The sequence below is a fragment of the Copadichromis virginalis genome, linkage group LG4 (assembly GCF_057382275.1).
Source record: "Copadichromis virginalis isolate Kocher_CV1m ecotype Utaka linkage group LG4, C_Virginalis_male_GT1.1, whole genome shotgun sequence".
Taxonomy (NCBI): domain Eukaryota; kingdom Metazoa; phylum Chordata; class Actinopteri; order Cichliformes; family Cichlidae; genus Copadichromis; species Copadichromis virginalis.
Window position 1 is genome coordinate 35,231,565 of NC_140621.1, and position 68,663 is coordinate 35,300,227.

The 68,663-nt window shown below is 44.5% G+C and overlaps 7 protein-coding genes across 11 annotated transcripts in view; 5 read left to right on the forward strand and 2 right to left on the reverse strand.

The window, feature by feature from the left end:
- Positions 1-2,298: 2,298 nt before the first annotated feature.
- Positions 2,299-8,934, forward strand: amdhd2 (amidohydrolase domain containing 2). Its single transcript, XM_085455148.1, has 12 exons — positions 2,299-2,679; positions 3,223-3,376; positions 3,711-3,847; positions 4,125-4,264; positions 4,688-4,742; positions 4,913-5,125; positions 5,747-5,835; positions 5,931-6,075; positions 6,274-6,381; positions 6,550-6,618; positions 6,774-6,875; positions 7,566-8,934. The coding sequence occupies exons 2-12, from the start codon at positions 3,294-3,296 to the stop codon at positions 7,643-7,645; spliced, it is 1,221 nt and encodes a 406-aa protein (XP_085311274.1). The 5' UTR covers positions 2,299-2,679; positions 3,223-3,293; the 3' UTR covers positions 7,646-8,934.
- Positions 8,935-11,246: 2,312 nt separating this feature from the next.
- LOC146712034 (calpain-15-like) lies at positions 11,247-30,005 on the forward strand. Of its 2 annotated transcripts, none has more exons than XM_085455146.1 (13): positions 11,247-11,425; positions 13,299-13,486; positions 19,689-20,739; positions 21,021-21,229; positions 21,337-21,520; positions 22,575-22,798; positions 22,892-23,017; positions 24,884-25,036; positions 25,355-25,516; positions 25,646-25,866; positions 26,519-26,664; positions 26,912-27,090; positions 27,376-30,005. In XM_085455146.1, exons 2-13 carry the CDS (start codon positions 13,326-13,328, stop codon positions 27,551-27,553), a joined length of 2,994 nt encoding a protein of 997 aa, XP_085311272.1. In that variant the 5' UTR covers positions 11,247-11,425; positions 13,299-13,325; the 3' UTR covers positions 27,554-30,005. The 2 variants fall into 2 exon arrangements, with proteins under 2 accessions (XP_085311272.1, XP_085311273.1); XM_085455147.1 differs by having other exon boundaries at positions 27,380-30,005.
- Positions 30,006-30,824: 819 nt separating this feature from the next.
- On the forward strand, positions 30,825-34,562 carry LOC146712035 (E3 ubiquitin-protein ligase CHIP-like). 2 transcript variants are annotated; one of them, XM_085455150.1, is made up of 8 exons: positions 30,825-31,023; positions 31,578-31,788; positions 31,940-32,138; positions 32,563-32,728; positions 32,823-32,910; positions 33,031-33,087; positions 33,181-33,297; positions 33,456-34,562. In XM_085455150.1, the coding sequence occupies exons 2-8, from the start codon at positions 31,669-31,671 to the stop codon at positions 33,579-33,581; spliced, it is 873 nt and encodes a 290-aa protein (XP_085311276.1). In that variant the 5' UTR covers positions 30,825-31,023; positions 31,578-31,668; the 3' UTR covers positions 33,582-34,562. The 2 variants fall into 2 exon arrangements, with proteins under 2 accessions (XP_085311276.1, XP_085311275.1); XM_085455149.1 differs by having other exon boundaries at positions 30,825-31,002.
- A 484-nt stretch (positions 34,563-35,046) lies between these two features.
- Positions 35,047-40,500, reverse strand: jmjd8 (jumonji domain containing 8). Its single transcript, XM_085455151.1, has 9 exons — positions 40,037-40,500; positions 38,952-39,047; positions 38,811-38,859; positions 38,605-38,701; positions 38,459-38,527; positions 37,788-37,907; positions 37,510-37,577; positions 35,949-36,083; positions 35,047-35,523 (listed from the first exon to the last, which is right to left on the reverse strand). The coding sequence occupies exons 1-9, from the start codon at positions 40,132-40,134 to the stop codon at positions 35,443-35,445; spliced, it is 813 nt and encodes a 270-aa protein (XP_085311277.1). The 5' UTR covers positions 40,135-40,500; the 3' UTR covers positions 35,047-35,442.
- Positions 40,501-47,102: 6,602 nt separating this feature from the next.
- LOC146712037 (trypsin I-P1-like) lies at positions 47,103-55,253 on the reverse strand. Its single transcript, XM_085455152.1, has 6 exons — positions 55,170-55,253; positions 51,659-51,679; positions 50,891-51,053; positions 50,536-50,801; positions 49,519-49,661; positions 47,103-48,935 (listed from the first exon to the last, which is right to left on the reverse strand). Exons 1-6 carry the CDS (start codon positions 55,216-55,218, stop codon positions 48,666-48,668), a joined length of 912 nt encoding a protein of 303 aa, XP_085311278.1. The 5' UTR covers positions 55,219-55,253; the 3' UTR covers positions 47,103-48,665.
- A 6,843-nt stretch (positions 55,254-62,096) lies between these two features.
- On the forward strand, positions 62,097-65,834 carry LOC146712038 (heat shock 70 kDa protein 1). The gene is made up of 2 exons (XM_085455154.1): positions 62,097-62,212; positions 63,001-65,834. The coding sequence occupies exon 2, from the start codon at positions 63,024-63,026 to the stop codon at positions 64,944-64,946; it is 1,923 nt and encodes a 640-aa protein (XP_085311280.1). The 5' UTR covers positions 62,097-62,212; positions 63,001-63,023; the 3' UTR covers positions 64,947-65,834.
- A 1,705-nt stretch (positions 65,835-67,539) lies between these two features.
- The window catches only part of taok2a (TAO kinase 2a), a 29,334-nt gene continuing 28,210 nt past the window's right edge, over positions 67,540-68,663 (forward strand). For 2 of the 3 annotated variants that reach the window (XM_085455156.1, XM_085455157.1), the window contains exon 1: positions 67,541-68,034. The gene's annotated coding sequence lies outside the window, so the exon portion shown is untranslated. Of the gene's footprint in view, positions 68,035-68,663 lie in introns of all 3 variants that reach the window. The other variant, XM_085455155.1, reaches the window with a different exon arrangement.

Here is a 68,663-nt window from a genome sequence, read left to right on the forward strand (position 1 = left end):
ATTTGTGTTGTAGCCTGAGCTGTGTTTGCACTCGGACTAAACGTTGGTTCCTCATCTTTTAGTTCCCATCTTCTGCTGCGCCGTCCTTTGTTCTGCTCCTTTGCTCCACGTGAGCAGCGCCGCTGACCTTTCGCCGTGACCTTGCTTGGCACTCTTTCCGCCCCTCTGTGTTTTAGTCACTCGGCGTCCTCGGGGCGTGTTTTGCAAGTCAACAATTCACATAAAGCAGGACACAAATGGCCGATTTTCTTCAGTTCCTTAAAAACCAGAGGATTAAGGAATCAGGGATGCTGAAAGGCCGCCACACAGCCCTCGAACTCGGGAGTTAAGCGGCTGTGAATGAGATGTGGCGACTCCAAAACAAAAGCTACTGTGTCACTCAGACGGGAACGCTGACGTCACGGCTCACAAAAGACGGAGGCTGTAAAACACCACCTCCGAGGGCTTCTTCTGGGCTTTTTTTTCTCTGTTTGAGCCAATCAAATATCCACGAGCGCTGCTGCCAAGTCCTCTCTCCAAGCAAACAGAGCTGAGAGCACGGCTACATTTTGATCCATATTGGTGGTAAAATATAGGCTCTCTGTCTCCTCGTGGGTGGCCCGGTTTGGCCAGAGGACACAGGCCTGCAGATTCTCGTAGTGGTCTCCATGGGGATGAGCAGGACGTGGGGAGGTATCTGGCTTACTGGAAACGTGGTTTATTGTTGACTTTCAGGAATGAGGAGGGGGCCGCTGCTCTGACGGCGGGGGTGGCACATCCCGGTGGAGTGAACGCTCACACAGTCAGGCCTCACTTAGACTCTGGACGGGTTTCTGTGGACAGATGTGGCCCAAACACCAGCACACACCAAACATCTGCAAAGTGGATGTGACGCTGAGCCACATGCAGACTGTATATAAAAGATGGATGCAGGTTTTTAGTGAGTCTCATTCTGCTCTCAGGTGTTTGCTTTGTCAGCCGCTCGCTGTCATGTTTGTATTTTCAGTGTCACACTGAGCTCATCCGTCAGTCCTGTTTCTTCTGTGCTGCTGAATTAATTTTGACTCAGAGCATTGTTGCAAAATCGTCCCTCTCGTTTCAGTCCATGAATGAAACGAAGGATCGCGCTAACATGTTAAAACCTGCAGAATTTCACAGCTTTTGAGTAAAAAGCAGAAAAAGGATCCTGAGAAAGCAGATGAGTCAAATCTGTCATTTTTCACCCTTCAACACCAACCGTCATCCGTCCACTTCCTGACTGAGCAGGTTTTCCATGTATGGATTCTTCTTTTCCTCCACGATGCTGTGGGAATATCCCAGTATGACACCGCTGGGATTCATTGAGCTCGGATTGCAAAGGAGTGGGTCAGAGAGCGTGGATCGGTCACGACATAGTTCAGCCTTTCACCTTGTGAGAACCTCTGGGATGACATGATGTCATGGTTAACGTGTTTGGAGTGTGTATGAGTGGGTGTGAAAGGTTTCACAGTGTGAGTGTGTTGAGGTGTGGGTTTGTAGGGTGTGTATGTATATGTGGTAGACATGTGTTCATGCAGCTTTTATAAACAAACACACAAACATCCTGACAGTCCTTCTGAGTTAAAGGCAATAAAAATGTACAACATAAGAGACGCTTTTAAATATTTTACTTTTGGTTGTGACACAGTGACGTCAGAGGAAGAGCAGCTCACAGAGCCGACGCCGAGGAGCTACACGCTGTGTCCCAGCGCCCTCTGCTGGGCATGTCAGGAAGTGACGTAAAGCTATTTCTTTTGTAACCTGCAGTCAGCGGGTGTTGTGTTGGGCTTGTATTCAAATAAAGACACGATCTTTATAACTCAGTGCTCTCAGTATAATCGATCCACTGCTTAAAGAGATGTGACAGTTCTGTAAAAATACATTTCTGCTGCCCTCTTTGGCCACATCTGTGCTGGAAAACTGATTTTTAACGTCACTGAATTATTTTCTCAATAAATTAAATTTTATTCGATTTTTAATTTATTTTGTATTTTTATTTTATGAAGAAGCCACGTTTCAAACACTGCGTACGGAATCCAGCCCGAAAGTTGTTCCTGCATCAAAATGACGTGAATTCATTTACAGCGGACAAAACTCTTTACGACACTTAAACCGAGCCAGCCTCTGGCGCCGGCGATGTGTACCTAATAAAGTGTCGGAAGACTGTGAGCAGTAAATATTTTGCAGCCGTTTTTTCCTGCAGTCATTAAAGGAAACATGGCTCCACTGTTCCTGTTAAACGTCTGAGAATAAACGCGCTTTGTCACCTCCAACATTTACAGATATTTTAAACGAACTGAAGCTTTTCGTGACGTGAAACTTGTTTTTCTGTGCTGATCGTGGAAAACTTTGGCATGTGTCAGCAAACCGCAGCTGCTCTCGTCCTGTTTTGATCAGCTGACCTGCCTCGGTCACATGACTCGGTCCTCTTCCTCTGCTCGGCTCCTCTGAGCACCAGCGCGATCACACACCTTAAAGCGCCGCTGGATCACAGCTGCAGGGCAGGTGGAGGCACCGCGGGTGGAGGCGCCGCAGAACTCCGTGTGAAAAACGCAGTTTTAGGTTTCGGCTCTGTGGCGGCTGGAAGAGATCAGCCTGTGTTCAAACAAGAGTCCCACTGAGGGTTTGACGGAGGCCGAGACGGAGGCGTGTTTCTGGGGTTTCACCACTTTGTGTGTCACGGTAGGTAAAGAGGAGAAAAGTGAGGACGAGTTAAATTTTAAATACATTTAAAAGCAGAGTCGGGGTAGAGTCATGGAGCTGACTACAGACAGGCAGATAAGAATAGTTTGGCTTATCTCAGGATGTTTCACAGAGACCATAAACAAGATCAGAGGTCAAAGTCAGCGGCTGCACCCACAGCAATAAGATCAGACCCTCATTACACCCTGCAGCTGCGCCTCACCTCACCTGCATGTTACAAACTTCTGCTTCTGCTTTGGTTTTCCATCGCAAGCTTGAAGCACGTCCTGCTCCTAATTCCTGTCATGCTGGACTTAACTAGGGCAGCTTTGCATGATTCACAGTTCATAATAATCCTCCTTTAGCTGGTTACTTTTTGTGAACTGTAAAGTTTGCTTCTCCACCTGAGATGCCTGTGTCAGGGGAAAACTGATAAACCGGAATAAGTGTGCTCGCACTGTAAGAAGCTGTGGTCGTGTTTAACATGAACATCGAAAGATTTGTGACAGAAAACGGTTTGATTTGTTCCGCTGTGTTTCCCAGTCGTCTGTGGCTGAGCGGGCGGTGTTTGCGGTGTCCGCCTCACCTGCTGAGAGGACACAACAACCAAAAGCATGCCGTCCAACAAATCGGTGTCAGACGCTCCCATCACTCAGTTCATCAACTGCAGGATCCTGAGGGACAACGAGCTGCAGAGGTACGACACACAAAACAACACTGCAAAGAGAGCCGGTCTGAGCCAGGAAACCCAGCTTCAACTATTCTGCTGAGACGAGCGCTCAGAGCTCCTGACAGCAGTATACTCAGAGCGCCGGGTCGCAGCTCGTGGGAGTGTTTGGGGTTTTGAGCCTTTGCAGCTCAGATAAATTCAAACTTGTGCGTCCAGTTTTGATTTGATGAAGTCATTAATGATGTATGCTGTACCATGGACCAGGATGTCGTGACTGTGGTGTGTGTGTGTGTGTGTGTGTGTGTGTGTGTGTGTGTGTGTGTGTGTGTGTGTGTGTGTGTGTGTGTGCGCGCGCGCGCAGAGAGGACCTGTGGGTGCGTGAGGGGAGGATTTTAGACCCAGAGAAGCTGTTCTTCGATGAGCAGGGATACGCTGACAAACGTGTGGACTGTGGGGGCAGCATCATCGCGCCAGGCTTTATAGACGTCCAGATCAACGGTACACACACACCCACAGACACACACCTTTGCATGTGTTTCAGAAGCTGCGCTGCTGCAGTAACTTTGATACCTGGTCAGACGGCGTGCTGGAACAAAGATGACAGAACTGCACAGCTTCAAACTCTTCTTAATGTTCAGTCTCTGGAGTTGAAGGTGGTGTCAGTGGCATCTGAGCTGACGCTGCAGTTTTTCAGAGTCATAGAGAGCATTGTTGCTGCTGAGGGGGCGGGGCTAGTTTACCCAGAGGGGAGTAACGGCTCGTCTTCCTGCTGCAGGAGGTTACGGCATCGACTTCTCGCAGGCGTCTGAGGACGTCAGCGATGGAGTTTCGTTTGTGGCCAAAAAGATCCTCGAGCACGGCGTGACGTCCTTCTGCCCGACTCTGGTCACCTCCCCTCCCGAAGTTTACCACAAGGTCACTGCTTCATTTTTATCAGTTCAAGTTTAGACGCGCTCGCGTGTTCAGGGGTTCCTAGTCTCTCCTTCAAAGTCATCTTCTGGAGCATCTCTGGACAGCTTCTTCCAGGCCAGCTTCTGCTTTCAGTTCCTTCACTGGAAGGTTCTGCTGCACCGCCTCCACCCGCCATCTAAAACCAAACCTGGAAACAACCAGGACGGAGCAGGGAGAGCACTGAGAGTTAAACTAAAACTGGAGATCAGGGTTGGAGGCAGCAGCACTGGAAGGTTCAGAGGTGCATCTGAAGCTGATGAAGTGAAGGCAGGTGTGAGTCGTGCATCTCCCTGAACACGCTGAGCATTTACACGTCGGGGCGCTAACGATCGGTGACGTGAAGCTTCTACGTGTAAAATCACAGCATCATCAAAATGTGTGTTCCAGGTTCTGCCTCAGGTCAAAGTTCATGATGGAGGACCACATGGAGCTGGAGTTCTCGGTGAGGTTTTACAGATGCTGTTGGTGAATGTTTGTTGTGTTCTTTGTTTATCCTCATTGATCAGAAGCTGCAGACGTGTTTGCGTAAACGATCACGCTGCAGCGGTACACGAGCGCCGACCGCGGCCGAAAATGGTGTCTGTTTCACTTCCTGTAAACTTCCGTGTGCAGGTTTTCACCTGGAGGGTCCGTTCATCAGCGCCGAGAAGAAAGGAGCCCACCCGGAGAAATACCTCCGCACCTTCAAGTCCGGAGGCCTCGAGCACCTGATGGAGGTCTACGGCAGCCTGGACGACGTTGCCATAGTGACGCTTGCTCCTGAGCTGCCCGGCAGCCAATCGGTGGTGAGGGAGCTGAGCCAGAGGGGCATCACTGTGTCTTTGGGTGAGCATCGTGTAGTCACGGCAACGATTATACAGCAAAGTGATGATGATGTAAATAATAAAACACGAAAGTTTCATTTTCAGTTTTATTTACATCATTTTTTCTGTTTCTGTAATATTTGACATTTTATTTCTTAATTTGTCTTTTTTGCATCCTTGTATTTTTTAAAATATGATTTTATTTATTTTAGATTATTTTTATTTTCTTTAAACATTTATTATTTTTGAGGTTTTTTTTAAATTAAAAAAATCACATTTTTAATTTATTATTTTATTTATTTTCATTTTTAGGTGTTTTTTATTGTTTGCATTATTTATTTTAAGTGTGCTTTTATTTTGTAGATTCTTTTTAAAGATAACTTTCTAAAATGTTATTATCCTTTTTTCATTTCCATATTATTATTCAATCCTTGTTTACTTATACACTTTTCTCGTGTGCTTGTATTTTTTATTTTAATGATTGATTTCATTTTTATTTCCTGTTTCTGTTGAAATCGTGTTCCGGTTCGGTGCTGTGCGCGGTGTTAGCGTGGGCCTGTCAGTCCTCTGTAGAGCACCTGGAGCTGCTGTAATCGTCTGAGAGCGCTGATGTGAACAAAGTTTGCTCGACTGGTTCTTGCAGGTCACTCGGCGGCCGACCTGTCGCAGGCCGAGGAGGCGGTGCAGCAGGGCGCGTCCTTCATCACTCACCTGTTCAACGCCATGCTGCCTGTGAGTCCCAGCTGCTGCTCGTCTCTGAGTCAGTTTCTGTTCAGCCCGGTCGGTTTCACGCTCTCAGTAATCCTTCTGTGTCTGCTGTGGTCCAGTTCCACCATCGTGACCCGGGCATAGTGGGTCTGCTGACCAGCGACAGGATCCCCGCAGGCAGGGTGGTTTATTACGGCATGATCGCTGATGGCATCCACACCAACCCTGCAGCCCTGCGCATCGCTCACAGAGCTCACCCGTCAGGTCTGCCCGAGGTTTCTATTTCAGATCAGCAGCCAAAAGCACGAAAATCTCCCCAAATCTATTCCTAAATGTATCAGAATTTTCTTATTTTGGTTCCAGAGGTTGGTAAAAGTCTGCAAACGTGTTTAAACGTGTGGCATCACCTGGGAGTAGATGGATTTTGGACTTTCCCGTGTCTTGTGTGCTTCATACTTTCAGGTCTGGTGCTGGTGACGGACGCCATCACCGCGATGGGTCTTCCTCCCGGCCGTCACACTCTTGGCCAGCAGGTCATCGAGATCCAGGGTCTCCACGCCTACGTGGCAGGTCTGATGCTCTTCAGACGTTATTAGCTAACAGGCCCGTGGTTTCCTGAGCGATGCTGCAGAAAGGAGCAAACGCATAACTAGAACCAGAGATCGGAGAAGTCAAATAAATCGTTCTCGCGACGGTTTCATGTGTAAAACTCTGTAACGTCACTCTTTATGTGTTCAGGCACCAAGACTTTGAGTGGCAGCATCGCCACGATGGACATGTGTGTGCGCCACTTCAAGCAGGTCTCAGGTCAGTTTGTGTTACTTTAATGACTAAAACCAGGAAGTAGAATCATAATGAGCAGTGGCGCGCTGCCTCATGTAAACTCCAGCAGGTGAGACCCGGTTGCTGTGGCGATGCAGGTCAGATCATCATTGCTCTCCACTTCCTGTTCTGTCCTCCAGGCTGCAGTGTCCAGGAGGCTCTGGAAGCTGCCTCCCTGCATCCGGCTCAGCTTCTGGGAATCAGCCCCAAAAAGGGAAAGCTGGACTACGGCTCCGACGCAGGTCAGAGCCGACTGCATCTTTATTTCTGCCTCCCTGCTGTTAGAGCTGCTGTAGTTCCTCCTTTGTGTCCTCAGCGTTTTCTTGGGTGTTAATTTGGACTTTTTTCATGGTTGGGGGGGGGGGGGGGGGCTGTATAACAGTTGACCAAAGCCTGCAGTTCCTCTAGTGTCCAGCAGAGGCTCCAGCCAGTCTCCATAGACTCCCATGTTAAGCTTTACAGCAGAAATAAACACGTTTACAGCCAAACTGCTTCGAGAACTTCGAACTCGCTCTGTTTCAGATTTACAATAAAAGTTTTAATAAGAGTAAATAAAAAAACCATATGAATGTTGGGTGAATGTTTAGCCTCCATCTTGCACATTGTCAGTTGTGCAGCGCTTCAAAGGTCAACGGCGTTGGATTAAAGTTTAACGGCTGTAGCCGTGAGGTTCTCTGGGATCGCGCCGCCGCGCTCTGACCTTTCCTGGAGTTCATGTGCTTTCCTTTAAGTGAGGCCAGCGGCTCGATTCAGGCTGAATTTGTGAGACTTACAGTTTAACTGATCCTTCAAAGCGTCGATGTTCGTCCAGATGTTCAGGAGGAAACCGTCTGCGACTGACAGAACTCCAACTTTCCACCGTCTTCTGATTCTTTTCTCTCAGCAGCGCTGCCTCCTGTCTTTCTTACACTCTGCACTATTTTGTTTTATAGACCTCGTTCTGCTCGATGAGGGCCTCAACGTCAAAGCCACTTATATTTCTGGAGAGGAGGTTTGGAGAAAAGGACAGTAGGAGATGAAGAAGGAAACTGGACCGCCTGTGCCTTTGTACATGATCGACATGTCGGGGTTTTAATGGACTGCCTGAGTGCACCAGGCACTGCCGGAAAACTGGACCAGAGTGAAATATTTCTGCATTATTAGTTTATTAAATGTCAGATGATGTGGAAAATGTTTTCCTGCTTTTCAAACTACCAAAGATTTCTGTTTATTACCCTGAAAGTCAGCGTGCTCATTGATCGTGTGTTGCTGAAAGTCTGTTGTGTTAAAGCAGCTGTATGACCTCTGCAGGGTCAGGGGTCACAGTGGATGTCACTGCACACCCTCAGTTTCTGTAAGCGTCTCTTTTTCTTTGTTGCAAATTTTACTGACACCATCAACAGAGTGTGGACAGACTGCTGCTGGTGTGGCAGCAGATTGTCTCATCGTGAGAGGGTCTGGTGGTCTCTGGTTTGAACGTTTTCAGCCTTTAAAAGAAGAAATAGTCACATCGTGGACTCATAACTGTCCGCGTGAGACCGACCTGGTGACAGGCTGTTCAGGAACTCAAAAGTAAGGGTGGGAAACTCCTGCTCAGGAAACTTTGTCATGAATCGCTCTCACGGGTGAAATGCTGCCCCCTGGCGGTGAAAGGTATAGTTAAAGGATAGTGAGAACCTCTTTACCCCTCAGGTGTCCACGAGGGTAACCCTCGTTTCTCTTTCCTGATCTGAACAGAAAGAGAAAAACCTGGAAATGAATCTGATGGTCGTCAAATCTGAGACAGATCGACAGACGCTGGCAGAGTTCAGGCTGTGCTCGCTTTAACCTTTGTGACACCAGACAGATCTGAGAGTACAAAAACTGTAACAAGCTGAGTGTTTACAGCAGGGTGAGCCTGAGCTCACTCAGATTATTCGTACACACTCAGAGCTCACAATTAGAAACACCGGACATGTTTAATCTGAAAATCCAGCACAGGAACAGGAGGGACGGTGGAAAGGACAGTCCAGTTTAATAATGACACAGTATGTAGGCTCAAACAGACACGATGTCCTTTGCAGTAACAGTGTGTGTGTGTGTGTGTGTGTGTGTGCGCGCGCGCGCACTCTCAGACACTCTTTATAAAGTAAAAGTCCTGCTTTCATTCAGTGAAAGTAAAAAAATTGTAAAAATACCGAGAGACACTAAGCAGCACAGATAAATACAAACTGATGACAGACTAATCTTCCATCTTGTAGTTTTTTAAAATTCTAATATTGGTGAAAATTTTCAGGGGAAAGGTTTAAAGCAAAGTCTCAATAAACGTAATTTTTCCTTTGATTCCAGTTTTATTTTTATTTAAATGTTTTTTTTAGTTTGGATGATCACAGTGTGACGTGATTTACCTGAAGCACCAATGATCGAGCAGGATCAGGTGATCAGGGACAGAAACATAACTCACATTTTACTGATTTTGCGCATGAGTGGTAAAACTTCTCAGCGCGTGTAAAAACCTCTGTGTCCTGAAGTTACGTTTCCACGCTATGATTCAAATTTAGCGCCGAGTTACACAGGAAGCATCAGTGATTCATAAAAACTAAACTTTGATTGTCAGTGTTTCCGTGCCGGTGGGAGCTGACGAGGCTGATCACATTTCAGCGAGATTTACGGCGGAGGCTGGTGCGCGAGAGCTGGACCGGTTCATCCTCCAGGACAGCACTGCGGGAGGAGACGGTCATCTTCCCGGAGAAGAGGCGCCATGCCCCGGCTGGCTGGCTCGGTCGGTGTCCTGTCCTGAAAACGTCCCCGCAGAATACAACCGTCCACGAGCCAGAGCGAAATAAAGAGGAAGTCACTTTCAAAATAAAAGCTCAGACACATTTTTTTTTAACAACAAATATACATAGTAATGTAGTTATAGAAGGGTATGAAAAATTTCACAACTTGCAGTATCTTTTACAAGTCATGCATACAAATACAAGTACGTAAACAAAAAAGTATACTTTAAGAGAAAACAAACAAAATAAGCGATTAAAAAAGAAAGAGGTGCTCAAGGTATAAACAAACAACATATAAATGAAGTGAAACTGAACAGTCGACACAGCTCTTGTGTTTTACATGCTTTGGAGTCAGTGCTGTCCTTTAGATTCTCTAGATAATTGGAAAGCAGGGCTTTAAAAACAAATATGTTTGGACGCTGTTGAGAAAATTTTGTGCAATGTTTGTGAAGTTCAGCAAAAATAATCAGAAGACTGATAATATTTTTTTTTCCTGGATTTATTTTATCGGTATGTGAGAGGCCAAATAGAATATGTTGAAACTTCAGTTTCAATTTTGGTGTTTATAAAATTATTTAGATCAATACAAAACATACGTGTATACGTGCATTCCCAAAGTACATGACATATTGTTTCCTCTGCACTGCTGCAAAAAGTACAAAGAGTATCAATATTTTTCTTAAATTTAACCAGATATGTCTTTACCGGATAACATCTATGGATCAACTTAAGAGTAACTTCTCTGACCTTATTAGTGATAATAAATTTCCTTGACAGAATCCAAGTGTTTTTCCAGTTTATATCATTGTAAATATCCAATAGAATAAAGCTGCAGGTTTGGAAACAATATCTCTTTGAATAATTTGTCTAATACATTGATTTGTGGCTTTATCACTCAATAAAGGACAGATGTTACCGATGTATATGTTAGTGGGATTTAGTTCTGGAATAACACAATTTCTACCTTTAGGAGCAGACACCAGTAACCTTCTCACCCCATCTGGAATTGCATCAAAAACTACAGCGTATTCTTTTGGAGTGACAGCAAAATCATAAACAGACAAAAATTCCTTATAAGAAAATAATTGACCATTATCATTCAGTAACTGACTCACAAGTAAATTTTTTCTATCAACCCATTTAAAGCTCAGACAGATCACAGACGCTTAAAGCGTGCAGTGACGTCACTTTTGCTTATTAGAAAGAGTTTGAAGGGAGACGGTCCACTAAAGCACTGCAAGTAAAATCTGTCTTTCCAAGTAATGATCATTTACATATTGTTTTTACTTTATAGGACACAAATGTAATATTCCACTGAACGAAAAAGAGTTGTAACAGGGGCAAAAATAATAATATTAACACGCTGTACCTCAGAAAAAAGAAAATATTCATTCATCCCATTATTTTTTAACAGCATGTTTTTCTTGTAAATATACAAAACATATAAATTCCTGATTACTGAGAGTTATAACCAAGCAGTAACGTGAAGCACCAAACCTGCAGTTTCTCTGACGTCCACTAGAGGCTCCAGCAATGAGTCAGTCCCCATAGACTCCAGTGTTAAAACTTTACAGCAGAACTACGTTTACAGTCTGATATACAAGCTGATTGCATTGTTAGGGGCGTGGCCGCTGCGACTGACAGGTGGATGGTGACACAGGCACTGAAATGTTCTGGGCGGTCCCGGAAACCAGGATGAATCTTTCTTGTCATTGCACTGAGGTACAGTTCATTTCTGTTCAGTGATAAATCAGATGACATGTAGAATGAGGCCTTAACGTGGCTTCCTTCGCAGATTCCTACGCAAACGTTCAGCCTCCTCTCGGGGTTTAGTAATCTTCTTCTTGCTTTATTGGGATTTGATTTTGAAGGTGCGGAGAGGAAGTGGTTCTTCCTCCCCGCAGCTTGACGGTGGGGACCGCGAGGAGCTCGATGGTGACTGTGCACATCGCTGTGTGAATGACAGAGGATGCATGGAGGTCTCCGGCAGCTGGCAGCCACAGATCCGTGTCCTCCTAGGTGCAGCAGCGGCGGCAGCGGGCATCCTCTCCGCGGTGAGTCTGCAGCTCTCCTCCGGGCTGCTCTTTGTTTTCATGCCTGCAGTCTCTCAGCCAGCCACCAGCTGTACTGCAGGTACACCAGGTTACCTAAAGTCTGCATGTGAACTTCAGGTATCAGCAGGGAAGCCTCTGCAGTGAGGGACAGAGGGAGGCACAGCAAACTGTCTCTGATCACTTCATTTAACAGCAGACATCTGCGGCTTTAACGCTCGGAGCGTATCTTTATCATTTAGTCATAAACACCAAGGAGGAGAGAGACAGTTTGAGAGCAAAGCTTTCTCTTCTGGGAATAAAATCGGAGGATTTTGGTAGAAGAGCGTGCAGCAGACTCTCAGTCAGCGTTCCGATCAGGAGCATCTGGATCTGGAGCTCCTGATCGTATCTGAAGTCCTTGTTCAAGGACACAACTGTGGAGCGAGCAGGAGCAGCTGGAGCCAGAGACACACTGATGAGTCTGATGAAGATGAAGCTGCTGATTAACATTTCATATAATCCTCCTCTGGTTTAAAACTGAAGTATGAGGATAAAAGTGATTTAGTTTAAAAATCTGTTAATAGTTAATAATAATCATAACATCACCCATTATTTAATTTTTCATGTATTACACATTTATCTTATCATAAATATCATACGTGGATATATAAGATCAGTGTACGTAACGTAGTCTTCAGACGGCTCCAAACAACCAGTTTCACAGAGTTTTTTGAACTTTTGGATCTGCATGATGTCAGAGAGCAGACAAAAGCTCCACCCACCACCTGTTTAAATGTTGCAGTTGCCCTAAAAGGGGTGGGGCTAAATCTTGTTTCAAACAGAAGAACTGTGAATCATGCAAAGGTACTTAAACTTTCCAGCACAAACTCAGCCTGACGTGCTTACTGAGGTCATAAATCAACAACTTTATTCAAACTCATCGTTACAACAAGAGGAGCTGCCACCTGCTGGCCGTTACAAATAATGCACGATTAGAAAGCTTCAGCACTTTTTCCATCTTTTATTTTCAGCGCGACCAAAACCTCACAGTAAAACAAAGAAACGGTAATTACTTCATCCCTCCTTTACATGCTCAGCCGGCGTCTGTCCACTTATGCTCAGTAAGTAAGGGAGGGAGGCTAATGACTCGTTGCTATTTGTGAATGAAGCTAAATGTGATTTTCTCTCTGGGATAATCTTTCTCTTAATGGTGGAAGTGGTGAATGATTAGGTTTATAAGGATGGATCTGCATCAATCAAACGTGGCTTTTAAGTCCGCTGCAGAGTCATCCAGACTTTGCAAATATAATTTCTTTCTGAAGTCACTCAGAAAAGAGTTTAGAACCAAAATGTATGCACAGGAACTCCAGCCTGCTCTGAACGCTCAGTTTATCGCAGCTTTCTCTATTCTTGGATCTGTATGATGTCATAGAGAGCACATATTCTGACCCACCTGCTGTTTAAACCTTTTTTTTAATGATGAACAACCAATCAGAATAAAGATGTCTTAAAGGGGGAGGGGCTTAAGCGCCTCCTTTTTTTCAGACAGGATGAACCGAGGGCTGCGGTGCGAGATAAAGAAGGATTATTTTGCTCTGTGTTTCATGCAAAGCTGCTGTAAAACCCAACAATAAAAAGATGAATGAGCTGAATGGAGACACTTAAAGTTTTGTGACACTGGTCAGAAGTGACGCACAGAATCCCATCAGCAGTGTGTTCGGCCGGGTTAATGCTTCAGTCCCAGCAAACCAAAGGAAGAAGAAGCCTGAAGACGTGGAGGAGCTCGTGCACATTAGCAGAGACGAGACAGTCAGTGAACGCAGCAGCACTGTGTTTGTGTTACTGTCCTCTGTGCATGCTCATGCCCCCTCTGCCTCCCACTCTCTTTCATCAGGGCACTTCCACCTGAGCCAGCGGCATCATGGGAAGCTCCTCCTCCTCCCTCACTGACGAGGCGGAGGACGATGCGGCGCCCCGGGGTGCAGCTCTGCCTCCCTCTCCCATCATGGGATGCCTGAGGAGCAGCCAAAGCACATTCCTCCCTCGGCAGCTTCCCAGACCGGGCCGGCACAGGGAGCGCAGGTGAGACACGAAGGAGGCGTGGCAAAGACGTAACGATGAGATGAGAACGAGACCGTGGCTCTTTTTCAGTTTGTAATATCTGCAGTGTAATATCCTCTGCAGCGGTCCCACTTCTGCTCTGATTTTTTTTATCAGCGAGCAGGTTTGTTTGTGCCTGCCGGTTTGCTGGGAATCAGAGCTGCAGATAATCAGCGCTGTGCAGCTCCACAGAGACCTGCAGAAACCAGAAGAGGCAGATTTAACCTCTCCTCATCCTCCAGGCTGTCGGCAAACACGCATCTTTGCTAGGCTGCATTTTAACCACATGCTAATGAGCAGAGCAGATTTAGTCTCTTACAAGCATTTAGTTCCTGCAGCTGGGGGTGCAGGGTTAGGGGGTTAAAGTGCAAAGCCAACATGAAGAGCCCTGAATATGAGCTGTAAGCCCAGAGTCTGAGCGCAGGTGCCGCCCTTTAAACTGGCCGATGGTGAGCTAAAGGTTATCAGACCTGCTAACAATGTCTGTAATCCTCCAGGTGTTCAGTAACCATCAGCTTTACTCGATGTCCAGACCCGAGGTTGGAAATAGGGCCAAATCTAAAGTTGTAGATTTGAGTTTTACAGACCGAAGAAGAATCATTTTATTGTTTCTGGGGAAAAATAAGATAAATCGATCTTGAGAAAAGTGAAAATTGTCCTTCTGAGGTAACCGTCAGTTCCCAGCACAGGGTTTAACATGCTGTGTTCAGATGCTCGCCAAAGAAACACGTTAAACAGAATTTAGGTTTAAGTGGTTTAAAAAGGAAACGGGCCACAGAGTTGACGCTGTGTGGCCGTCTGATCACAATCATTACTAACCAGCTGGAACTATACGATGTATATTTCTGATCTCGACCTCAAAGTCACCAAACCTTTCAACAATGTTGAAATGTCTGGGATGCAATCTGGAAGTTTGAATCCAAAGAAGCAAAAACAAGGGAGGAAAACCACAGGAAGCAAAGCGGAGACGCGAGGCGGCGCGAGGGGAATAGGACAGATGGGCAAAGCATCGTCTGTGTTGGGAGTCAAACCCATAAAACGCTCAGCTCAAGGCTTCGATGTCACAGAGATGGACTCTGGAAGATGAACATTAAGATCAAAGGCGTGCAGCAGTCCAGACTGAAGAACTTCCTGTTGCACAGGGGGCGCTCTTACGCTCCTCCAGAATAAACCAATCTCTGTCCTAGCAAATTTTCATCATGCTGTTGATAGAAGAGTTCAAGAAGTTCGAAATAGTTGAGTTTTTAGATTTCTCAGAAGTTTCTGCTGTAGTAAGATGCCACACGCTGCTTTACGGCATCTTCCACTTTGATTTGGGGCATGAAGCGAAGAGGCTGCAGAGAGTTCGTAGCGTCACCTCCAACCACCTCAGTCAGCTGCTTCTGCTGGGCTTTAGCTGCAGCGGGCACCATCCTGAATCGTTAACCGACCAATCAGCACAGATTAGCAGAATGCTAAAAGCTGATTACTGTTTAATTAGGAACCGAGAAAAAATGAAGTCATGTTATTTGAGTTCAGCTGGATCATTGCTGCATGTGTGGGGGCTAAAACGTGAATCCTAAATTGTTTTATCCTCTGAGATTGATTGATTCCCGCTCACTGAGGTCTATTTTCTCCCCGCTAAATTATCCAGCTTCTCCTGCAGCACATGCAATAAACACACTCATACCATCCAGACACTGAGAGTACGTACACAAGCACCGACACACAGCTTCAGGAAACACACAATAAACAGAGAAGCACAGGAGACGAGAACAAAGGAGAAAAACATCTTCAAACCCGCCGTGACCAGAACAGCTGGATCCAGCACCACCACAGCTCTCCCAGCTGCTTTTGTTAATGAGCGACTATAGTAAGGCTGAATCTATGTCCGTCGTTTAGACGTCACCGTGAATATTTCATGAATCGTTCGATATGAATCAAACCGCAGCCTTCCTTATTAATTATTACTGCATTTATGTCAAATAAACCACCGGCGCTCGGCTCACTGTGAGTCATCTTAGCCTTCGGGAGCCTCGGCCGGGAGTCGAGTTACTCGCTGACAGGAAACGGAGCGCTGATGGGGAAATCCCCGGTGGAAGAGCTGGTCTGAAGAAGCCCACTCAAGCTTTCCGCTGGGAATTCAGCTCAGCAGGCCACTGCACTCCCCGTCTGATGCACAGAGATCAAAATACCTTTCATAGATGTGGAGGAGAAGGAAAAGAGGCCGGCCGTGGCATCTGGAAACACACACAGCAGAACAGAAGAAGTTCCAGGGTTCTCCGAGGAATCGCCTCCTTAGAGCTGCAGGAAGTCCAGATCTCAGCAGGTTGTTCCATGATCCACAAAACAATCGGATTCAGGTTTAGAGCTGCCTGCACCTTCAGTGTTTCTCCTCCTTATTGAATGAAATGAAATCAGTTTTCTTAAATCATTTAAGAAAAATGAAATGAAATTATTTAAGATCAATAGCAGAGTACAGGAGTTGATAAGGCGCCAAAATAAAGTCAATAAGAGAAGTAAAAATTAAATTAAATAGAAGTGAAGAGCAGAAGTTAGACTGCTGCAGAATTTCATCATATCTGCAGCTCCGCCTTCTGTTACTACAGTAACCCCACAGCAGACATACGATGTCATTAAAAAGGCTCCAACAGCACAAACACGTCCAGTTCAGGTGAAGCTAGCAGACAGCTAGCAGCTACAGCCGCCTGTGTCACCATCAGTGTCGGGGAGTAACGGAGTACATGTACCAGCGTTACGTATTTAAAATATGAGTAACTGTATTCTGTTACAGTTGAAAAAGGTGGTATTCAGAATACAGTTACTTTGTTTAAATAAATGGATTACATGGCAGTCTTTTCCTGTTTCATATGTTCGGCTGTGTCCTCTCTATTTTGGTGATTCCACGCCGGTGGAAACCCAAACAAACACGCATTAAGAGGCTCTAATGTCTGTGTCTCAGTCTCACGGCCCACGTCACCTCTACTTGCAGCCGCATAATGATGTGAAAAAATATTTATTTAAATATTTTTTTAATTATTATTCAAAAAATGATTTAATATGAAGGCAATAGCAGAGTGTTACATGCATCGCCCTAAAGCATGCAGCCTGATGGGCAGTGTAGTCCGTGCTGCAGGGAGAATGGACTGCCATACCTGTTATGTGTCTGTGAGCGAGGAGGGAGAGAAAGGAAAACTACAAGTTGTCATCGAGCAGAAACGGGAGCTGGAAGCATGTAAATATAATAATAACCACTGCAGCCAAGAAGAGAGCCTGACGAGCCCAGTTGTAAGTAAGCTGTTAAGACTCGACTGTACGCTGTGTTCATGTTTTCCTCTGAAACAATGAGCTCCGTTGCAGCAGCCTTTCAACGCCTCTCTCTGTCTCTGCTAGCAAAGTCGACCCAGACAACCAAGTAAAACTAGTTTTCAGCTACGAGCCGACACGAGCCCGACGTATCAGCCAGAGGTCCTTTACTACGGTTCGGAGCCGCGGACCTGTTTTATATACGCGCTGAGTTTTCTACACGAGATCGCTGCAAAAAGTGCAGCCTTACCTAATGTCCACCTACTGTTACTCATTTATATTAAGATTTAAAACTTAACCGTCAGTAACAGTAATAAATCACAGCAATAGCTCATTCATGTAGTTGTAAACAGCATGATAATATATTAAGTAATCCAAAGTATTCAGAATACGTTACTCTCATTGAGTAACGTATTCTGAATACGTTACAAACTACATTTTGGGGCATGTAATCTGTAATCTGTAGTGGGATACATTTGAAAAGTAACCTTCCTAACACTGGTCACCATCCACCTGTCAGTCACAGAGGCCACGCCCCTAACAGTATAAACTTTAAGCCTTAATACAGTTGAAACAGGTGAGTTATAAAATCAGGTGTTATGAAGGAGGAAATGATGGACAGAGACCAATCAGTTTGTGTTTCTGGCTGTAAACATTTTTATTCCTGATGCAAAGTTTTAGCGTTTCTCAAACAATGTCATGAGAAGATGCTGCACCAAAAGCTTTGTGTTGATTGCTTTGGTTGTCATGGTTACGGTAGTTTTTCGCATTTGTCTGCAAATATTTGCTAACTGCTAGCCAAGTGACTCGCAGTTAGCTGTTCAGTGCAGCTCAAAGAGCAGCAGGAGGCTGTTTGCAGACGAGTTCCAACTACAGCCGCAGCAGTGTGCTGGCATCGAGGGTGGTTGCTGACAGCTCTCCGGGCCGTTCATTTGATTACATCCAACAAAACTTCTCAAAACCTGAGTGGGTGACTCACTTCTGGAGTCCCCAGTGGACGTCAGTGGAACTGCAGCCTTCACAGGTTGCAGGCCGTTTCCCTGCATCGGTTCCTTTTTCAGCCGCTGTAATTTGCAGCTAAAAGGCTCTCATTGTGTCCGGATTATGAGAAACATTTCCAGGAAATTGGATCCATCCGTCACTTTGTGCAGCAGCTGTTTTGGGACTACTTCCATCTGATTTGGTTTAAATTGAGTTGAATGAATGAGCATACAGCATTTATCTGCATGGAAATATGGGCCGATGAACGCACAGGGGATCTGCAGAAAATGAGCACCTCCAACTTTTATGACCTTAGAAAGTTCTCATGTTTATATCTTGTCAGTAAAAATAACTCGGGGTTTTCTGTATTGCACAGCCTTCTGCGTGGGTAACGAGCAGCTTGTTTCTCAAGCACACAAACAGCAGAGGTTCTCACGAAGGCCGGTTGTTGATTAAAAGTGTGTTTTGTCCCGAGCGCGGCGTGCAGCAGCCGTCACCTGCCTCTCACAGACAGCTTGTTCTGCAGTAAATCCTTCAGGTCAGCTGTGCTGGAAGTTTCAGGCTTCATGCCAAACTACTTAGAAAAGTGCAGCCAGAAAATGTGGGCCAGCCTGAACACGGCTGTGACGCTGGCTCCCGAGGTCTCGTTCCTCCCTGGACACCAGGGTGCAGATTATCTGGGTCTGCTTTACAGCCGAGCATGAATCTGAGATTAGAACCGTGTTTTTATTCTATATTCACAAAGACGCTGAGCAGCCTGCTCGCGATGAAGCCGGCGTCAGGGAGGCAAAAGTGGAAGAGCAGATTTTGTTGTTTCATTTGCATATTCGTGCATTTTAATATTTTCCCTCCAGCACAGCAAAGGAAACTGTTATTCACTCACTCGTTTATATTTGGATTTCTTCTCATATTTTCAGGATTTTTCTTCCATTTTCGTCTCTCGGGCTTTCACAGATAAACACACTGAAGCTCGATGTGGCTGTGGTTTGCTTTTAGCAGATACTCACGGTGGAAATTTTCACCAGTGTCATGAAAAACACGGCAAAGTTTATCTAACATTTCCAGACATCATTCTTATCTCAATGAAGAAAATGTCTGAGACTGATCAGCTACTCTGCTTATTTCAAGCTGTTCATTTAATTCTTGATCTCTAGATTCAAAATAATCCAATATGGAGGGCAGGGAGTGCAAAGATTAATATTTAAAATTAAACTAAACTTAACTAAATATAAGGAAATAAATAAGTAAATTGTTATACAGTGTTCCCTCGATATAATGCGGTTCACCTTTCGCGGCCTCGCTGTTTCGCGGATTTTTTTGGGTGCAATTATACTTTTTTTTTTTCTTACAACACATTGTATTGTCAGTTAAAGACACGCTGCATATGAATACTGCTGAAAAAAGCTGGAGAGGATGAGGACCCAAAGATGACGAAACATCATCCACCCAGGAGACGCTTTGACCAATATCTATTTTTAACAACTGGTGTTTGCTGATGGATTTTATTTGTAGGAATAATATATATTAATATATATTAGTCCGACTCATATGTTGATCGATATTAGCTTTTTGCCGATATAATAAATCTGCATTTGTAACGGCTGATAAATAAGAGTAAAGAAGAGACAATAGAAACACTCTTCAAACGTCTTATTAGTGTTGATGTTGCATAGTTTGTCCACCAGAGGGCGCTCTGCAACTTTTTTGTTTAGAATGCCTCAAAAAAGGAGTCAACAAGTAATTCATGACTTGTTGTAGCAATGAAACACGATTATTTTTTAGCTAAATTTTTATACTATATTGGTAAATCATCATAAATGGATTTTGATATCGATATCGGTCTCAATAATCTTACATCGGTCAGGTTCTGATGTTAATGTCCTCCCGTTTGATCACATGACTCTGTTTCTCTCTGTAGTTTCTCCTCTGGATCGATGCCCATCCAGAGGAGTCAGTGGGCGTGCGGCTGCTGCACTTTCCTCAACGCCGCCGGTGCCCCCCGCTGCTCCATCTGTGAAGCTCCTCGGCAGGGACCCGATGCCCGGTGGATGTGGCCCGGAGCAAGCAGAGAGGACGACGGTTGGGCGTGCCCACGCTGCACACTGGCGAACTCCCCTGACAGCCTGGCCTGCAACCTCTGCGGCTATGCCAGGGCGTCCGCGGAAGCCCAGCCCCGGCCTCAGCGCTCCAGCAGCTGCTCCGGCCCCCTCAGGATGTCCTGGACGGAGACGTGCCGACCCCAGAGCAGGAAGCAGCCCGGAGACGCCGACAAAAGCAGCCTGGCATGGGAGTGCTCGAGGTGCACGCTGCAGAACACGCCCACCTCTATGTCCTGTTCGGCCTGCGGTGGACCCCGCAAACTGTCCCTCCCTCAGATCCCGGCCGAGGCGCTCCTCATGCCCGACGTCTGCGAGGATCATGGAGCACGGCGGGCCGAACCTGCAGCGGCGGCGCTCTCGCTATCAATTTCCACCCGAGGGGAGAGTTTACATGCAGAAGCTTTGCATCCGAACACCTCCTCCGTGCTGACTGCGCCCCCTGCTGGCCACAACAATCCAGTGCCCTGCAGCCGCAGAGAGGTGCCCCCTCCAGATGTTGGCCTCAGCCAGGCTCAGAGCACGTCTTCTCCCTCCATCCTCGCTGTGTCCCATCCCTCCACCCAGCCGGAGCTGCTGGCCGGCAGGAGACTCAGCATCCTTAAAGAAGAGATGTCCCCGTTGTCACCTGCATCAGACGCCTCCATGTCATTCTCGCTCGCTGTGAACAGGATGGAGGAGTGGGCGTGTCCGGCGTGCACACTCATAAACCGGCTGGAGTCCAAACACTGCCAGGCCTGCCACACCCCTCAGCAGCTAAAAGCAGAATTGTTCCCAAGGAGGAAGGAGAGCCGGCTGGTGGAGGCGCTGCGGCAGAGTGACGAGGGCACGGCCAAAGAGCTGTGGGAGAACATCGTCAGCTTCTGCAGAGAGGTGCGTTTAAAGCACACACCCACCTTTAAATTTAAGGTAGAAACAAGAGTTTATGCTGATGTTACTTCACTATCATGGAGGTGGACTGACAGTCTTCCTCAGAGCCAAAACGACCTCCACCCAGAGTGCAGAGCAGCCTGAACTTCGCTGTGTTCAGCTCTGGATCTGCATCAGAACCTCCGACATTAACGAGAAAAATTAAACAGGTTAAACAGCAGATGGAGGAGTGGGCGTGTCAGGCGTGCACATCTCATTGCATCATCGTCTTCTTCTTCTCCCAGAACGCGGTGACGTTTGTGGACGACAGTTTCCCTCCTGGTCCAAAGTCCGTCGGCTTCCCGTTGGACGACAGCGTCCAGCATCGGGTCAAGAAGTGGCTTCGTCCACAGGAAATCAGCTGCGCCGCCTTCAGAGACCGCGGCGTGAAGTGGACCGTTTTCCGCACGCTGCGTCCGTCCGACATCCTGCAGGGGCTTCTGGGTAACTGCTGGTGAGCTGATTATGCTGTCACAGAGTTTATTATTGATTATTATTCCCAGGATTTATTTCTGGATGATTGTTTAAGCACATTAAAGGAAGGCTGTGTTCGGGGAGCAGGTTCCTGAGCGCCTTGGCTGTTCTGGCGGAGCGGCCGGAGCTGGTGGAGAAGGTGATGGTGACCCGCTCGCTGTGCGCAGAGGGAGCCTATCAGGTGCGTCTGTGCAAAGACGGCTCGTGGACGACAGTGCTGGTGGACGACATGCTGCCGTGCGACGAGAGCGGCCACCTCCTCTTCTCTCAGGTGAAATTGTTCACGTGATGTGTGGTTGGTGTTGGAAAAAGGTCTCAGCTCAAAACACGGGGAAAAGTCCAGAGTTTTTCAAGGTAACTTTATTTATACCCAAAAGCAAGGTAAATTTGCTCTACAGAAAAATGACAGCATTTGGCATCCCTTCAAAAAAAAACACACATACCTAATAAAGATATAAACCTCACTGTAGCACATATATAGTAATTTAATATCTCGAATCAAAAACAAAAACAGTTCTTATTTAATTCAGTGACAGCAACGGGGACAAAGCTATTTTTCTAACGCTTTGTCCTGCATCTCGGAAATAGAAGCCTCCGTCCTGAGGAAAGAAGCTGAAATTCACCTCTTAGAGGATGGGAACCATTTTTAAAGATTGGTAGAGCCATCCTCTGTACCTGCTTGGAGCACAGGGAGGCTAAACAAGACTCCCATCTTTAAGTTATCCTCTTCTTCCTTTGTACTCTGCGGCGCCACCCAGTGGCCTGAATTACACCTTACACAGTGAATTACACATTAAAAGAAGAGGCGATTCCTGTAGCATCATGGGTATTCCTCCATATCTGAGGCATTTCTGTTTAAAGGCACTTTGTGTGATTGCCCGCTGCAGAATTCTGCTTCACCACCAGAGGGCAGCGTTTTATTACTGCCTGAGTTCGGATGTTTTATCTGTGGAAGAATATCCTTTAGATTTTTTACAGGTTTCGACTGCAGTAAAATAATTTCTGTCCACCACACCGTACTTCACGGCATTTTGAGTTCAGGCATCAAATGAGCAGCAGTTAGCTAACAGATGTTTTATCTCTTGGAGTAGGTGAAGAAAACTATCCCTGGATTACTTTAATACTTTAATGCATCTTAGAATTTGGAGGTTTCTAATGGAAGTCCTGACGTGTCCACTCTCAGGTCCTGTTAGCCTGCTTTTGTCAGTAATGATGAGATCAGGATCAGGAACAGGCTTCGGGTTCTCTGATTAGCTGTGAGCACATATGTGCACTTCCTCTTCTCGTCATCATGTTCAAGCTTTGATCCTCTCCATCCTCCCCAGGCCCAGAGGAAGCAGCTGTGGGTGGCTCTGATTGAAAAGGCTCTGGCCAAGCTCCACGGTTCCTACTTTGCTTTGCAAGCCGGCCGCGCCATCGAGGGCCTCTCCACCCTGACCGGGGCCCCCTGCGAGTCGCTGGCCCTTCAGGTCAGTGCCACCAACCCCAAAGAGGAGCCCATCGACACGGACCTGATCTGGGCCAAGATGCTGAGCTCCAAAGAGGCCGGGTGAGACGTTTGTGGGAAGGTTGAAGCGCTCTGAGAGGACGGAGCTGTTTCTTTAAGCTCGGTTAACCCCGCCTCTGTTCGTGCTGCTGTTAGGTTCCTGATGGGGGCGTCCTGCGGTGGAGGTAACATGAAGGTGGACGACGCGGAGTACGAGTCTCTAGGTTTACGTCCGCGACACGCGTACTCTGTGCTCGATGTGCGGGACGTTGACGGCCACAGGTGAGGCTTCGAGGTCGCTCCGTTGGTTACCGTTCTCGTTATCTCATTATAGTTTAGTAAAAATAATAATAATACATTTTATTTAAAAATAGCGCCTTTCAGAGCACCCAAGGACACTGTACAACAAATAAGAGATATATTTAAAAAAAACCAAAAAAAAAAAAAAAACCCAGAGAAACTGGAAATATGCACAATAATAAGAGTAACAGGTAAAAGTTAAGAGCAGGTTTAAAAAACATGAACACAGAAGCTGAGAAACCTGCAGATCCTCCAGCAGAGAGCCATAGTTTACAGCCTGATGCTCAAACTGATTGAATGATAAAATATCTATAACTCACCTGTTTGAATTGGATTAAAGCTGAGTTTAGCGTTAATAGGGGTGTGGCTTCTTTGACGGACAGGTGGATGGGCGTTTGTCCCCCTCAGTAAAAACTGGAAAGACTTCCTTCCATATATGGTGTTGGAAACCTGGTGCCTGGTTTTGGAGTTTTTCCATAAACAACGTTTCAAACATAAATTAATGCAGAAAAATTCACCACAAATCAAAGAAGCCCCGCCTACTCAGCTCCACCCTCTCGTCCACATACAGTCATTCTGTGTCCAAAACACTGACGGTCAGACAGACCCGCTGATGACATCACTCTCTGAGTCTCTGCTTGAAGTTAACAGTTACAAAGTCGACCAAAGAGACGCCACAAGACCGAAAAGGAGACGCAAAGCAAACTGAGCGCAGAACAAAGTGCAGCAGGGAGTCGAACACCCGGCCACACGACGTGAAACCTGACCACACACACGAGCGCACATCCATCCTGAACAGACACAAATAAGAGCAGCAGAGACGAACTGCACAAACAGCAGAGACTCGATGTCTGCAGTCGTGTGCCTGCATCAGTCAGAGTGACTTGCTCCTGCGTGGGACAGGCGGGGGTGTTTTCTCCAAGCCTGAGCCCGGAGGCTCTGCTCTTATCATCCATCAAAACTCCCACAGTATAAATGCAGCAGGTCTGCAGACGAGCGCTGCCTTAAGGACACATTCAGAGAACAAATGTTCCTCTCAGCGTCACTCCATTAACCGCTTCATCATTCACACGCATACGGGATGTTTCCTCAAACCTACAGCGGCGACTGCTGCGAGCTACAGGGAGGAGGATCCGCAGGAGGAGGTGGCAGGAGTCGAACTGCAAGAGAAACCCTGGAGGGAACGGGAGGCTGATTACTCACAAACGGATGTTTTTCTGTCAGTGGGGTTGGAGGTGGAGTCTGCAGACGCTTGAAAAAGTTTGAAAGAACAGCTCTGCGATGTCTCCGTGGGCGTCAGACCCATCTCATTAACCCAGCAGCGTGAACATTTAGAAGACGTGAAACACATACCGCACATCACTGTGAGTCATCAGCATCTTCTTCATCGTACTCCTCGAAAAATTTAGAACCGCCTCTGACCGTGTGCACGAAGCAGTGATGAAGAGCAGGCTGTTCCTAAATGTTCACGCATCTTTAAGCTTTTATTAAGCGAGGAGCTGCATACACACTAAATCTGTTCAATTCAATTTTATTCATACGGCGCCAAATTACAACAACAGTCCTCTTCAAAGCGCTTTATATTGTAAGGTAGACCCAACAATCCTATGACCCCCTGTGAGCCAGCACTCGGTGACAGTGGGAAGGAAAAACTCCCTTTTAACAGGAAGAAACCAGGTGGAGGAATCAGTGCAATCTGGCACTTCCAGCTGGTTTTAAACCGCATAACCTGCTCCAGACCAGGTCACATGTTCAGCACCAGTTACCATGGTGATATAGCCAGGTTATAAAGGCTCGCCAAATCTGACTTTAAGCTAGCGAGCCTGTTAATCCCATTGTGTGTGTCAGGTTACTGCAGCTGAGGAACCCGTGGGGTCGCTTCTCCTGGACCGGAGCCTGGGCGGACGACTGGTCAGACTGGCCTCCGCAGCTGAAGAGGGAGCTGTGCGCCCAGCGAGCCGAGGACGGCCTGTTCTGGATGGACTTCTGGGATTTCACCAGGTGACGGCAGCAGCGTGTTTTTGATGTCTGCGTTAGTTTTATTCCCGGTCTGAGCAGGAAGACCTAAAAACAGAAGAAAACTTTACTCAGATGTAAAGTGGGAAAAACAAAGAGTTCATTTATGACAAATGACAGAATATAAAGTGTTCATTAACATCCACCCCGCCTGCTCTCTCTGCCCTCTTGTGCGTTGCTTTGTGTAATCTGTGACTGTAAAGTCGTCCTAACTCTCTTGCTAAAGGCTCTCTGGTGACCTGCAGAGTAAAGAAAAGCATCAAAACGCTGAACAAAAACAGACTCGCTGTTCTCTCCGGTCAGGTACTTTGACTCCGTGGACATCTGTAAGATCCACTCAGACTGGCAGGAGGTTCGAGTCCCCGGCGTTTTCCCCCGAGCCGCCGACGTCCCCGTGTCGGTGGTGTCGATCACGGTGCTGGAGAGGACGGCCATGGAGCTGGCTTTATTCCAGCAGGGCAGCAGGTAGGACGCGCACCTGTGCGGCTTTTCGTAACGTCACCGCTGTCACCTGAGCACCACAGAGGTGATAGTAAAGATAAATAAACGTCAGCGATGAAGTAAAGATGGTGAAATAAAAGAGCCGTGTTTCAGGCGCTGGGACACGGCAGAGAGCCACCTGCTGGATCTGTGCGTGCTGGTGTTTCGGGTCGCCTACGACAGCGCCGGCACGCTGACGCTGGGCCGCCTGCTGGCTCACAGCCGCCGCTCGGTGAGGAGGTTCGTGGGCTGCGATGTCATGCTGGAGCCGGGCGAGTATGCCGTCCTCTGCTGCGCCTTTAACCACTGGCACAGCTGCATCACCGAGGGCGGAGGTAAGAACACGAGCACTCAATCTCCATGATGATTCTATATTTTGCAGCCAAAATGTGTCTTCTTTAAAAAGTGTTTTTACTCCAAAGGAGTCGGAGCTGGAAGATGATCCTGGTAGAAAATGTAGTTTAAATGGAGCTTCAACTGGTTCTGAGCAGACACATATCCCCCACATGCTGGTTAAAGCCCTGAAAGTTTACCCAGAATGCACTTTTTAAAGTTCTGGGGTTCGGCTGCTGAACAAAAAGCAGACTGCACCGTGGAGTGGACGTGAAGTTGGTTTCGTTGCAGAGCTTAAATCTGTTTTCCAGCCCTGAAAGTTTTGTGGCGATGGCTCCTGCACTCATCAGGTCATTAAGACTCAAAATGCAAGAAAAGGCTGAATTTTAGCCCCTCAGTGCAGAGCATCCAGCTCCATGTAAATGCTGCATGAACTCATTAAAGAGTTCAAAAGAGGTCAGGGGGAAACCGACTCAGGGGGAAACTGACTCAGGGGGAAACTGACTCAAGGGGAAACCGACTCAGGGGGAAACCGACTCAGGGGGAAACCGACTCAGGGGGAAACCGACTCAGGGGGAAACCGACTCAGGTGTACCTGAAGCGTCGCAGCAGGCGTTACACCGTCATCAGTGAGCCGCTGTTGTGCTGTTTCAGTGAGCTGCGGCAGGTCGGAGGCGCCTGGCTACGTGCTGGCGGTCTACAGCTCCAGACTGGTGATGGTGGAGCAAGTGACGGCCTCCAGCACCACCATCGCCGACGCCATCATCCAGCTGGCAGAAACCAAAGGCGAGCGGCACGAGGTGAGAGAATCTGAGAGCTTTGAAACATGTTTGTCACCTCTGACGTCCTCAAAGACTGAAACTCATTCAGATGTGTGTAGTTCATTCAGTATTTATGAGCTCTTAAATCTCTCGTCTTCATTTCATCGCTAACGATTTCAAATCGACTTCATTCATCATTAAACAACATCCACCCTGACATTAACAGGAAGTCTCTTTCATTGCTTCAAACTTTGACCTGTAATGGAGAATCACTGTTGCGTGTCAGGGTCGGGAGGGGATGACCTGTTACTACCTGACCCACGGCTGGGCGGGGCTTATCGTCATGGTGGAGAACAGGCACCCGAGGCATCACCTGCACGTGTCCTGCGACTGCAGCGACAGCTTCAACGTGGTGTCGACACGCAGCAGCCTGAAGACCATCGACAGCATCCCTCCTCTGCACAGGTGCGCCGCACGCCGAGCCTCACGCTCCCACCCGGGAACGCCGCGACATTTCAGCGCAACTTTCAAAACGCCGCTGTACTTCATACACACTTAAATCCCAGCTGAGACCTGTTTGTAGTGGGACGCACCGAGACACGTGCCACCGTCCACAAACCTGTGGATCTGACTCTATCGGGAAATAGTCACAACTCAATTATGTGTTAATATTTAATTTCCTCGCTCTGAGAAATTAAAGGGGCGGAGCATGTTTGTACACCTGTGACTTGGTCTGTGTTTGTCTCTCAGACAGGTGCTTGTGGTTTTGTCTCAGCTGGAGGGGAACGCTGGGTTCTCCATCACGCACAGACTGGCTCACCGGAAGGCCGTCCAGGCCTCTCTGGGGAACTGGAGCCCCTCGAAGGCGACGCACAGTCCGGCTCTGAGCCCCGAGACCGCAGGTCTGCACCGGCCTCGGCCGCTATGACGAGCCGGGAGGAAGCATCTCGATGGACACAGGAACTCATCGGACCGCTGCCTTGATAGAGAACAGGGTTATTTCCCACGGACACCGAGTCTGTTAGAGTCAGAGCTCCTCATCGGCAGAAGTTATCAAAGTGAGGCTGAAAGAAAACAGGGTTAACATCAGAAAACACTTTAATTCTCCTTAAATCTAAGTTTAAACCAGTCTGAGATTACTTTAAACTGAATTTAATTAAGATGAAATTCATTTTCTACGAACTGTTTAAGGACCAGAGTTCACACATCATCTGTCATCACCAGAATAACACGCCACGTCTGATTGGACGACACGAACAGAGATGGCGACGCGTCACACAGCGACGTGACGGCTCGTCAGAGCGCGGACGAGCTCAATAATTCGGTTTCTCTTTCTTACAGATGTGGAACAGATGTTCCAAAGGTTCAGACATCATGTTGCTGTTAATCCCATCTGTTGGTTTGAAATGGAAGCAGCCCTCCCATTGGCTGGTTCACATTTGGTAAAAGGATGAGTATTTACTCTTTACTCTACAGACTAATTGCAATCATTCATCCACACACTTGTTTTTTTATTCTTTAGTTTTAAATATTTACGTAACTTCACATCTGGAGCAGCCAGGGATGAACCACAGGCCTGAGGAGCAGGTGTACCTCCTGACTTCAGTGGGAGTTTCTGTAGCCTGTCCGATCGATCTGTGTTATTATTTCAGAGGTTGAAGCATTTGTCTCTTCACAGATCTTTAAATGTCTCCTGCTCATTTCTGCCTCCATAGTTTTAATCTCGGACCTTCTTTATCTGCTGCTGACTCTTCGTGCAGCCGTTTGAGTTTCTGTCCCTTCAAGGCCCTACTGCCTTTACAGCCGTTTTGTTTCTCATTGGCCAGCTTCTGTAAGCCTGCAGAGGGGCAGCACTTAGTGTCTGTGAGCTGTGCTGTTCCTGTAGCAAAGGGAGAAGCTGCATGAGAGCCAGTTTCCCGTCTGCAGGGATGAAGCTTCTTCTTTTAAGCCAGTCTGGAAGTTAGTGCCGTCTCAGCTCCTTCAACATAAAAGCACGCTGTAACCTTTTCTTCTTCTTCTTCTGGATTATTGCAGGAAATCGTCTCAGTGTGAAATGCTATTTAATACCTTCCCTTTTTATCACTACAAACTGACACTACGTTTGTGAGCAAGCGGTCATGATCAACCTGTGAATGTTCACCTGTAAGGCGGGATTCACACCTGCACGCTGCTCCAACACTTGAAGGTGGAGCTCCTGATTGCTCTCTGATTTGACTCCAACATTTTGATGCTACTCCCTCAGGATTTCCATATTGTGATTTCATTGGCTAGTGGCAGCACTGGAGTATTTGTATAAGCATGACTTGATTGGCTGACACCAGGTGAAGCTCGAAACACCTCCGTGTGAATCCTGCCTAACATCTGAAAGTGAAGGTCAGAAATTTGGTTTCAATTTTATCTACATAACACCAAACAACAACAGCCACCCCAGGTATTTGTATTGTAAGGTAGAGACTCTACAATAATACAGAGAAAACCCCAACAATCAGATGAGCAAGGACTTTGGCGACAGTGGGAAGGAAAAACTCCCTTTTAGCAGGAAGAAACGTCCAGCAGAACCAGTTTCATCTGCTCTGACCTCATAGTTGCACAGAGTTTAAATTAAATTTTGAATTTAGTCTAAAGTAACACGTTTTTTGGGGTTTTTTGGGTTTTTTTTTTTGCCCAACTCTGATTGGATGAGCTGGACCTGCAGGTGTCTTCCAGCCCAGGTGTCTGTTAACACTTTGACTTCTGCCTTGGGAGCCGCAGAGAAGTGAACCCGGAGCCGCACCCCCCCCCCCCCAGAAACACCACATTTAGAGCAGAAATCACACGATGCACTTTATCCGTCACATCAGAGCATGTTCAGGTCCACGCTGTCTTTGCTGCAACCACTGACACGTGATTGGAGGGCAGCCGTGGAGATGACGTGGTGTCCGCGTGATGTTTGAATGTTGTGTTTTAGAGTCACAGCGCAGAGCTGCTGTGTGAAGCATTAGCACTTTATCAACTGTATGCTGGAGTCTCTTTTATTTTGAAGGACGTGTAGGAAACAGTTTTATTCTCGTGGATTTAAAACTACCATCGTGTTGACAGAATAAAAACTATGCAAATGTTTGAAAGCTGTCTTTATGCTTCAGAAAAACAAGTCGAGCTCTTTATCTGCAGCTTCTCTTCTCTGATAGCAGGGTGAAAATAGACGTGTATGCATTCTGATGTGGTTAGTGTTACACTGAAGCTTTTTAAACGTTCAGGTTGACTTTTACTCCGTATTCTGTTCGCTCAGTAGCTACTTTAATATAAAGTTTATATACTGTATGCATAGCAGTATGAATGTAAATAACAATAGAAAAAAATATGCGGGTGAACTGAAGGAAATAAACATTTGAAAGTTTTCACATCTTCGTTTTTTCATTTTTTGAGACGCAATCAGCAGAAAAGTCTTTTAATGCAGTATTTCACAATAAACAGTTGCATGGCCCTTTACAGTGTGGAGAATTAAATACACAGAATTATCTAGAGTTCTTTTTTATAATTCGTGAGTGCACTAACACCCATCACTGTGTCACTTTTGACACCACAATATTTTAAAATCCACTGATTCCCAGGAAAGCTCTGGATCAACTCTTCCTAGTACATCTTTGCTGTACAATCACTTTGATTTTATTTTTTAACCCTTATTTATCAATATATATTTAAAACTAAATGTGCCGAATACGTTATGAGCCACTTCTTCTTCTTATATATGCATTAATGTAGAGCTTAATCGATTATTTCTGTCCCTAAGTAATCTTAAAACAGGACTGAGAACCCATAATCAGCACGTTATGGCTTTAACACGTATTGTAACCTTTATTTTTACATATTTGTAGAATTAACAAGACCGAATTAGTTATGAGGAGGTTCTTCTTTATGTGCACCATTTGACGTACTGACATGTGTCACTGAATTACTTTGATGATGAACAAATCTTAAAACTCGAGTGATTCGAAGGCGAGTTTGGCAGCGTTCCGATTCCCGCCCCTAGTACACCACGGCTGTAATGTGAGTTTTGTTAATAATTTTAAACATGTATTTATTGACATATTTGCAGAATAAACGGCGCCGAGTTGTTTTGTTTGTCACGTACTCATCACTGTCCCTAAACATATCCATAAATTACTTTCAGAGAGAAAAATTATTAAAATGCGAAATATTTTAAGGTATTTTCTGTCCCAAAACCCACTTCCGGACGTGATGACGCGTTTCTCATCACGCTCCAAACCAAAACATCTGTTGGCAGCTCGTAGCTGTGAGCTTTATCTTGGCGTTTTATTTGATATAAAAACGGCATATTTACACGTCACAGAGGAAGCGTGAGCCCTTCGAGGTCCAGGTGGTTTTCAGCCTCCTCAGGTGTGTAGCCGTGACGCTCAGGTACGCTTTTAGCTAGCGCTGGGTGTGTGTGTCGCATCTGCTACAGCTAGCTGTGCTGGCTGATAGCAGACTTCGTTGATTAGCTTTATAGCCCCGTTTTAATTAAACAACGTGGCTGGAGACCAAAGCTCTGAAGAACCAGGTCAGAAAAAGAGGGAAAGAAACATTAGCATGCTAGGGCTAGCTTCACATTAGCATTTCCTCCTGTATGGTGTGTGGGCGGTGAGAGCTCAGAGCTCCGTGAAAAACGGGTTAGTCATGTTTTCGGTGTCTGTGGTGATGCGCAGTAAGAACTAATAAATGCACTCAAACTGACATGGTAGGATTACAGGTGTAGTTTTGTTTGCCTGTGCACAGTTGTTTACCTGCACAAACTCAGTAATCAAAGTTACAGCATTGTTGCATCTAGTCAATAATATCCTGATTGTGTAAGCAAAGTCTGATCTCATCGTCCAGTCAGGACAGGATGCTGTTCATTAGGATCTAGCTCCTGCCAGGTAAAGGTACCAAACATCCTCTTACACTGACTCACTCCCTGGATCTTTCCCCTCCAGTTTCCTCTTCCTCCTGTTGGATCCCAGTGTCAGGATAGGGAAGCAAAGCAAAGCAGCAGCTGCTGGTGGTGCAGCCGGCTCGGGTGACAAAATGTCCGAAAGTCCGGAGAAGGACGCCTCTGTGTCGGCTCAGGAGTTGAAGGAGCAGGGAAACCGTCTGTTCCTGAGCCGCAAATACCTGGAGGCCGCAGCCTGCTACACCAAAGCCATAGTAAGGGTCAGGCGATGGGGAGCGTGCTCGCCTTCCTCCCTCTGCTCATTTTCATATAAACACACTTTTCCTGACTTCCATGATTTTCTCTGAGAAACCGAGGAATCAGTCTGATCAGTGCCGCCTCCTCCGTGTGTCTGTTCTCCATCAGAGCCACAGTCCCTCCATTCCGGCGTACTACACCAACAGAGCGCTGTGCTACGTGAAGCTGCAGCAGTACGACAAAGCTCTGGCAGACTGCAGGCAGGCTCTGGAGCTCGACAGCCAGTCGGTCAAAGCACATTTCTTCATGGGACAGTGTCACCTGGAGATGGAAAACTACGACGACGCCATCGGCAACCTGCAGAAAGGTAGGGATTTAGAACACGCCTGCTTCTTTTTCAGAAATGAAGAAAGCGAGTCTGCAAACAGTGGAACACTGCATTGGGCGATTGTGGCTCAAGAGTTGGGAGTTCGCCTTGTAATCGGAAGGTTGCCGGTTCGAGCCCCGGCTTGGACAGTCTCGGTCGTTGTGTCCTTGGGCAAGACACTTCACCCGTTGCCTACTGGTGGTGGTCAGAGGGCCCGGTGGCGCCAGTGTCCGGCAGCCTCGCCTCTGTCAGTGCGCCCCAGGGTGGCTGTGGCTACAATGTAGCTTGCTATCACCAGTGTGTGAATGGGTGGATGACTGGATATGTAAAGCGCTTTGGGGTCCTTAGGGACTAGTAAAGCGCTATATAAATACAGGCCATTTACCATTTTACCATTAAAAAACCTCTTTGTTTCCTTCTCCAGCTTATAATCTGGCAAAAGAGCAGCGGCTGAACTTTGGCGACGACATCCCCAGCGCGCTGCGCATCGCTAAGAAGAAGCGCTGGAACAGTATGGAGGAGAGGAGGATCAACCAGGAGAGCGAGCTGCAGGCCTATCTCACCAAACTCATCCACGCCGAGAAAAAGAGGCAGGGCCCGAGAGAAACGAGCCGTCGGCCGTTTGGTCGCTGTAACGAGGGCTCCTGGAGTAAAGTGTGTCTGTCTGTGTGGTCTGATCCTCAGAGAACTGGAACGCTGCAGACAGAAGCAAGAGGAAAAATCCGACGACAGCAGAGTCCGTCAGCGTTTCAACGAGATCCACACCAAACACGTAGGCTTTTATTGTGAAATTCTCCTCAGTGACATCAGGAGCGTCCTGATAGTGCAAAACATTAAAGCTGAAATGCTGCCAGCAAACAAATTCTGATTTATATTATTTATTTATCTGCAGGACAAATACCTGTCGGACCTGGAGGAGCTGTTCTGTCAGGTCGATGAAAAGAGGAAGGTCAGTGATGGTCCGCCGTGTTTTCCTCAGTCGGACGAGTCCTCGTACAACGAGCCGGTTTAGGACAAATGAGTTTGTTTTGGTGTTTGACAGAAGCGTGAGATCCCAGACTTCCTGTGTGGAAAGATCAGCTTTGAGTTGATGAGGGAGCCGTGCATCACTCCCAGCGGCATCACCTACGACCGCAAAGACATCGAGGAGCACCTGCAGGTAAAAAATGCCCCAACTCGCTCACGGCTGCTTTCATTGACTCATTTTCAGCACGAAAAACTCATCAAATCCTGATTTTACCAGCGAATGAAGTTTAACCGAAGTCTGTAGTATTGTGATGACGACAGGACGCACGGCTCTCTGTTCTGTTCCCACAGAGAGTCGGACATTTTGATCCAGTGACGCGCACGCCGCTGACCCAAGATCAGCTCATCCCAAACCTGGCCATGAAGGAAGTCATCGATGCTTTTATTTTGGAGAACGGATGGGTGGAGGACTACTGACCCAGTTTGTTAAATTCAGCTTTATTTTAAACATCCCAGTCACAGCAGCCGTCACTCTGGGAGTTTTTATCATGAGAGGTAAAGACAGCTGCTGCGTGAGGTCAACGGGCCAATCATCTCCTCTTTATTTCCTGTCATGTTCCAGTGCTGGATGTTTGTATTAAACATGACGTTCGGTGTGTGCGCTAATCCCCGTGAGCCAAAAAGTTTAAACTGCAGATGTTTTTTTCCTGCATCGCTGAGCTAAGTGGGCTAAAGTCCACTCTCGAGTCCAGTTAATGAGCAGAGTGGGTCCACTTTAGTGTCCACAGAAACAAAACCCACCACTTCCGCTTTAATCTGATTAAATACAGACTGAAAACGACGCCCTGCGCTGATGGCGTAGCAGTCTGAGAACCACATGACCACAATCACGCTGCTGCACAACAATCAGAGGCCCAGGCTGCGACGCGAGGTGAGAAAAGAGATCAACAGGTGTGAAATCATCACTCGCCAGCCAATCAGATCTCTGGAAAAAGGACGTAGGAGAGAGCGCTGAGCCGACACCGTTCTTTATGACTGTACGCTGCTGAAGGTATAAACATCGCAGGTTAAACTCTGGTTCGCACCCACGTCGCAGCTCCGAACGCTTCGGCTGTAGATCTTTAATGTTTGAGGAGACGAAACTGGAAAGTCCTGAAAGGTGGTGTTTGTCAGGCCAGCGCTGCATTCACTGACACCTGAGCAAACATGAGACATCGCACCATGCTCAGTATTCTGTACGCCGGCCCGTTTTCACTCGTTTCATCCTCGATGTTTTTGCTATTTTATCGTTTCTGCTTCAGATCAATCAAGTTAAACCTGCGCGGTTGTTTAGTGGGAGCAGATTTCACAGGGAACGGTTTTCAGATCCAGGTGATGCAACGTCTGTACGGGAAAACTCTGATCAACCTGCCGATGTTCAGTAGAAATAAATGTGAATAAATCTTTCGTGTTTTTGTATTTCAGCCTCAGTTATTCGTGCTCGTCTCGCTCAGTGACCACAAACAATCCAAAACCAGCTCAAATAAAAGACAAAATGAGAAAAGCTCCAGAAACACTCACATCTTCAACCTCAGCTCTTTTTGTTTTACCCGGTGAGAAGCAGACAGCTACGGAGGCCTGCAGGGGCCAAACATATTAAAGGTTTTGCATGAATAAAATAAATGGGCACATTGAGAACGATTGCCTCAGATTGTTAAACTGTATATAAAAGATGGAAATGATTACTGACTCCGCCCACATCGGGGCCTCTGTATTAGTGTTTTGGCTTTTTGGCTCCAGATGTGTGGAGATTTCACAGCTGTCACATGCTTTTTGCATTTTGGAAGAAATTTTCCCCGAGTGCTTCCCTGACCGTTAGAGGCAGCCGGAGAGTGGGAGGGCTCAGTGTTAGAGTCATGTTACAGTTTGTTCAGATGTTCGGAATAAAAACATTTAAAACAAATCCAGTTTAGTTCCTCGGTTTAATTCCCAGGATTTTAAGTACTTTATTGCTTCTCCGTGACCCCTCGGGGTCGCCGTAAAAAAGTTAACATGACAGAAAATCAAATCTCATCAAAAAATGAAAAGATGTTTGCATTTGATTTCAAGTAAAACCTGTTGCAGCACACGGTGATCAGAGCTGAATTCAGCTTCCAGAGTGCAGAAACACAGCGTGATGGTCAACATTACAACAACCTGCTAAAATAAATGAGTAATCTGTGATTGTGATCCCCCGAGGTCTGCAGAATTAAACTGCAGACATCCTAAAATGACACAAATCTGTTATTTGCGGTTGAATCCCTCTGTGAGTCAGTTTTCTTAAAATGTGCCAGGAAATCCTTAAAGACGTCCTGAGAGCTCAGCCCAGGAAGGTGGAGATGAAGACGCTTGTGTCCAGGTTTAGAGTGGCGTGCCACCAACGGTCGGGGAAATACAGCACCTGGAGACAAACATGCAGAAACGCACCGTTAGCGCCGCGCTCACGATCCAGTCGTTCAAATGTAACAGGCGGCGCTCCGAGGGCTCAGTTTTAGAGCCGGTCTCCCGTCAGGGGCTGGAAAACCTCCAGGACGGCTGAAAACTTCAGAAGCATGAGGTGTAATTAAATGTCCAAGTAAGGAAACAGCCTGAGTATCACTGCTCTCACATCTGAAGCGTTGCTGAATCCCGTCTCTCTTAAATCAGCTGTGGCGTTCTGAACGGGTCACTGCTTAGTTCGCCGGCATCTGGGGTCAGAGTCCAGACGAAGCTTTTTACTTTACACACATGAACTAACTTTCATGTTTTTACTGAAATGGACGCTGAGATAAAGCGACCCTGCTGTGTGTGCTTGGGGCGAGTCGTGAGCAGGTTGGGCGGCGTTACCTCTCCGGGTCGGATGGTGCACTCCAGCAGGGCCTCGTCCTCCAGCAGGTTGGGGTACGTTTCTGTGACCCAGGACAGAGTGGTGCGGTTCGGGTGGAAGTGAGGCTCCTGATCGGGCGGGTAGAGGAACCACCGCTGTGTGAAGAGTAATTCAGAGGTTAACAGGAAACGCATCACTCTGTGAGGAAGCAGTTTTAGTTTACTTCAGTTTTATTTTGAAAATCTGACACTGAGACGCTGCCACATGACCCGCAGATTTAAGCACGCATTTACACAACCACACCTCATCCACTCCGTTACTGGAAATCCAGCTCTGAATGGCTGAGATCCACCAGAGGGCGCCACATGTCCACAAAGCCACTCCCCTCCCCACACAGAGCCTCTTTAATTAGTTTAATTAAACAGCTGGTTTCCTCTATGGGCTCAAAATGTGGTCATAAATATTTTGTACTTGTAAATCAGGATTTGTATGTGTAAAAAAAATTTGTGTGTGGACTTAGCCAAAAAAATCCTGCAAGTTACAAGTACGAATTTTGACCCTATTTTTCTTCCCGTCATCTGATTGGTCAATGTCATGTCAATCACAAATGTAACAATCCAATCAGAGAACAGATGGGTTTTGCTGTCGAGGGGCGCTTTTTTTGAACTGCAGGTCCTTGAAGGGTGATACAGTTTGAAGCTGGAGGATCTCTATATAAATATCCGATAGCAGCTAGGTCCCCTAACTTTCAGTAGCTGTTGAAAGGAAAAAGTTGTGGTTTATCAGTGGTTAGAAATACATTATTACTTTAGGATTAGTTTAACACAAAGTCAGGGCTGACCCAGGACCATTGCTGTGAGTCACAGTGCGCAGCATAAAGGTCCTTTCACATCGGACGCAGGATGTGCTGCTAATGCTAACTGCTAACTAAAAGCAAATGATCCAGAATTTGCTGCTGGCTGCTGGGCTCTGTGGGTTTTTGCAGCTGCTCTACCTGTACTAGATGCACCTGCTCCTTGTCTTTTCTATCTCTGACTTTATGTGAACTACAAGAGTTTCTGGGGTTTTTTTGCTGGTTCCTCAAATGTTCAATAAAAACATGTATGCTAATTCATAACGAAGAAAGCTTTGTAATGAAGACTGTCATTTCCAAAACACTGCCCGCCCCCACCCCGCGGTCCGCAGCGCTGTTGAAAAGGCTGTGGAAGTCCCTGTATTAAACACCTGTGACACAAAAATCACCAAACTCGGACGACCACAGACTGTTTTCCTTCGTGGTGATGAAGGAAAACGCTGGGTTGGCATGTAAAAGGGCATTTATTCCCTTCAAAGACCTGCAGTTCAAAAAAAGCGCCCCTCGACAGCCAAACCCATCTGTTCTCTGATTGGATTGTTACATTTGTGATTGACATGACATTGACCAATCAGATGAAAGGAAGAAAAATAGGGTCAAAATTCGTACTTGTAACTTGCAGGATTTTTTTGGGCTAAGTCCACACACAAATCTTTTTTACACATACAAATCCTGATTTACAAGTACAAAAAGTTTATGACCACATTTTGAGCCCATATTCCTCCCACCTTCCTTCCGTAGATGACCTCGGAGTATCCCGGGCCGTGCCAGTGGAAGGGGACTCCTGTTCCAGGACCTGAAGGAGAAGAAAGCGAAGCTACAGTTTGGATTCCACTCTCGGATATTTCTGAGATTTCTTTCATTTTAAAAGAATTTTCACAGTAATGGTCCTAAAAAAGCAGATTATCATAGAGAATTATGTATCACACGAGTCCTGTCAGGTTTATCAGATCTTTTTCCTTCTCTTGATTTTATGTCATTCCTCGTTTGTCTGCCGCTCTCTGACCTGCGATGCCGAAGCTGTACGCTCCGCTGGTGAGCGGCAGGACGTACGGCGGAGACTCGTAGTGCTCGAAGAGACTCTGCCACTCGGTGAAGTTATTGTCCCCGAAAAAATACAGCGTGTCTGCAGGAAAGTCAAACATTATTCAATAAATCTCACAGCATAAAAGTCACAGCAGCGTCCAGTCGAAGAAAACAGACGGAAACAGATTCATAAGGAAAACAACAAAATATTTTTTAATTATGAATGAAAACAAACCATGTTAATAAAAGCAAAATAGTAAAAATAGAAAACATTTAAAATAAAAAATAAAGTCTCTGACAGAAAATTCAGAGTAAAGTAAAAAAATAAATAAATAAACAAGAGTAAAATAAAACTAAAAAAAATGAAGTGAAATAAGTTTTAAAACTAAATAAATAAATAAGACATCACTAAATAAGAGGAAATACAAACAATTAAAACCAAAAAATATGAATAAACTAAGAAATCCTTTTTAAAAAAAGCAAAGTGACCAAAAATGTTTAGAATTAAACAAAAAATGACGAAACCTAAAAAACTTGAATAAATGAGAGAAAACAAAAAAACAAGTTTAACAAAGCAAAGCCAGGAAACAGGAAACCAAACGAGAGCGTTTCCTGAACACCTGTCCCGGCGGCGGCGGCTTTAAGACTCACCGCTGCCGAGGGCGTCCGCAGACTGAGGCCTCAGAAACTCGTCCACGTACTCCTGGAAGGGAACGTCCACTGAAACAGATCAGCACAGTCAGGAGCAGGAAGTGAACAGGTGTGTCTGCGAGGCCACACAGGTGAGACGGGCGTACCTTTCCTGTAGGAGTAGGTGTTGGCCGTGCTGAGCCTCACTCTGTGGGCGCCGTACTCTCTCAGTAAGCTCGACTTGGAGCACAGAAGCCTGAATTTCTGAAACAGATCCAGCGTGACCTTTCAGGCTGTTCACCTGTGCTCACCTGCCTGCAGCTCAGTCATGTGATGCTTACATGTAGATAAGATGTCTGTTTTCAATACGTACGGTGTTGTCAGTGAGGCCTCTGAGGATGACCGGCCTGCCGTACGCGTACCTGCAGGAAACACAGTTGAAGGTTAGTGCTGCTGTTTACACGGTGATGTCATCAGTGAATGTCTGCTGAGAAACAGCAGCTTACTCACGCACCTCTCCATGAACTGCTGGTACGAGAGCGACGAGCCGTGCAGCACGTCGATGTTACACCGACCTTCATCCTGAGACCTGACGTCTGAGGCCGAGAACCTGAGCAGAGCGGGGCGCGCAGGTAAGAGCAGAGCTCACCTGTGGAGCTGCTTACACGCTCTAACATTCATTCAGCAGCTCCTCAGTCATTTAAATCTGTCTCTCTCATTCCACCTTAAAAACCCAACATTCATGTCACATTCGAGCTGATGACCTCCAGGATGCGAGGAGGAGGAGCTATTAAATAAAACTGAGGCGTAGACTCAAACCCAGAGATCGTCCTTTTATAACATTCCTCAGACCTCATAGCAGCCATGTTATTGGTCACATGATGTCATTCAAAATGCTCCAACAGCACAAACACGGTCCAGAGGTCCAGGTCAGGTGAAGCTAGCAGACAGCTACACCTGTGTCTCCATCCACCTGTCAGTCACAGAGGCCACGCCCCTAATAATGCAAACTTTAAATAGGTGAGTTATAAACACAGGTGTTATCTACAGGCTGCAAACATGTTTATTTCTGCTGGAAAGTTTTAACCTGGAGTCTATGGGGCTGACTCACTGCTGCCTCTCCTGGACGTTGGATGAACTGCAGCCTCTCAGCAGCTCACTAATCTGAATCCAGAGTTTATCTTTAAACGATAAAATAATGTTCTCGTTTTAATTTCCACCCTCGGATCTGCTGAAGTGCAGCTGGAAGCTAAGATGGGAAAATCTGAAATTGTGCTTTTATATTTTATTAAACAATAATAAAAATAACGTGAAATGATTTTATTTATTTATCTGTGCGGGAACAAAATCAGCTGCCATATGACGTATTTAGGAGCACGCGGACAGTTTAATACGGTTATATTATCGTAGTCATAATCGTCTCTGACCGGGCTCGTTCTGCATGAAACGTATGACGTCATCAGTGCCACTGAAATCGCTCCTCGTGGACACAGCTGTTAACTTCACAGGTTTTTGAACGGAGTCTGGTTGAAACTACAGCGAGGGTTGTTTGAATGAGTTTTATGCAAACGTGTCAGGCTGAAGCAGAGTGTAGCTCACCATCCTCCTCCATCCTCATCTTCCTCCTGCTGCTGCAGCTGCGCAGTCACTGCGGCGGTGAAGAAGATAAAAGCGAGCCGCGCCGCTTTGATCTCCATTCTCCCCAAAAGCCTCCGCGAGCTTCGACCGAGCTCAGCCCCACAAATCAGCCTGTTTCTCCTCAGTGTCCCACATGAACGTCAAGTAAGCGCCGACTCCTACTTCCTGGACGACAGCCAATCAGAAAGGACCACATTAATCAGACCGGTTGATGCGTTCGAGGTGCGTGGAACGTTTGAGCGCCTCTGTAGATCGGTTTGTAGTCCTCAACTCTTTATTTATTTCAAGAGGCCCGTTTCCCTGCAGCACTGCTGTGACTAGGGTTGCCAACTCGCTGAAAAATAAATAAGGGACACCTCGTGGCCAGGGCCGGGCAACCCAGTTGTCTTCACCCTTCCCAGTGTGGTAGCTATTTTTTTTGTGTGTGAAATTATTTTTTAACCATTTGACTTGAAGTTGATTTAAGCAGATGCATATTCTTTGTGATATGACCATATGGGAAACAAATGATCATTTAGCCATTTATTTTTAGCTCACAATGACAACATTAACACAGTAAAACAGGTCTCTTTCTTAAACAGAAGCCTGTCATGCTTAACTTTTGAGAATATAAGTAAATCTTTCTTTAAAAGCACTCTGTCCTGCTTAACTTAAAATTATATAAATTAATAGAAAGCAATAGAACGAAAAATATTCTTGTAACTGTGCACATATAGTGCATATAGTACAATTGGCTTCAGTTGAGGTATTATTTCAGCTTTTCTAAAGCTAATCAGCTGCTCCTGTTTGTAAACCCACTTGTTCCCATGATTACGCATCATAACTCATCATCATTATTCATCTATGTATTACTTTTATGTATTAGTCATCTATTTGTTGTAATCATCTATCCTTGCAGTTGTTTATTACACAAAATAAGTTATTATTATCACACTTCTGGCCACATAGCGCTGATATTCACTGCACATGCCCATAATAACCTTAACCAGAGGGTTTAAAAAAACAAACCAATGTTTACATACCATATCTGCTTCTGCCGTGGCCTGGTGGACAAAAAAAATGGTTAAGGGTTCCCTGAGCTTTCACGCCCCTCATGTTCTTCATGTGCCCACCAATAGAAGCATGCCTATGGAAAAAGTGCGCCGGCACACAGTGCAGTGCGCTTTAAAGGTGTTATGGTAATGGCCTGCATTTGTTATCGTGCACTTTTCCAGCCAGGTGTTTTTCCCAGTCCTCCCTGTACTTTTGCAGCCTTTTTTTTCTTTCTCTGAGGGGAACAAACATTGCTGCTCTAATGCTGGGCTCACACTGTGCGATTTTTGGCCCATTTTGAGCCGATTTTTGAGTCGTGCGACCGACTTGGTGATCGGACCGATTTTGGCCTTCATCGTGCGTCGTGTAGTATACGTGGGGTAACGAGAAGTGATTAACACCTCACGACCAGCTCCCGATCATCAATCGCTCTTGAGGGTGTCACCACAGCCGCTCACACTGCTCACGCACAAACACGTAAACGTCGGTGAAAAAGATGGAGCAGCACGGCTGTGCAGCGTGTGATCTGGACACAAGCGATGGAGGCACAACTTGTAGAACTTTGGAAAGCTCATCCGAGTCTTTTCGATGTGGCATCACAAAATTATCACGACCACAACAACCGTGAAAATAGTTGGATTTACACTGCTGCTCATTCACAGCTGATCAATGTTTTTCATTAGCAATTTAGCAAAGTTGATGGTGGTGGTGTGTCTGTGTGAGTGAAAGACAGAGAGAGAGCGAGCGACAGATTTTCTGTTATAACCTTCATGTTATGGAAGCACAGTGTGAGCACTCAGGTCGCATCAGAGCATCGGGCGGTATAGTGTGAGACCTGCATCGTGACCTACCAACTTCTAACCCCTGCGAGTCAATTGTGCAGTTTGAGCAGGAGCTGAATAACGTGACTGAAAAAATCGCACAGTGTCTGCCCAGCTTTAGGTGTACTGTCGTCCGAGACTTGCACCGCAGTGTCAGCGTTTGTTTCCCTGTTGGCCATGCTTCTTGTTGTGGTCATCTGTTGTCTTCCGGTATTTTCTCCGTAAGCGACCTTTCCTCGACCAATGAGATGAGCGGTAATCTGAATTGTCATACTCGAATTGTCATAAGTGTGCTGTCAGCTCATTGGTCACAAAGCAGGAGAGGGGCTGGGAATTATGTTTTCAAACAAAGCGTTAATTCCATAAACATTTATAGACTACTTTTGATTCTCACTGTATTACGGGACAAAGTGCGTCCCTTATTAGCTCAATACGGGACGTGTGCTTTTGTTTCTAAATACGGGACGTGTACTTTTGTTTCGAAATACGGGACGATTCCGTATTTTAAGGGACGGTTGGCAACCCTAGCTGTGACCCACCTGGCCTTGATAAAGTCCTGCTGTTTGTTGCTGCTCTCATGCAAAACAGCACAAACTGCAGCACATCTATTTGCATTCTTGTTTGACTAAACAAAAAATTTGCTTTTTAATCTGAGACCTAACCATCGACTGCACGCCTCCAATTTCTTCCTCTATAATCTGTTTCCTGCTGGCTGCTCATTTGCATTTTGTATTTCTTGTATTGTGTTGTTCCAATACACCTGCTTTACATCTGATAAATACAGACTGCAGTATTTAAACATCAGCCGCCTGTTCAGAATGAAATTAAACACATTACACATCAGTTGAAATGTCTCATGATTCAGAGTCAAACTTGTTAGGATACAAAACCAAAGCAAGAACCATAATTCTATATTTATTACCATGTCACTATTTATTTAAATGAGTTAAACAACATGTAGCTGTACTGATGACAGAGGAATGTATATTTATTATACTCAAATAAATAAAAGGATTTCTAGAGTCTTAGCTTGCAAATTAAACTCAGGACTGTAAGTGCAGTCAGAGCCGTGAATGTGTGGACAGGGACAGCTTTTGAGTTTTACACTCAGGATGCGATTAAAGTTCAGACCTTCAGCTTCAGAGCTTTAACACAAATGTTCAGCAGTTACAGACATTTTTATACGCAGCACCGTTTCAGAGACTCGGACACGAATGAAAAATTGAGCGATGAGCACTTGATGGGCAGGTGAGGCCTGTCGTCATCACACAGCTGAAACATCCATGAAAGTTAAAATCTTTGAGGACCAACAGAAACATCTTCCTTAAAATGATGCGAGCTGCAGAAGAACAAAGTCTGTTAAATGAAGAAAAATTGGAAATATAAAAGAAAAGTAAAAGAAAAGAAGAGTGAAAGTAAAACTGCAGAGAAAGAAGGAAATGCAGAGGAGTGTTCACCTGCGTGCTCACAGGAAGACGTGCATCTTGCCTCCAGGCTGCAGTCAACACAGAGGCTTTTCTGTTTCTCACTCTGCTTATTGATTCAACAACTCGACAACCTCTGCTAACGGCCAGCAGAGAGGGCCATACGTCATCTAAACATCTTCGTACCTTCATAACCTGCCGTGGACAGACAGAAACTGTGATTACATCTACAAAAACACCTGGCAGCGCCTCTCCCTGCTGACAGCAGCTTTCCAATAGAAAAAAACAAAACAAATCAGAGCAAAATAACCAGCCAATCATAAATCAGCACAGTCATACGTGACCTTTCACCTCATCAGGACCCTGATGGAGTCCCTGCAGCTTGGACCCATAAAGAACTGCTGTTAACGTGATTAACCACTCGAAACGACATTTGATCTTTCTGTGTGGAGCTTCTTGAATAGACTCAGAGACATTTCAGACACATTTTCACAGCTCTGTGATCGATAATGACGTTTATCTGATTTTGATGATCTGCAAAACATCAAACAGTTTATTTAACAGGGAGCCACAGACGGTATCAAAGTATGAAGGCCACACAAAAACCCACAGTTTAACAAGTCTTTAACAAGTACACACCGAGAACAGCAAAGAGGCGGAGCCTTTTACAACAGGTAAACTCAGGTGTGGTGGAAGAAAACAGCAGTTGTTCCTGTGATCACCATTAAAACCTTTACTGGGAAAAACTGCCGCGCGTCCTTCATCAAAGCAGCCGATGAACAAAGTCCGACATGAAGGAAAACAAACTTCCATCCACCACTGTTTGTTACAGAGAAACATCTGCACCAGGCTCCAGGAGCTTATTAAAGCTGATTCATGTTTAGATGATACAGCTCAATGACGGCATATTTACACGGAAGCAGCAAACAGGGAGAGTCGTGAGGTGTACTAGACCAATGTTAGGGTTTTCACAACATTTTTCAGATTAAAAGTCAAATAATATAAAATACTGTATTCATTTTAAAAAATTCTTTAAAAGAATAAATGTTATTTTAATATGACATGTACATACAATCAAAGCATGTTTTGAAAGATTTTATTTTCAGTTAAACTTTTAAATTGGAAACCAGTTAGAAGTTCATTTTCAAAGACCTGCGTTTTGTCCTCTGATAATCCTATATTGCTCATTAATAACACAAAAGCATTTCTTATTTGATTCCTCAATTAATCGATGGAATAATCGATGGATTACACTGAAATAATGGACAGCTGCAGCCTTACTTCAGATTGAGGTCAGCAGCTGTATCTTACTTGCAGAGAGAGGTTCAACTCATTTAACATGGAGGACCCAGTCAGCTGACGCTCGCTGGGCGAGTGATGCTTTCCTCTTCCTGCCAGTGTGATGACGTTTCACTGCACATTTAATCCCTCACATGTCTCCGTTTGACAAACATCATTTCATCAGTGTGTCCCAGTTTTTCCACATGATGCAGAAATGTGTGAAATTATTAATAAAGTTCTGACAGCTGCCCAGAAAGCTTTTCTTGATTCACAATTTTATTTTATTTTTTATTGTTGTTTTTTTATTGTTGTTGTTTTTATTTTTAGACCCATGGGGCCCGTTCTTCGTACCTCGCTAAGTAGGTTAGCCGGATTAGATTGTTGACGATTTCGCGTGATCCTGGATCAGTCGGTTCCCCGAAGCTCATCCGGGACTTGCTGTCATAGCAACAGAGCCGTAAGCGTAAACCTGCTCGGGAGCAGGTTTACTTTATGTAAACAGGATTAGATCGCGGCCACGCAGGTATGTCCGCTTCATTTATACGAAAGCAACAGCGATATTTTACCACTGTTGTACCATAAATAAATAACATCAATGTAACTAAAGATAATGCAGCACTTGATCCTTTTATTGATGTCACACAGATACATACAGGTCATTTCCTAAAAAAGGGAAATGTACTATTAACATTCTATTACATGTATGTGATTATTACAGATGTAATTCATATTTCAGAGTAGTAATTGTAAATTACTTCGTGTAATCAAGATGAGAGACCACGGCTATAAAAGCGAAGGTGGATTTGGGAAGTCTGTCGCAGCCATGTCCTGTCCGTATACGCGACCAACCCATTGCGGAAGGTGCAAGATTGATAAGGAGAGTCCTCAGAATTCAGCGTATATTGCGGGACAGACAGGATCCTTTAGCTCAGCGCGACAGTGTGCTCATAGAGAGATATCGATATTCCCGTGAGGGTATTATTTACTTAACCAACTTGTTGACGAGGGGGTGCAGGACCACCACCTGTCTTTTTTTCCTCTGCCCTTTTCTTGGTTGCTGTTATGAACAAACTAACAGAGTATTACAGGCCAGTATTACCTTGCCAAGAGACGCAAAGCAATCTAAGAGATAAATATTACCATTCTGTAGAATACTCCTGTATTCCACTTTTACTTGTTCCCATGTTCTTGTGGGTCCTGTTGTGGCTCTAATGTGAAAGGGGATATAATATAACATATTATAATATAATATAATGCCATATGATATTGGACAATATAGTGTCATATGATAGATCTACCCTACCGCCTACTGGTGTTGGCCAGAGGGGCCGATGGCGCGATATGGCAGCCTGGCTACAACCGTAGCTGCCTCCACCAGTGTGTGAATGTGAGAGTGAATGAATAGTGGTATCGTAAAGCGCTTTGGGTGCCTTGGAAAGCGCTATATAAACCCAATCCATTATTATTATTATTATTAAATTACCTACGAGTTTGATTTGTCAGCAACTTTCTGCCAGCCCTCTCTCCTTGCTTTTGCAGCCTTTGCAGTGTTCTCTTGCGTTTTAATTAAACTCTGAAACTCCTGAAATCCCTCACTCATGAGTTCTTGCTCTGCTGCCGGAAAATACCGAGCACGCCCCTTGGACATTTTCGCCGACCAATCAGCGGGTTGCCGATCAATGTTTCTACTATCGATGCGTAGCCCCTTTTACGACACCCAGTGATGTCACATTCCTGCGTCCAGCTGTAGTAATCGTCAACAGCAGGTGTGTTCGGGGAACCGGATTAGCGAGCTCACGGTTAGCGCGATGATTTGATCTTGGATGTGTCATTTGATCTTGGATGTAGTAAGCGACGTACGAAGAACGGGCCCCTGGTCTAAAAAACAAACAAACAAAACAGCAACTTTTCGGTCATGTAACTGTGTGACATGTATGAATGCCTGCATGGAAGGAACTGTGAAATGCATGAAAATGCCGTTAAACTCCAAAATTGATGCTTTGCTTCACATTTTCTCAAGATAGCAGCGTCCTTCCCAAGAGGCTTTGCGGGGCCAATTCTGGCCACAGGGCCTCATGTTGAAAAACGAGGGTTCACTAAAAATTGGTTCCACACATAGCGGGTGTGTGGCAGTGTGGGCTTAGCTGTGTTCAGTGGAAGCATCTTCCTCCTCTGACTGTAGTTACTGTGACTGTCATGAGATGCAAAACTGAAACACTGAGGGAGGCGGAGCACAGCTCAGGGTCAGCCACTACTTTTTGGTTACTGTTGCTGCTGCACGTCACTTTATGATGGGTGAGGTTTTATCTAAGGAGCCGCTCACATGATGATGTCACCAATGGTCGACTTTGTTTCCGAGGTAACATTAGTTAGTCTGATGAAGGCCAAAGTCCCACATCCTCTCGATTATCATGCAGAATGAAATGATTACAATACATTATTTTACAGCTGCACACAGAATCCTGCACGTTAGGAAAATATGTTTTATTCAATAGAATAAAAGAGCACAGATATCACGCCAGACAGTTTTTCACTAACATACCAAACAAACAGCAGCAGGTTTAAACACAGGCCACACAAATATCCCCGATTATTTTAATAAGATGTGCAAAAGTTAATAATAGTAAATATTCCTCCTGTTTATTGGACTTAAACAGAAAATCACAGTTACTGGCACTTGGCTCAAACATTTTAAAACATTAATGTTAATCAACAAAAAGAGAGATGAAAAGAGATAATAAAGTCAATAAAATGGCTTTAGTTTCTTCATCATGGTTGTACAAAGACTGATTTGTGTTTGTGCAGGTCTGAGATCAGCTTGGTTCTGTCTGAGATTCCTTCATATTTAGAGTTTTTCCTCCTCGCTGTCTCCGAGTGTTTCTCTCTGCTTCGACTGCTCTGAGACAGTCCGTGTTTGATTGAGCACAATGTAAATAGTGTGTGAATGTGTGGATGACGTAAAGCGCTATACAAATACAGGCCAATTACCAAATAAGATGAAAGTGAATTAAATCGTTTCAGAATGTGCCCCAGAGGGGCCGACATGGCAGCCTCGCCTCTGTCAGTCTGCCCCAGGACAGCTGTGGCTACAAGCTGCCTCCACCAGGGCGTGAATGTGAGAGTGGATCAAAAGTGGTATTGTAAAGCGCTTTATAAATGCAATCCATTATTATTATTATTGTTAATATTATTATTCTAAATATAATCATTGGTTGATTTTATATATTAAATTCTAAAAATCAAATAATACAACAATAAGATTTTTTTAAATGTTACATTTTAAAATGTCATTTTATCATTTTATATTTGATATATTCTGTCTTTAAATTGTGAAAATATATTTTAAAATCTTAATCTTAATAGTTTTTTTTACACCAGTGTTTTATCCAAACATATTCAAGATAAGAGTTGTTGTAGTTATTATACGGCATTGCTAATTTCTTCCTTTTGATGTAGTCTATCATACTGGGGTTTTTAAATTAAATTATTATTTGCTATATATATATATATATATATATATATATAGAAAGTGATGGATGGCACAGTTTTAATTCAACGAAAACATTAATCAAATATAAAATAATTCTGCTAAAGCTTTTTTCAAATTGTTCTTTGAAATCATTTAAAGACTGATTTTCTTTTTCAAAATAAATGTATTTACAACAGTGCTCAGGCTCTATTGACGTAAAATATTTTGTTTTTTATAAATATGCATTGTTAATCAGTGATACTTAAAAGTTTAAGGGTCATTATTCTGCAGTTAAGTTCATGTAAGCATTGTTTTTAAAGGAAGTAATCAATCTTTTTTGGGGGGGGGATTTGTTGTTTTTTAAGCTGTTTTAATGACTTGACAAACAGAAATAAAACCAAACATTCCCAGGATTCCCGGTTTGTCTAATGTTATCAAAACAGCAAAGTGAACTGGAAACAAGTGTGAACTTTTGAGACTTCAGGGAACATTTTTCTGTTGTCTGAGAAACTGATGATGAAAATACAGTTTTTCCAGTGATGTTCAGCAGAAATGATGCATTCCTATGAGAGGACAAAGCGAGAGAAGAGGATGGGGAGGAGGGAGAGCAGCAGAGGAACTGAGAGGTAGATGAAGTGAGCCGAGGAGGGCACAAAGGTGATGAAGCCCGGCTGGTTGGAGGTGATCTGTCTGTTGATCCAGGACTGGTACTGTGATACCCGAGTGTAGACTCCTGGGAAATTGGGCTGAGCGCAGCCTATCCCAAAGCTCACCACTCCAGCCTGGACCCAAACGGAGCTGTTTTTAACCACCAGTGGGCCTCCAGAGTCACCCTGCACACACCAGACATGGTGGTTATAGCACCAGCAGCCATGTGGATGCATATATGGATATATTTACATCTGTTCAAAAGTGACAATATTATATTTGTATATTTGTGTGTGTGTGTAAATATCAGTCTGCCAAATGAATTTGCTAACATTTGCGAGACACAATTTTCACCAAAAAAAGCACAAATGTTAAATTCTGTATGAAAAAGATAAATAAATCAATTACCAATCAATCAATGGTAAACATTGTTGTAGTTCTTGTTACTGTGTTCATTTTTATATAACATAGTTTTTTACGCTGTTTTTTAGCATTTACACTTAATTTCATTTATCTAATTTATGTTAATAACTTTAAAATACTCCAATTCCTCAGACAGTTTAAGTTGAGCCAGTTTTTCAATGTGATGAAAACATCTGGACACAAACTCAGTCAAGTCAAACTGATCTTCACAGTACGACAAAAGTGTGAACAAATACATGTTTCATATTTTGGGTCCTTCAGAGGTTCCACTGTCTGCGTTGTGATTGGTGCTTTACGTCGTGGCTTCAGACTCATTTGTAGGTGTTCACATGGACCCACACTCACCTGGCAGGAGTCCTTTCCTCCCCGAGTCACGCCGGCACACATCATGTTGCTTGTGATTCTACCATTGTAGGCATCGTTACAGTCGGTGTTGGACACGATAGGGATGCTCACCTCCTGTAGAGTCCCAGGGGAAGGAAGGGAAACTGAAAAAAACCAAACAGAAATGTGCAGTTTGAGGCATGAATCCACCACGTGTGAAGAAGATGCTTGGATACTGACATATATTTATCTTTGATATCGTTAGAGTTGTAGCCTGTGTACACTCATTCACTCACTTCTGTTAAACTTGCTGTTTTAGTTAGCCTCAGAGTTGCTCTTCAAAATGTATTTACTTACATTTCCTGCAAAGTCAGAGACCTAATGTCATGGTCCCCGTGTCTGCCCGGACGGCTCCACAAGGCCACATGTGTTTCTGTTTACTTTCTCCTCTCACCTCCCCGCCGGGGCGGAGCTCATTACGGGCTCCCGCCCTTGGCTCACACACCTGCTCTTTTCCCGGACCCTGCGTGGGTACCCGCTGTGTGAATTTGAGTGAAGAGGAGGGCGAGTGTAAATTAGATTTTTCCCTTGGACCCCGCAATTCCCCCACTGTATATATCTCCACTTGGTGATTATATAAATAAGATCATTCCTTGTATTGAACTCTGCTCTGTGCTTGGTTCCTCCCCTGAATGTGACAGAATCATCCAGCCAATGAAATGGACTCAGCAGACCCAGCAGCTTCTGCTCCTATCCTCGCCGCCTTGACAGCAATTTTGGAGCGCCATGAGCAAATGTTTGCTCGCACCAGAGGTGAGCTTTCAAGCCTTAAGCATATCAGCTGTCAACTGCATCATAAAGATCCAAGAGTAGGAAAAAACTGCTCTAAAGAGTTTTGGCGCACAGGAGTTACCGCAAACACTGACCTCATTAAGATCACATGGATACGCCAGGAAATGAAGAAAAGCAGAAGCTGAGTATGATCATAATCCGACTATAACAGTAAAGGTTAGTAACTGTCGCTGCTCCAGTTCTTACCGCCGTCTCGGATGTTGCCCCAGCCGGTGACCCAGGTGGTCGTCTCTGCAGGGAAGACGCTGCCCTCCTCCGCCAGACACACAGGTCGGATGTAGTCCGTGAAGTCAACAGTTGAGGACAGCCGCAGCAGTGCGATGTCATTGTTGTTGGAGTTGGAGTTGTATTGTGAATGTATGATTATCCGTGACACTGACCGGGAAACCCCATTAGTATTAGTGCTTTGCAGTGACTCGTATCCGAGGTGAACAGTCAGTTTTGATGGGGTGCTGAAAATAGCAAGAAGTACTGACTGTTAGTGCTTAATTGATAGTTGACAGGTGAAGAGGGTGGGTCATATGACAGGGTGAGAGCTTACTTGGGGAAACAGTGGGCAGCAGTCAGGATCCATTCATTGTTGATCAGGGAGCCTCCGCAGAAGTGGCGACCGGATGCTTGCAGACTGACCTGCCAGGGCCACGCTCCCGCAGGAGCATCCTGGCCTCCTACAATCTTGGTGTTAAGTGGAGCTTGTCCACAAACTGTAGGCAAAGACATTTATGCACAAAGAAAAATTACTCTCAAACGTTCAAAGCTGGAGAGCAGCTTCAGACCAGATAACGCCGTGTCGGCCCATAAACAAAGCACGAGTGAATCCAGAGGTCAACAAATGAAAGCTCATCAGTCTGTCCCGTTTCAATGAGCCCAAATTTCAGGAACATCTTAAGAGACTTTGGAAAATTCAAAATCAAAACTTAGTGTATTTCAAATTCCTCTTCATAATGAATAGAGGAATACGGGACATCAGACTACTTGTTCTTATTGTTTAACGATGAAGAACTGCCGTGCAAGGAAAAAAGAACCCTGAGAATAATACAGCTGAAAAGCATTTTATTCATACATGTTCTTATCCATTACTATTACCTACTATATTGCAAGGTTTGTGTCCTGGCCATTTGTCCCAAACTGCATCTCAGTAAAAGAAATTCAATCTGCATTTTATTTATTAGAAACTCCTCTGCTGCCTCTAAACTTGGTTTACAGTGTTCAGAAAACACAGTTTATAGCCGTGTGTGTGTGTGTGTGTGTGTGTGTGTGTGTGTGTGTGTGTGTGTGTGTGTGTGTGTGTGTGTGTGTGTGTACTCACCATCGAGCTGTGCGTTGCTTCCTGTTTAGAGACAATAGAGACAGAGACATGATGTATTTGTTAGATCTCCGTGGACTGAACAGGCTGGTTGTTCTTAACGTGCTGTTGGAGTTTCTGGGTGGGGCTGGAATGTGCGGCACGAAGCCAAACAAAAGACGGAAACGATGTCTTTGTCTGAGACAAGAAAACGATGATCTTGAAAGACAGGACATATCAGGAGGCCACAGTAAGAACACGAATGTACGGAGAGGTTGTGGTATGAAGAAGCGCGGCATTAAAGATTTTATCTTTCCACGGTTGATGGTTTGACTGACAACAAATAGCCCTATTACCAGCCTACTTTTGAATGCGAACATTTACAAAACATTCTGCTTTATGCTTCATTAAATTTCAGAGGGAAATCAGCTACTTCCTGTCATTGTGGAGATTTTAAAAGACTGTCAACAAAAACATTAAATTTAAAGAATGAAAAACTCGATCTCATTGCAGGCCGACATGGGCAACTCTTTCTTTTTTTACTCATCTGCGAACCCAACAGGAAGTCGTTGAATAAACACTTTGTTCACCAGCGTGGTGTTAAGAGGAGAACGACCCTGGAAATGTCACATTTAACACATCACTGAAATACAAAAGTTTAAATAAAGCTTTCAATGAACTTTTGTATTTCCATAGTCGGTGTTTTTTCTCTACAGTACTTCCTGTTTTTATGGTCATATGGTTTTTACCAGTGATGCTCGGTCTATACCGATATGGGGTCCATGCTAGTGTAACCATGGCTGATTTCTGCTTGCAGTGACATAATTATTGTTTCTGATCCAACCTGTGTGAGAGAACGCCCTCTGAGACGAGAGCGTTCAGTGAAAGGTAAAACCCACCCACGTGTCGATACCTCAGTATGAATCATCAGCAGGACACCGAGAATCAAACCGGCCAGCCTGGTTTTTTTAAACCGAAAAAAGCTTTGACGTGACCTGAAGCTCCTTTAACCTGTATGACTTCAAAGCTCTTTGACTTGTTTACTTTAGTCTACAGCTCTTAAATGAGCAGCTGACATCATGTTTTCTTTTCCAAGAATTTGTTTGTTCTGTGGGACACGTCGGGAACATCGGAGCTTCTACAGTCTAAAAGCATGATGTGAGAAAACCAAAGAACTTTATGGTGAAAGCACTTTTCTGGTTCCTTTTAATGTTTTAGCAGGAAGATTCTTTTAAATCATGTCTAAAATAAAATGTATTATTTTTATTATTACTGAACTGCATTATTTGATGAATTAAAGCTGTTCTTTACTCACAGCTTGACTCCGTCTGAACTCTGACCTGTGATGTAAGAGGAAGCAGGAAAACACGCTTTTGTTGCTTTTTATGTTTTAAATGATTACAGGGACGATCTGTTTTATTATTTTATGATGAAGTCATGATGGCGTGATCATGTTTGTTTGTTTTTCTCAGCTGATTTCTCCTTGTTTTGTAATTAATGTTAAATTAAAATACTCTTAAAAACTTTTATTGGAATCAACTTTCAGTCCTCGACAGAGATGAGGAAGCCCCCATCCATCAGGCCCTCAGGGCTGAGCAGCTGACTGTCACCATCAGTAAAGCACAGCGGCGCTGTCATCACGCTTTAGAAACTCATTCAGTGTGCCCGATGCTACCAGTGCATGCGGGCATCTCATAGTTATGTACACAATGTGCTCTGGCATCATCACTATGACAATCTGGTAGAAGGTTCCGCATCTTCCGGGCAAGGACAGAGAGACTCAAGAGGAGCTTCTATCCCCAAGCCATCCGGGCCCGAAACACACACACCCGCCCTCTCACATCATCTATAATTGACTGAGTCAGGACTCTTCCAGACACTCTAAACCAAGGCACAATGTACATTTCAATTCCTTTAATTTTAAATATGCTTATATTGTCTATCCTGTAAAATAGTCAGATGCCTATTCATATTAATGTACAGAATTCACCTGCTTGCTGCTACTACTGCACATTCACCCAGTGTATATACTATATATATATATATATATATATATATATATATATATATATATATATATATAATGTTCTTCCTCTACACCCCCCCCCCCCCCCCGCTACATTTCACTGTGTGTTATACTTGTATAACTATGCATGTCACAAATAAAGAACCTTGAACCTTGAACATATTAATTAGTTCCTGATGGTTTCTGTTCAGACTGAAAGAGGACAAACTTCACAAGATTGTTTCCTGCGGGTGAACTTTATTTCACTTCCTCTTATTCTGCTTTGTTCGGCTAGCTTCACACAACGATCTTCGAAGAATAACTAACTAAAGTGAAGGCAAACGGTAGCCGACAGCTAGCAGCCGTGCTGTCTGTATCCATCACTCACAGCAGCCCTCACTTTAAGAAAACACATCTAAAGGCTACAGTTGTCTGTGGGACTGACTCGATGCCTCAAGCAAATAGAGAACTGCAGTTTTCAGTATTTACACCAAAATAGCCCCAAATATTCCTGTCAGAAGCCACGTGCCGACCTAAATGTAAACGTCAAAATATTTGACTTATTCTTTGCATATTTCCACGACCCTTTATCCATAACACATTCATAGAACCTACCGTTGTATATACTGGATTATCTTATTTTGTATTTCTTGAGTTTATATTCTGGTGCACTCTTTGCATTCTTCTGTTATCTGTACCTGAGCCGTGGGGTCTGTAAAATCTTATCTTCAAACTGGTACAGTTTACAAGAATTCACTCCCATGACTGCCAATTGAAACTACCACAGATCTCTTACAGGACAGTCGCCTGAGAGCAGGAACTGTCAGCAGTGAAGTGGAGGAAGGGTTCAGATATTTAAAAGATACTTTTACTGAGAACTTACATTAAAAAAAACCTGTAAACGTGTGAGCAGAAGGATAAACTACAGCAATACAAATTGTATGCTTTTTATTGATGCTGAGACATTTCCATGTACATGAATTGTTAATTTTATTAGTTGAGTAAATTTGTGATGTTTCACATCCTTCTAAACTTTATACATTTAACATTTATCTCTGAATTTAGTGAAATAAAGTACAAAGTATTAAAACGATCCTTCTAACTTTAAGATCTCAGGTTGTTGAAGCTGGTATTGTTGTGGCTCTTTTCATTTGTTCATTTATTTCTGGTAATCATGAGTCAGCTTGTTGTGGGACTAATAAAGGTTATCTTATCTTATCTTATCTGTAATGAGCAGTAAAAGCAGCACAAGAGCCCGGCTCAGGTCTCTGAGAAACACGGAGTCAAACTGACTCGTCTGGATGTTCGTGTTCGTGTAGCAGTGAAAACAGGAAATTTACAGATTTAAAAGCAGACTTTTAATTTTGTTTGATGTTACAACCTGAACAAATGTGTCCACGGCCATTTATAACTTACAATATTGTAAATTATTACAATTTTGTAAAAAGAGACGAGCCGAATTTCTTTGTATCATCATTTAAATTGCAAAATAAATGAGATTGTGAGTCTTAAATCTCAGGTGAGACTCACCTGTAAGCGTTAAGGCCAACAGCAGGACTCCACATGAAAACAGCTCCATCCCCACAGAGTCTCTTCTCAAAGTGTCTCCCAACTCCAACGGCAGGAGTCTGTAAAGCACGAGGGCGTGACCGCCTGCATCATACCTGACCGTCAGTCAGCTGAGCACACGCCACAAACACACCTGACACACCTTCTTCTTCTGAAACCAAAAGCAAACACAGATGCAAACAGACCGCACTGCTCACGGTGCTAATGTTGTTGTCCTGATTTGTTTTTATTGATATGTTTACATTCATACAGATTTTCCACCAGTTTTCCTGTGAAAATGGTTTCATTTTTATTAATTTGCCAACAAAATATGTCAAATATTAAAAGCATTTCTGTATTTTATTTTACAAATATTATTACTTAGATTTTTATGTTCACTCTTCTTCTGACAAATAAAGTCGTCTAAGGAAAGAGAGCTCCTTCGACGACGATGACCTGGATGACTGAGAACCTTCACCGACAAATAAAGTCACAAACACTTTTCTTTATATTTATATTTTATATTTCATTCCGCACCGATCGACCTCTGCCCCAGTTACTAACGACTGTGCTGGCCTTAACGCTGCACCTGAGACCACAGACCAATTGTAAAGTCAGATGTGACGCTGATGGAGAGATCGGTGCAGGGCGATGGAGATGCAAATCGTTTCAGTGAGATCTCATTCATGGAAGTGATGTGAGACACACGGAGCAGCCAAAGCTCCGCGATGGCCATGCTCGGCTTGGACTTTAAGGTTCTGTTATTATGAAGTATTTTCTTTTTTGATTCTGAGCTTAATGATTGATCGTTTATTGATCCTCTGTCGTGAGTTCTTGGTTGCCGTTGTATATTAGAGGTGAAGTCCTGTGTGAAGTTGGAGGTTTCCTGATTTAGTTACTTCCTGTCTGGTTTTGGTCATCATTTGTTTCTTGTGTCTTGTATTTAGTCTTATTTACTTGTCTTGATTAGTTTCAGCAGTTTTAGTTCCAGGCTCCTGGTTAGTCCTCGTTGTGTCCGTGTACATACAGCCTGTGGTTTCCTTTGTTCCCTGTCAGAGCTTCTGTTTCTGTTCGTCATGCCTGTGTTCGTTCGCTTGTGTATTGAATTACGTTTCTGGACTTTCGTTTCCCAGGAGATAAAGGTAGTGAAACACTGAAACATACGAAGCTTTTGTGCCAGAACAATCTGAAACCATCTCTGCTGTGACTCCTGCTGCCAGTTTGTTATCTCTACATCTCGAGGATGCTTTTCTGTGAAACAGTGATGCAGGTGAGCTCTTTTTATGCCAGACTGTCAGTAACTATGATTCTCACGTCAGGCCAGCGATGATCCAACAGGATGATCAGTTTTTAGTTTACCTAACCATGTATATTTAAATTTTAAAAACTGACAACATTTGTTTTTTTTTAATAAAAAGGTCAAATTAATCACATTTTCAGGGGCTGATTCTGACCAATCGTCACATCTTTACCTGTAACCATGAATAAACTTTCCTGAGCGATGCTTCGTCCTGTAACACCTACATGATGTTTTACTGAGACTGGAGCTTTGGTCGTGCCGTCCCAGCACAACTGCTGTTGTTTATGAAATATTCACAACAGACACGTCGGGGGAACGAAAGAAGGAAAGACAAAACTCATCTGCCAAGAAAATATGTTAAGAAAAAGATTGCCTGTAATTAATGAGTGTTTCTCTGTTGACAGTATGAATATACTCTTCATGGTGGCGTGTGTTGTTGTGAGGATGATGTCATCTAATGCAGCAAATACAGTTTTCTGTTGAAAGTAGAAAAAGGTAGCGAACAGACGGAGTCAGAGCTGAGAACTTCTGTTGAGCAGAGAAAAACTTTTTATTGACACTTTAATGAATTTGCAGCTGAGTGTGGCGCTCTCGCTCTCTGCTGATAGGAGTGGATGGAGCTCATCCACCTGTCTCTCTTTCTCTCATCTATACGCTGTTAATCATTCCAGTGAGATATTTATGTTATTTATATATCAATATATTTACTGGAGTCTGTTGACTGACTGAATAATCTATACTAGTCATCACAATCCACAGCAAAAACAATGAGTGGCATCAATCAAAGCACTCATCCAGTAACTACAAGGCCCGGCCCAAATGACTGTGTGTGATACAAAATGTGAATCGTTGTCCTGGCCTTATCGTAGCAGCAGGTACAACACCTGGTTTGGTTGTGGTCACGTGATCGCGGTGTTTCGAAACACATGAGCTTCCCATAAGCAAAGTCTGGAGCTGGAAGAGACGAACCTGCTCAGCCGAGTCGCTGCCTTCACCGACGCACAGAAGCTTCATGGAGCAGAGTCCACGCGCCTTCACATCAGCAGTGCTCAGTGGTGTTTTGGTGGCTCATGACAAATGATGTGAGATTTATGAAGTGTATCATATATTTAATATCACACTGGGCAGATTTACCCGTGTACAGCTATTTTCAGTACATGTTGCTCGTTGTAAACTTTCCGTGTAACATTCACGATGATATTGTTGATGGTAACGTGTATGATTCCAGCGCAGCCGACAGGCACTTTGAATTTGTAAAGCTCCTCGCATTACATTCATAATCAAGTTCACTGACTGACGACCCTGCAGTGCTGTTTTCCTGTATTCCTGTTTCATCCACTTTAATAAAGTGTCCTGTGTTACAGTAACTGAGTTGTGGATTCGCTTAATGAACGCCTAAGTTGGGCTTCAATCTGCCTTAGACTCACTGACCTTCTTTGAATCAGCATCACAAAGATCCGAAGTCACTGACAAAACATACACGTATAAATAAATAAAATCTATAGAGAGAAACATGTTTGATATGTTTTTTATTAAGTTACACACAAACAGTGTTTTCTGCCAACAGGCTCAGACAACACACAACAGACCAGAAACAAAGAAGCAATGTGTACAAGCAGGTGGCAAACACCGGTTTTTGAAGTAATTGTACAACAAATGCCTCCCAACAGCTTCAGTGTTTCCTGGAATTGATTCAGAAACACCAACAGAGCTATTATCCATCTCTTATGTCAGGCAAGTTTCCCCCAGATAGTCCTGGTTGAGATCTAGTGACTGTGAAAGCCATGGTGTATGATCACACCATTTTCATAATCAACTATTCAGTGACCCCTCTTCAAATACAAAACATCTCTCATAGCAACTTTGCACTGATTTTAAAACTCTTTCCCCTTTGACAAAGGGACCCGACGCAGCAGCAAAGTCCAACACTGACTCTTCGTGCAAATGTCAAGAGTAATTTCAGGGGATTTTCCAACCTCTTGGTTCACAAGAGCCAAAGAAAAATCCTCATCAACGTTGGAGTAAAAACTAGATGCTTTTATTGTATATACACTGATAATGCTTACTGTTGTGTCAATAAATAACACGCTGAAGACCACAGACAGCAGTCCAGGCATCAGGAGCTGGAAACATCACCTGATAAAGAAAAAAAGACAACGGACCAAATGAAGAACAGAAGTGTTCTTCATTGCACATTTTTGACCAATCAGAAGTCCCCTTCTTTCACTCTAGACTTTTGACCAATCACCAATCAGGACGAATTGCACTATGGTCCATCCCCCTTTTCAGGTAACCTTGCATTTGGAGTGTAATTGTTTTTGTGTTCTAGTTTCTGTTCATGGTGTTGGTTTGATTATTTCCCTGGGTTCAGTTTTCTGCCTCCTCTGTGTCTTGTAGTCAGTTTGTGTGCCTCAGCAGATTTTACTCTTGTTCTATACAACCTCTGTGTTTGTCTTCAGGTTCAGTCAGTAGTCGTTGTAGATGCTCTCATGCTCCTGCACCATCACCCCGTCCCAGGACAGACATGGATGTGATTCCTTCTGATTTGATCAGCTCCTCCCAGCAGCAGATCATTCCAGGGGCGATTCTAGGATCAGAGCTTTGGGGGTGCTGAGCACCCAGAGAGCTGCTCAGCCAGGCAAGCTCAACTTTACTCATCACGATGAGACGTTTTCCCCGTCTCTGTCAGTCCCTGCATCTTTAAATGTCTCCAGTTGTCCCGAGTTCCCTCTGTTCCTCTCTGTCCTCATCGTCTGTTGTCTTCGTCTCCGTTATCAGTCATCATAATTTTACAATCTCTGTGCAAGTCTGCAAATTTCTTTATTAAATCATAAGATTCTTAAATTCATCAAGTCTCTCTGTGCCTGGGTCCTCGTCACAAAACATGACATCACTGTTTTGTACATTTTAACACAATTTAATAAGCACATGCTTCAGCCAGTACCTTTTGATTAGCCTTGTCTCGTGGTTTCTTGCTTTGTGGTAGAGCTTTATTCTGTTTTCACCGAGATATTTGAATACTAATCAATAAATCGATACTCAATTCTAAAAAAAAAATTCTAAACCCACATTTGTGAAAGAAAAGCAAAACGCTTTTTTGAAAAGTTTTTAACAAAACCATCAAATCTGATCAAGGTTATTTAAATGCTGCAAAAGAAGAATGGATCAGAATAAAAATACATCCTAACCTTAATTACTGGGGAGAATAATGAATGATGCTCATAGTGAGCTTTTAATGTGTATGTATAATATAATACAGATACATAAAAATACACTCCAAAAATAGAAGAGTCCTTGAAATGTACAAAATATTAATAAAGAAATTATAAAAATGGAGGCAACTATGCCTATGGTACAATGTATGAAAAGATCTTTACTGCAGATACTAATATGGCTCTGCAGATTTTTTATTTTATTTTAACGTTGCCTCAGCTTGATGTTGGCAAATCTGTCACTGTTTGGTGATCAACTCTCTCAAGCAGTTTAAGAGTTTCTGCTGTGCCTGTCACTGCTCCCTGTCTGTTTCCTTACCTCATTCTTCCTGACCTTCCGCCCTTATATCCATTATGAACCTGGCTGTCTCACTGTACACACACACACACACACACACACACACACAATCCAGTCAGTTAGCTAGTTAGTACCTTGGGTTTAATATCGGCACATATGACAAAATAAGCAGCTTCTCTCATTCCTTTTCAAACAGGACAGTGGTAACAACAGCAGGCTACAGACAATGTTACGTTTTAGATTTTAAATAGGCTGTATACATTTCAATGGGAGCAACAGGGCGGTCAAATATCACTGATTTCACTACAGAGCAGGACGGATTGTAGGGCAGCAAACATCGTGGGGAAACACGTTTCCCACACTGCAGGTTACCTGGTGTCATGTTTTTCAGCTAAAAGAAACATGGTCTGACTCCTACCAACTGTACAAAGAGTAACGCAAGGTTAAAGGCAGCTAACATGTCCTGTTTTAAGCCAGGCTCTTCCACCTCCCTCTGCTGCGTCTCAGCCGCCATCGCTCTGGCAGTAGCTAGAGCCAGAGCAGGGGAGAGCTGGAACAAACCATTTTGGGAGGGGGGGGGGGGTATCTTTGTTGTTAAAATATCTCAACCAAGTTTCTATATTTTTGTAGTGTATCACACAAAAAATATGACACTATCCTGTACCAAATATTGTCAAAAAAGTAAGAAATCTTTGGGGGTGCTTTGATGAATTTTGATTAAAATGGGCTAAAACCGCCCCTGGATCATTCCTCTCTGACCGCAGTCCTTACTTCCTGCTCTCTGTTGATTTAAACCTTACTTTGGTGACATCTAGTGGAATGAAATGAGAATAACACCTCCGAGTGAAATAGTTCTTTGATTTTAACCTGTAAAGTTGCATTTTATATATTTCTGTTTATTAACTCGTAATCAAACTTTTTTCTTCCACCACTTACCTCACAGAATAGTCACAAACATTTTTATGTGTTATTTCTTTCTTTCTAATTCTTTTCATCTTTACTGCTTTTTCTTTAAAATAGTCAAAAATATTGCATACATGCCAACCCTCCCGATTTTTCCGGGAGAATCCCGAATTTCAGTGCCCCTACCGAAAATCTCCCGGAGCCACCATTCTCCCGAATTTCTCCCGATTTTCCACCCGGACAACAAAATTGAAAAACCATATCCCAGATTGGCCCAGCCAATTCCAGTTTCCAACAATGGCTACTACTACTGCAGCTACTGAGCTTTAATATTGCTCTTATTACTCTCTCTGGGTCGCATAATAAACTTTTAACACATTTTCAGGCGAGAATGTAAACTTCAGATATCTGAGCCGGGGAGAACAGCAAACTCCGGTCACATCGTCTTCAAATCTCTGCGGACTTTCGCTACTCAGGTTAAACATTATATATAAGTCACTTAAATAACTCATACATGTTATTGTTTGACTTTTTTCAGTGTTTTTTTCCCTGAGTAAATCGGTTTGGCTGTGATTAAAGTTACTAGATTAGATTAAATTAAATTTTATTAATCCCTCGGGAGGGTTTTCACACAGCTGAATAAACATCAAACGGAAAACTGATTAAACAGAAGCGTGAGACGGTCGAGAGTTTATAATTTATAAATAGTTATAATTTAGATAGCAAGGAGCAGACGGCAGTTTCACTGCACCGAGAGAGCTTAGATGAATTATACTTCAGCGATTTTCTTCTTCTATCAAGCGAACTTTATCCCAAAATGTGTAATTTTAAAGGATTTATGTTAATTCTAGGTAATTCTAGTTAATTATCGCTGCAACGAAACGGATTTTAGTCGATGATGGTGATAATATCGTATTCAAAGGTGAAAAACCTTGCTTTGTTTCATGTTTAGTGACTCAGAGTTACAGAACTTAGCCTTTTCCCCTGCCCACATCCGCTGACTCAGATTTGTTCTATCTATCTATCATTTTTCCACGTTCTGACCTTCTTCTATGAGATTCTCGGAGAAGCTGGTAGAAACTTCTCCCGGTGACGTCACCACGCAGAGCTCACCGCGGAGCACTCTGATTGGACGAGAGTCACGGGAAAGCTCGAGAACTCACGAGAAGTCAGCGAGGAACGTATAAAGTCACTGTGCCGGTTAGAGACCCTGACGTCAGACCACCGACAGGAGCTGGACGAGACAAATGCTACAGAGGAGAAGAACAAGAGCTTCATTCATCTTCTAAACGATCTTCATCTGTCAGCGAGAGTGAGTTTCATTTATAGTTTATTTGAAATAATGTTCTGTTCAACGAAATTAGTTTCTTAAATATTAGGCTTAAGAAATATAATGTTCAGGGATACTTTTAAAGTTTATTTAATTAAGCTTCATTCATTAGTGGCTGGACGAAAACTCAAAAATTACAATTCCTCTACATCTTTATGAAATAAGCTTTATTTTTTAACTTTTTATTTAAGTGTTTCAGTGTTGTTCCGGTGTTGGAAAAGTGTCAGTTATAAAAGATAACTACTGCAGTATTTGATTTAAAAATGTTTAAATAAAACCTTATTTAAAAATCTACTGATTTTTAAATAAGGTTTAGACATGAGGTGGATTTATATCTGTACCCAGCACCTAAAATCATGGCTGCCTTCTAGAAAATACAGTATTAATCGTGCAGAGTCACGAGACCATATTCAATAATAAATATATACTCAGTTGGACTAGGGAAGACTGTACTGATTTATTTTTAAATGCAGCAATGTTTAATGCAAGATTTAAAAAATCCATCCATCCATTCGCTTCCGCTTATCCTTTTCAGGGTCGCGGGGGGCGCTGGAGCCTATCCCAGCTGTCATAGGGCGAGAGGCAGGCATGATTTAAAAAAAATTAGTTATATTTAAAACTTAAAATCTCAACATTTGCACAAATTGTACAACTTTGTTATTTTAAGGACCCATAGTTTGACTTAATTTAGCGCTCCATAAACAGAAGTTGTTGTTGCCTCTGTCAGTATTTGTTAATGTTCCTCTCTGATGTTTTCGCCTCCTCTTTAGGAGACTAAGTCAACGTAATCAAGATGTCTTCAGCTAAAGGCGTAGCGATCGGCATCGACCTGGGCACCACCTACTCCTGTGTGGGGGTTTTCCAGCACGGGAAAGTAGAAATCATCGCCAACGACCAGGGCAACAGGACCACCCCCAGCTATGTGGCCTTCACAGACACCGAGAGGCTCATCGGGGACGCAGCCAAGAACCAGGTGGCTCTGAACCCCAGCAACACTGTGTTTGATGCCAAGAGGCTGATTGGAAGAAAGTTTGATGAACCTGTGGTGCAGGCGGACATGAAGCACTGGCCCTTCAAGGTGATTTCAGATGGAGGGAAGCCCAAAATCGGAGTGGAGTACAAAGGGGAGGACAAGACCTTCTACCCCGAGGAGATCTCCTCCATGGTGCTGGTGAAGATGAAGGAGATCGCAGAGGCCTACCTGGGCCAAAAGGTGTCCAACGCTGTCATCACGGTCCCGGCATACTTCAACGACTCCCAGCGACAGGCCACTAAAGACGCGGGCGCCATCGCGGGCCTCAACGTCCTGAGGATCATCAACGAGCCCACGGCGGCCGCCATCGCCTACGGTCTGGACAAAGGCAAGTCAGGAGAGAGGAACATCCTGATCTTTGACCTGGGTGGGGGCACCTTCGACGTGTCCATCCTGACCATCGAAGACGGTATCTTTGAGGTGAAGTCCACGGCCGGAGACACCCACCTGGGCGGAGAGGACTTTGACAACCGTATGGTGAACCACTTTGTGGAGGAGTTCAAGAGGAAGCACAAGAAGGACATCAGCCAGAACAAAAGAGCCTTGAGGAGGCTGCGCACAGCTTGTGAGAGGGCCAAGAGGACCCTGTCCTCCAGCTCCCAGGCCAGCATCGAGATCGACTCTCTGTTTGAGGGCGTCGACTTCTACACCTCCATCACCAGGGCTCGCTTTGAGGAGCTATGCTCCGACCTGTTCAGGGGAACCTTGGAGCCGGTGGAGAAGTCCCTGAGGGACGCCAAACTGGACAAGGGACAGATCCACGATGTCGTCCTGGTGGGAGGCTCCACCCGAATTCCCAAAATCCAGAAGCTGCTGCAGGACTTCTTCAACGGCCGGGAGCTGAACAAGAGCATCAACCCAGACGAGGCCGTGGCTTACGGCGCCGCCGTCCAGGCCGCCATCCTCTCGGGTGACACCTCTGGCAACGTTCAGGACCTGCTGCTGCTGGACGTGGCGCCTCTGTCCCTGGGTATCGAGACGGCCGGAGGGGTTATGACGGCCCTGATCAAACGCAACACCACCATCCCCACCAAGCAGACCCAGACCTTCACCACCTACTCCGACAACCAGCCCGGCGTCCTGATCCAGGTCTACGAAGGAGAGAGAGCCATGACCAAGGACAACAACCTGCTGGGCAAGTTTGAGCTGACGGGGATCCCGCCCGCCCCGCGAGGCGTCCCGCAGATTGAGGTCACCTTCGACGTTGACGCCAACGGCATTTTGAACGTGTCTGCAGTGGACAAGAGCACCGGCAAAGAGAACAAGATCACCATCACCAACGATAAGGGCCGACTGAGCAAAGAAGAGATCGAGAGGATGGTGCAGAACGCAGAGAAATACAAAGCCGAGGACGACCTTCAGAGGGACAAAATCGCCACCAAGAACTCCCTGGAGTCCTACGCCTTCAACATGAAGAGCAGCATGCAGGACGACAACCTGAAGGGCAAAATTAGCGAGGAGGACAAGAAGAAGGTGGTCGAGAAATGTGACGAGGCCATCGCCTGGCTGGAGAACAACCAGCTGGCTGATAAAGAGGAGTACCAACACAAGCAGAAAGAGCTGGAGAAAGTGTGCAACCCCATCATCAGCAAGCTGTATCAGGGAGGGATGCCCACTGGTGCTACCTGTGGAGAGCAGGCACGAGCCGGCTCCCAGGGTCCCACTATTGAGGAGGTGGACTAAAGAGGCCCTGAAGATGGACTCTGAGCTCACTGGGACTGTTGAACACTCACATCAGACTCTTTAGCTGTGGGCCACAAAATAAACTTTTAACATATTTTAAGGCGAGAAAGCAGCTGTGTAAATTACAAATGTCTGCTTGGTTTATCAAGAAATCGTATATTTGCAAAAGTGTGCCGACGTTTTCGGAGACATCTGTTACCCACCCGCTCGATAGCAGGCCGGGGGGTTCAATGGTCACTCCAGCCGGCAGCGGACTCCCGGCTTCATCGTTTTCAGACCCCCGCTCTTTTGCTACTCAGGTTAAACATGATATATTAGTCACTCAGATAACTTAAAAATGTAATTGTTTGCCTTTTTTGGGTGTTTTATTTGTTCTGGAGTAAATCGGTTTGGTTGATCAAAGTTATTAGATTATTAGATTAAATAAACTTTAATAATCCATCGACTGGGTTCCTCCGGGATTTTCTCACAGCTGAATAAACGTCAAACAGAAAACTGATTAAACAGAAGTGTGAGACGGTCGAGAATTTACGCCAGTGTCCTGTTATAGTTTAGACAGCAAGGAGCAGACGGCCGAGTTTATTAAACTCCACCGACACAGCGGTGACGCAAATCTGAAGGCTAGACCGTCCCATTTCACAGCCTCGCACTTCCGGCCTTCTCAGTCTTTGAAGGACCCGGCCCACGTACACCGCGAAGGCCGGGTCCTCCGAAGGATGCAGCCGACATTTTGGGACACAGCTTTTGACTTCAAACTATTGGCCTCATGTTAGTTTTTGTTATTTATAATGTGTAAATGAAAAGGTGAAGGAACCACTATACTTGTGTTTATGAATTTTAATATTCTTGCAATGCTGGATTTTGCAATAAAAACAGTCATTAAATACATTTATGTTTTTCTTCGTTTAATTTACCATGTTGTCATACATATCACTGCATTTTGAAACATTTCTCCATCTGAATTTTGTCATCCGGTTAGACCAGAGATCATTAATACTGAATTTTTGTGCAAACTGTTTGAGGCCTTTAGGTAAAAAGAGGATCAGGAAACCATCTCTGTACAAGGATAAATCAAGAACGCATGGCACCGCATATATGAAAACATGCACTGCAGTACGCAGAAATACCACCAGATGTCACTATTTAACACCTTTCAGAGCCTGAATGACACTTTTTTTTTTTTTTTTTATCAGAACTGAGCAGCTTTACAGCATTCATGCACAACAATCAATACTGCCACCACCTCTCATTTTCTTTTCCCGGTAAAGACAAACTCACATAATTTTCTCATTAGTGTACGGTGAAATTGGTTTCTTTTAATTTTGAACAAATTGAAAAAAAAAGTATGCACAGGACTAACTGCCACAAGCTGAAGAAATAAGTACAGATCAATCAAGACATTTTATATTACTTACATAATTTAGCTGAATAAAGACATTGGTAACCCACAATGATAGTAAATGTCCTGTATTGAAAGTCGATGAGAAAATACTGAGTAACTGGAGGAAATTTATGACAGAGGACTGCAGCTTAATGTTACTATTTAATGCCTAATATTATGATTTTTACTTTTTAATGCATAAAAAAGTCTGATTAGGCACAACTGGAATGTTCCTTTTGCTGAACCAAGAGTCCGAAATGGCTGCAAATGGGTCAATCTTTAACATGTCTAAAATACGAAAGGTCAAAATATTTTCTATATTGTAAGATCTGAACATGTTCAGCTCTGTCTGTCTGTTTATCAGTGCCACCATCTCCAGACCGAAGATCACTATCCTGTAACCTTCTCTTTCACTCTTGCTGCTCTCCTTCTGTTTCTCATCATGCCTGACAGTTGGCTCCACCCACTCCACCCGGGCTGCACTCTCTTCTTCACCTCTCTTGTGCACTCTCTGTTGTTGTGGATGGTTGACCCCAGGTATTTAAACCAATATACTTTCGCCACCTTTGCACCTTGCATGTTTTTTTCCCACCAGTCTACCTCTCATCAGAATCAGAATCAGAATACTTTATTAATCCCTGGGGGAAATTATTTTTTGTTACAGTGCTCCATTATAAACAAATTCACACACCTGTGACACATGACACACAACACCTTTTGCTTCCACTGACTTTTATTCCTCTCCCTCCAGAGCATACCTCCACTTCTTAAAGCTCTCCTCTACCTACTCCCGACTGTCACTACAGATCTGAGTGTTATCTGCAAATATCATAGACTAGACCTCATCTATCAGGCTGTCCATCACTATGAAAAAATCAGCACACCACCTCACATAACATACATGTACACCATATATATTATTTCCTGTACATTCATTATTATAATATTTTTACAGTATCTTATTAGCTTCAGGAGATTTCTACATAAATCCCTGCTGTAGTTCATCGTGTGAATAATCTTTCGTTTTTAAAGCTCTCCCTCTCCGGCTGAATTTATAAGTTCTGGATATTAACCGCAGTCTCGTAAAAATAATCATGAAATCAAGCCTTGGAGCGTTTGTACTAGATTATTAATATCATGTAGGTCGGTTTATTTATACCCTTTTATTTGTGAAGCGGGACCCTTGTCGGAAGTAGAAGACAGCGGTTTCCGGTCACCGCTCTGAGTCCCGCCCCGCCAGCCCGTGCCATCTTGTGTTTAGCAAGAACAAAAACGGGGGAAGAAAACACGCCCGGCCCGGGGACGGGGCGCGGATTTTCAGGCTGCTTTTTATGCTTTTTTTTTTTTCAGAAAAGTTGGTGCAGCTGGACAGTATGCTCGGAGGAGCAGCGGCGTGGAGAAACAGCAGCCACACCCCGCAGGACGGCTCCGGTTAATGTTAGCTCTCAGGCTATCCGAGCTAAGCTAACCAGTTAGCAGCGGCTAAGATCGCAGGACGAAGGCGAGCCTCGAGTCTGAGCCGGTCTGTGACATCTGGAAACCCCGCATTAACTTCACAAATATCAGCAGCGACCTGGGTGGAAATGCCCCGGACGTGGTGGTGACTGTTTGCGGAGAGGGATTCCGGGCTATGAGGATTGAGGTCTACTATTAGCTCGGCTGCTATCGGTTGTTTTTCGGTTCAGAGCGGAACCACAATAAGCCGCGGTGAGTACCGTTAGTTAGCGGCTCCACACGGGCTAAGTGGAGGGCCCCTAATGTGCCAGTGCTTTTTTTTTTTAAAGATATTCGTAAAGAAAAATAGTAAAAATGTCACCGTAGTTAAAGTATTTGTGATCATTTTTTTAGCCGTTAAGAGAGAGATGTTAAAGTTGGGAGTTTGGCGCAGTAAAGCTGCAGGTATTTTTTGAAGTTGTTTTTAAATTACGGTCCTACATTTTTCTGTTGCTTTTCTTTTTTTTTCAGGTGTATTTAGTAAGATAATTGATAATTACGAGCGAACCTAACAAATCCAAGCTAGGACACGCAGCCATCTAAATCTGACCCAGCAGTCTCCAAGCAGTCGTTCGTGTAACTGAAAGTATATCAGTGTTTTTAGAGAAACGATCTGAGTTTAAATGCCGAACAAAACAGCCAATAACCGGCTTACTAAAGCAGCTGATAAGATATCTGTGAGGGTGGAGTGCAGGCCGGTTTGGAGCTTCTGTATCCAAATCAAACTATCTTAATGGATGTGAGGTTTCCGTTTTGGACCAGCTCTCCATGCAGTGCTTATGTAAGCCTTAAAATCAGAGCCACACATCTCCAGTGTCCTTATTTCCTCCTAAATAACATTG

What these genes read in the sequence shown, in the direction of transcription:
- amdhd2 (XM_085455148.1), top strand. Translation starts at nt 3,294, where the DNA reads ATGCCGTCCAACAAATCGGTGTCAGACGCTCCCATCACTCAGTTCATC. An exon ending in TATAGACGTCCAGATCAACG is followed by an intron (nt 3,848 to 4,124) that starts GTACACACACAC and finishes TTCCTGCTGCAG; the next exon opens with GAGGTTACGGCATCGACTTC. An exon ending in CTCCCGAAGTTTACCACAAG is followed by an intron (nt 4,265 to 4,687) that starts GTCACTGCTTCA and finishes TGTGTGTTCCAG; the next exon opens with GTTCTGCCTCAGGTCAAAGT.
- LOC146712034 (XM_085455146.1), top strand. Translation starts at nt 13,326, where the DNA reads ATGGGAAGCTCCTCCTCCTCCCTCACTGACGAGGCGGAGGACGATGCG. An exon ending in TCGTCAGCTTCTGCAGAGAG is followed by an intron (nt 20,740 to 21,020) that starts GTGCGTTTAAAG and finishes TTCTTCTCCCAG; the next exon opens with AACGCGGTGACGTTTGTGGA. An exon ending in CTGCATCACCGAGGGCGGAG is followed by an intron (nt 25,867 to 26,518) that starts GTAAGAACACGA and finishes GTGCTGTTTCAG; the next exon opens with TGAGCTGCGGCAGGTCGGAG.
- LOC146712035 (XM_085455150.1), top strand. Translation starts at nt 31,669, where the DNA reads ATGTCCGAAAGTCCGGAGAAGGACGCCTCTGTGTCGGCTCAGGAGTTG. An exon ending in CCTGCTACACCAAAGCCATA is followed by an intron (nt 31,789 to 31,939) that starts GTAAGGGTCAGG and finishes GTTCTCCATCAG; the next exon opens with AGCCACAGTCCCTCCATTCC. An exon ending in ATCCACGCCGAGAAAAAGAG is followed by an intron (nt 32,729 to 32,822) that starts GCAGGGCCCGAG and finishes TCTGATCCTCAG; the next exon opens with AGAACTGGAACGCTGCAGAC.
- jmjd8 (XM_085455151.1), bottom strand. Translation starts at nt 40,134, where the DNA reads ATGGAGATCAAAGCGGCGCGGCTCGCTTTTATCTTCTTCACCGCCGCA. An exon ending in GATGAGGATGGAGGAGGATG is followed by an intron (nt 39,048 to 40,036) that starts GTGAGCTACACT and finishes CGCTCTGCTCAG; the next exon opens with GTTCTCGGCCTCAGACGTCA. An exon ending in GAGGCCTCACTGACAACACC is followed by an intron (nt 38,702 to 38,810) that starts GTACGTATTGAA and finishes GATCTGTTTCAG; the next exon opens with AAATTCAGGCTTCTGTGCTC.
- LOC146712037 (XM_085455152.1), bottom strand. Translation starts at nt 55,218, where the DNA reads ATGGAGCTGTTTTCATGTGGAGTCCTGCTGTTGGCCTTAACGCTTACA. An exon ending in AAGCAACGCACAGCTCGATG is followed by an intron (nt 51,054 to 51,658) that starts GTGAGTACACAC and finishes CTTTGCCTACAG; the next exon opens with TTTGTGGACAAGCTCCACTT. An exon ending in GCTGCCCACTGTTTCCCCAA is followed by an intron (nt 50,802 to 50,890) that starts GTAAGCTCTCAC and finishes TGCTATTTTCAG; the next exon opens with CACCCCATCAAAACTGACTG.
- LOC146712038 (XM_085455154.1), top strand. Translation starts at nt 63,024, where the DNA reads ATGTCTTCAGCTAAAGGCGTAGCGATCGGCATCGACCTGGGCACCACC.